The sequence below is a fragment of the Coptis chinensis genome, chromosome 9, assembly GCF_015680905.1.
Source record: "Coptis chinensis isolate HL-2020 chromosome 9, ASM1568090v1, whole genome shotgun sequence".
NCBI lineage: Eukaryota > Viridiplantae > Streptophyta > Magnoliopsida > Ranunculales > Ranunculaceae > Coptis > Coptis chinensis.
The window spans coordinates 61,806,561-61,878,649 of NC_141464.1; the positions used below are offsets into that span (position 1 = coordinate 61,806,561).

General features: G+C 38.9%; 5 protein-coding genes and 1 pseudogene across 13 annotated transcripts; 2 read left to right on the plus strand and 4 right to left on the minus strand.

The window, feature by feature from the left end:
• The first annotated feature begins 12,037 nt into the window (after positions 1–12,037).
• Positions 12,038–18,952, plus strand: LOC147477196 (Protein kinase superfamily protein). Of its 9 annotated transcripts, none has more exons than XR_015207703.1 (8): positions 12,038–12,312; positions 12,416–13,739; positions 15,247–15,516; positions 16,816–16,971; positions 17,277–17,405; positions 17,825–17,886; positions 18,430–18,515; positions 18,616–18,952. XR_015207703.1 is itself a non-coding variant. In XM_086582652.1 (6 exons), exons 1-5 carry the CDS (start codon positions 12,305–12,307, stop codon positions 17,394–17,396), a joined length of 1,878 nt encoding a protein of 625 aa, XP_086438778.1. In that variant the 5' UTR covers positions 12,038–12,304; the 3' UTR covers positions 17,397–17,405; positions 18,616–18,952. The 9 variants fall into 9 exon arrangements, 3 of the variants coding, with proteins under 3 accessions (XP_086438778.1, XP_086438777.1, XP_086438775.1); XR_015207704.1 differs by having other exon boundaries at positions 18,619–18,952; XR_015207706.1 differs by lacking the exon at positions 18,430–18,515.
• A 13,326-nt stretch (positions 18,953–32,278) lies between these two features.
• On the minus strand, positions 32,279–33,698 carry LOC147477197 (uncharacterized). The gene is made up of 3 exons (XM_086585934.1): positions 33,120–33,698; positions 32,906–33,059; positions 32,279–32,850 (listed from the first exon to the last, which is right to left on the minus strand). The coding sequence occupies exons 1-3, from the start codon at positions 33,696–33,698 to the stop codon at positions 32,279–32,281; spliced, it is 1,305 nt and encodes a 434-aa protein (XP_086442060.1).
• Positions 33,699–36,261: 2,563 nt separating this feature from the next.
• On the plus strand, positions 36,262–37,916 carry LOC147477198 (putative GPI-anchored protein At4g28100). The gene is made up of 2 exons (XM_086583859.1): positions 36,262–37,160; positions 37,343–37,916. The coding sequence occupies exons 1-2, from the start codon at positions 36,543–36,545 to the stop codon at positions 37,667–37,669; spliced, it is 945 nt and encodes a 314-aa protein (XP_086439985.1). The 5' UTR covers positions 36,262–36,542; the 3' UTR covers positions 37,670–37,916.
• A 5,895-nt stretch (positions 37,917–43,811) lies between these two features.
• LOC147477199 (uncharacterized) lies at positions 43,812–44,565 on the minus strand (annotated as a pseudogene).
• A 1,286-nt stretch (positions 44,566–45,851) lies between these two features.
• NDHS (NAD(P)H-quinone oxidoreductase subunit S) lies at positions 45,852–46,905 on the minus strand. The gene is given in 2 exon segments (XM_086584708.1): positions 45,852–46,097; positions 46,099–46,905. Coding segments are annotated over 2 exon segments (735 nt in total). The 5' UTR covers positions 46,761–46,905; the 3' UTR covers positions 45,852–46,024.
• A 9,927-nt stretch (positions 46,906–56,832) lies between these two features.
• LOC147477201 (disease resistance RPP13-like protein 4) lies at positions 56,833–58,178 on the minus strand. Its single transcript, XM_086583756.1, has 2 exons — positions 57,447–58,178; positions 56,833–57,325 (listed from the first exon to the last, which is right to left on the minus strand). The coding sequence occupies exons 1-2, from the start codon at positions 58,130–58,132 to the stop codon at positions 57,115–57,117; spliced, it is 897 nt and encodes a 298-aa protein (XP_086439882.1). The 5' UTR covers positions 58,133–58,178; the 3' UTR covers positions 56,833–57,114.
• Positions 58,179–72,089: the final 13,911 nt, after the last annotated feature.

Below are 72,089 nucleotides of genomic sequence, written 5' to 3' on the forward strand. Positions count from 1 at the left end.
TTTTGTTGTACAACCTCGAGATTACACATTTTTCCAGAAAACTAAAACTTCGATGGTCCGGTCCTTTTCACCGCTCTCATTGCCAAACCTTATGGGGCTATCTCTTTGAAAAATGAAAACGATGACAAATAATTTCAAGTAAATGGCCAATGCCTTTAAACATTATCATGAGTTGCGTTCTCCGGATGTCGAAAAAGACTATTCTCAAAGATCCAGTCTATAAAAAGACTAAAGATTATTTGGTGTATTTTTTCCGTGTGTTTAAAACAAGGAAAGTACACCATTAGGGTAGCCGGGCCCTCTTCTATTTTCTTCTCTAAAACTCCTAGAGTGTGTGGTTGCAAGCGGGAACCTTAGTTCACAAAACTCTATTTCAGAACCGAGTATAAATGTCTTCGTTCATCGAAAGCAAACGCGTGCCTTCCGGTAAACAATGGGTACCAAAATTTCCCGGCCTTCCTTCTCTCTTCCCTTTTCTATTCTCTTTCCTCGCTGAACTCCAGCTCATCATTTGGTGTAAATCTCACCCATCTCGAATAGGTAATGGTCGCAGTATTTTTGCTCGAAAAGCGGCGCAGGCTTGGAAGGATGGGGTGGTGTATGAATTGTCAAACACCTTTCTGTCCAGGTCTTGATTTACTATCCGATATGAGCCGGTATAAGGTATATTATTGTCTGACACCAGCTCAGCAGGATAAACTTCGTCGTCGTCCCGTTACTCCCACAGGGTGGGATTCGTCTTGAGGATCTGACGTTAAAAGACTCACATTCGTCTTGAGGATCTGACGTTAAAAGACTCACATTCGTCTTGAGGATCTGACGTTAAAAGACTCACATTCGTCTTGAGGATCTGACGTTAAAAGACTCCACATGTATATACTCGTGTATTTTATTTTCACCCTTGCATTGTGCACAAAGAGAGTCGTGATGAACAACACCGGATAGTCCCATCGCTCAAGGTGCAATGGATTTCACCGTGCCAACCCCGAATAGTTTTTATTTGATGATGATTCGGGCGGTTTGAGGCTATACCATATGTACTAAGGGTAATATTATTATTAGACCATTGCACATTGGTCGGGGATGGTATGATCTGAACCCTAGGCCCCAAAACATAAAGGTTAAGCCCAAATCCGGATTGGGTTGGGTTCCCAGAGCCGACATGACAGTTGCCCCGATTTTATTTCTTGTAATGATTTTCTTCTTGTAGTCCGGTGTTGTTGTCACATTCTTTTTGTATAATGACACATACATCTTCCCTTGTACATTGCCACGTTCATCTCCACTTGTACATTTGTATATAAAAAAAATAAAAAAAAAATAATAATAATAATAAAAAAATAAAATAAAAATAAAATAAAAAAAAAATAAAAAGGTTGAAGGTGCCTTCTTCATATTCCAGTGGATGGCATTTTTAATGCCGATTATTTTAGCATTCGATTCGTTTAATTTGAATTGAAATGAATCGAAATTCGCGGTTTGAAATTTTGGGACATAAGTTTAAATTTCGAATTCATTTGGGCTTGGACCAAAAAATTAGAACCGACCCAAATCAATGGTTCCGGTCACAAAACCCAAATGTTATCTCCATCGTAATTATTAAAAAAACGGTCGATATCCACAAACGGTCGATATCCAAACGGTCGATTTTTGCCTATAAATTCCGACACTCCTCATCACCCTTCACTCACCTCATTCTCTCACTATCCAAAACTTAATCTTCACATATTATCTTTTCATTCAAAACAATGGATCCGATCGAGCGATTGGAAAAGGAGCAACGTGAATGGGTCCACAAGATTCGCGTGATTCGTGAACAAAGTATTTGTCATTATTCTACTGTCGATCATGCATAACTTCATCCGGAATATCTAGATCTATGTAACCTCCATATCTCTTTCCCTTTGTCGCTTTGTATATTACTATGGTGTGTTAAATAATTCTCAACCATTTGTACGGGTTACGTACTAAATGGAGGAGCATCCTTTTTAATAAATTGGGTATATTAGTTGTATTTTTACCTTATCATAAACATAAAATAGTTATCAAAACCATAACAAATAAGAAAAATCAATAACGCAATAAAATAAATCAAACTCAACTTATTGTTTTCAGAGAAGATTGCGCACGCTACACGGTACGCCTAACACTTGTCACACACGCAGCTCAATTATTCTATCTATCTTCTATTATTGAGGTATGATCATAAATTTTGAAATTACGGTAGGTCTAACTGCCTGTGAAACTTTCCTCCTCAATTCTCTATCATTTTAAGACCTCATTAATTGTTTTGGACACCGACATGAAAAGACATACTATGGATACCCATAGTTCTTTCAGACATAATTAGGGATACCAACATCACATGTTTCACTTGTAAGTTGAGATCTAGATGCACTTGACATCCTGATTCGCACGGATCCTATATTTGCTATAAATCTCTTCATTTCAGCCATTCTCATTACACGGTTTCTACACTATCCTTCCATCAATTATTCTTCCAAATGGATCAACCAAGAAAGATAGTACCGAGAAGAACTACTTGAATTTTTTGATGATGGCCGATTTTCTCCTTTTTATGACACAAAATTGTGCGTTGAGGATGGATGCCTCTTCTATATCATGCAGCAGCCTATTCCAGAGATTTGGTCTTGATGTTCTACCAATTTAGCGACCTGAAAATGGAAAAATTCTGTTTCCATGCCTATGGACAACGCTTTGAATTAACTAAGGAAGTTATCTCGACATACTTCAAATTCCAATGAATGACTCGGGTTCGATCTTCCGAGTCCCCATTTAATTCGTCAAAAATTACTACGGGCCACCGTGATCTCATGGCTTAAGTCGGAAATAAAAATCACGTTGTTCTTCAACGCTCTTTGAAACAAAATCAACGAAGCCGCTCCTTTGGTTGGGACACAATGTGGTGGGTACGCGCCACACCAACTGAGTCACCAAGCCTCAATTACACCTACTTTGGATTATGCATAATCAAAGAGATGATTTTTGTATAATCCAACACCTCCGAACGCAATCACCAAAAGAACAAAAAGGTTAGCACCTCTCGCCTACTTTTAGTCACTTAAAATTATGATGCGTTGGGGTTATCCAGCCAGTTTCTCGAAATACCTCTTCAAAGAGCACTTGTTACAATACTTCACAAAGATCGTGCGGTGGTTCTTGGGACGATACTGCCGCGGATGAAATGGATGGCCAAAACTCAAACTCGCACATTTCTTTGATGAAAGTGCCATGCGTAACATTTTTAATCCCATGGAAGGTATTCAAATTCTTCATCAAGGAATGAGGGAACTCCAAGCACGTCAGGAAATCATCATCAAAAGTCTTATGGATTTCTAAGAACGCCAAGCGCATGCATGATGCCGATCAAGAGGCACTATTGAAACTCACTCTCAGTCATTAGAAAATCACACTCTTCTAATAGAGAATCAAACTACGATCTCTCGCAACCAGGGGAACCCTTCAAATCCAAATTTTAGCCAACAAATTAATGAACTGAAGAACAGTGTTGTCCACAATTTGCATTCCCATCACCATCCTTATTATCATTCTGAACCATAAATAATAATAATAATAATAATAATGGTAAAAAAAAAAAAAAAAAAAGGGGGGGCGTCGCTTTTTTTATAAAACTCAACTTTCCCCAAAATAAATAAAATAAAATTATTATTATTAAGTATTTCTGTTATCTTTGTATCTTCTTTTGTAAGAAATGCCTACTAGGATTGTCATATTTCAAGTTGTGATAATAACAATTTTAACGTGTTCTTTTAAACTTGATTACGTGGAGGTTTTATCTTCTTGCATACTCATTCCTCCATCCAGTCAAAAATTTTCTTGGACATATTTCTTCTCATATCTTTCCCCATCACTCCACTCCATCAAACATGACATCTTCATCGAACGTAGCATCTTCATCAAACAGACACCTCCCAAACTCATCCCCTCGAAAGCAATCATTTCAGGCCATGATGGATTCCAATACTTATGGACTTCATTCGATTGATTGCATTACTAACATCGGTGGTCTTCCCTTGTTATTCGCCCGACCAAACTTATTCTCCAAGTTTGGCGGCTTACTTTATGCTAATATGGAAGATACACAAAGATTCAACGCCGCTCATGGTTTTTCTTAGACGGATTCACAATCAAAGTTGGTGGCACAAACCATGTCTTTTCAGAGGCAACACTTGCCCCGACTTTAGATCTTCCATATCACGAGCGGCAACAACATGGTCATACATTTATCACAACTCTACTCGTTCCTTTTCATGGCCTCGCAAGCAAAGATCTGGTGACGGTCTTGAAATTAAAGATGAAGGAACTAAACTTGGCAGATGGTCGACATCACCATTCCCTTAGCCCGGCATGACCATGAACATGGGAAATGCGATGTTGTTTGTCCTTCTTAACATCATGGGAGATTGGCATTTTTCTACCGCCAATGATGCCGCATGTGTAGTCTTCACCGCGCTTTTGCTCGAGGTCATACATTCTTTGATATCTTAAACCGTGGTTATCTCCAATTTGAAACGAGCTCGTGATTTTTTCGGGATCAAGATATACTTTTACAGAATCGCTATGCGAATTATGAAGACACATTTCCCACAGTTTTCAGCTACTTTTCATGACGGGTCAAAGTAGATTCTATGTGCCCAAAGAAACAAGATAATTCATTCATTAAGGTTTAGGCAATGGAAACGCCCCGCACGATACTTGAGACATGTTCGTTGTTATCCAAGCGATGATAAAATGATGAAACATTTGAGCGAATCACGGTGAAAGAATGGGCCACCATTTGGGAATACGTTATCTTTTGGGCTGATACTAAGGAAATGCATTTCAATCAAGAAGAGGCGGACCTTCACCACATCCCCGATGGTAAACTTGAGTAGGAATTGTACATATATCTAACTCAGATATAATTGTATATAGTGTGCTACTCTTTTTTCTTTGTTTTGTTTTTCTATATAATATATTATGTTACCACAACTTTCGTTCCAAAAGAATCCAAATTCTAATTTTGTTTTACGGTTTATCGTAATTCCTTTCTTTATCTATTTCTATTTCAAGACTAATCATCACTTGTTTGGGAGTGATATATATATATATATATATATATATATATATATATATATAAAAAAAAAAAAGGCAACTTGTAGTCTCAGATATAGTTTCTATTTTCTTGTTAGTAAATGTAATTAGTGACAATGTCTTGTTTCTTTTTCAATGATGAAAATTATCTAGAAGTCTCACATTAGCATTTGAATTATGATTCGCTTTTAAGAAACTTAAGCTAATACGTGCACGCTAATAGTTTTTATATCTTTTATGAGTATTCATGCACCGAAAAGTATCATTGATTGTACATGACAATAAGTTTTTCGAAACCACGGTTAGTCTACTTAAACTATCAATCCTGTGAGAATCTAACCAAAAGCCACCGATATGAGTGATTTGTGAGTAATGACACGAGAGGAGTAGTTTTTCGAATAGAGAAAATCACGATCGACTTACTTGATCACCATCCTAACCTAGGGAGAATTTAGGCATTCTTTGGATCGACATAGCTATAAATTATTACGTTACAAATTTTACCGCTAGTCACTCTTAATGAACCTTTCATCAAACCTTTCACTTTCACCAAAAAATTCCTTACCCATATATTAACCCCAAATAAAAGAACCTACCTAAGTGATGAGTATGAGAAATAGGACGAAATGTAGAAAAATAAAAGAAGACTTGTTCCAAATAAAAGTTAGTTACCTGCTTCAAAAATAAAAATAAATAAATAAACAGGATCATGTTTCTTAAAAAAAAAAAAAAAAAAAAAAAAAAAAAAAAAAAAAAATAAGGCTTAAGAGCAAGGTAGGAAAAACTTCGGTAGAGATGAGAAAAAAAAATAAGGATTTCTCAAGTGTAAATATCTTGAAGACCTTATTCTCTTATACTTATCATTTTTGATCTTCCACTTCCATTTCTTTCTACACTATCACCTAAGCCCCATAATACCTAATAAAGACCTCTAGCTCAATTAGGAGTAGGATGGTGTGATAATAAGTAGTAGATGTGATTGATCGACCCTGGCCCTCCGACCGTCATCGAAAGTATGTGAGGAAAAGTGTGCCCACCGCATTAACCGGAGTTAACAAAACCCGAGTGGGAAAATTATGAAATGAATTTGTGTTTCTACACATACATGTGAGAACCCATTTAGGTACACTCTCCAAAGAATCCAAACAGCGGCCCCAGCTTGTGCAATTCAATGTAAATTCACTGAATGCATACTCATATGTAGATGTTTTAATTATTGTATGCATATTAACTTGAGTTTGAAAAGAATTAATCATCGTTCCCCGCCAAGGAGATGTATAGATATCCGAGATTAATTTAGGAAACAAGCTTTTGTTACTAAGTCATTGTAGTATAAATGAAGTTTGTGAGTATCTTCTCTGGAAAAACTCTCACGAGGCTATAACTCGCCCACTAGGGAATTCCTAGTGGTTTAAGGCCTTGTTGCATATGGTCAATGCAACCGCTCTGCAAAATGAGACTTAGCTTAGAATGCACGTTTTGGCCACTTATCTGTTTTAATGTCTCTTCTTTTTGCTTCGAGGACAAGCAAAATGCTGTTTGGGAGTGGTGTGATAAGCACCCAAAACTGTATTATAAAACCTATAGAGACATAACATTTCGGGTCAATTTTGTGCTTAATAATCATGAAATAATCGCGATCTTCGCTTTTGGGCCGGAGCAACTAATGTAAAAATTATGATAAAGCCAAAGATTTAAGCACGGAATAGGAGTATACACATGCCTTCCGATCAAGCCCATGTGAAGCCCAACAAATTCGGACTAAAGCCCAAAGACTCAAATAGTACGAATCCAATCGTAAAGCGGGATTACATATATTAAGCATCAAACTTCCGAAGCCCATATCTCTTAAACCAGGGACTCGACGCGACGAGTGAGCTGCTCCGACGATCGGTCGCGATGAACTCTACAAATAGGCGGGAAGTTGTAAAATGCCAAAAGACCGGACTGCCATCGACATCGTGACGTGGACCCACTAGGCGGGCCCATAAGATTTGATGAGTCATCATGCAAGTCAAGACAAAGGTGCAAATAATTGGTGCAATTTTGACACCTTGCATGAAGTTAATGAGTTAGTTGGATTTAGGTGATGATTATCTAAAAAATGAAAGGTGTCAAATGGGAGTTAGTTGTGGATAAGTGAAAAATAAACGAGAGGAGAGTGTTTCGTGGGGAGAAGAGAAAAGGCTCTCTTATGTAAAGGGGGCTGATTTTGGGAGTTGGAAGCTTTTACTTCCTTGACTTTTACTTTTCATTTACATCCATGTCTTTAATTTTGTTTTTAGTTCTTAGTTTTTTAGAGAAAAGCTTGTAACTTGTTAATGGGGGAACTCTCTCTAGTTTTTAATAAACTCTTCTTCATTTAGGTAAACAGGTTGTAGTTTTCTTGTTTCATTCTCTTTCTTTTTTCATTTCACATATCTTCTTGTAGTTTAATTCAATCCTAGGATCATGAGCTAAAACTCTCCCAAGGGGAGGGTTAATGATGCTCATGTGAGGATCATGCTACAAATTTAGGATTTCAAAATCACTACTTAAAAGACTTAGGTTCTATTTTTCATCCTGTCCCAAAATGACAGAGATTGACAATTATCTGATCAATTGTTGTAAAGTAGAACTAGGAGTTGGAATGATATTTCAGAGATGAAATATCATTTCAATTCTACATGCTAGCATGATATGTTTAGAGATATGTATATTATGTTAGGGATTTGAGATGGTAGTGACTGTTTCTAAAAGACTTGTAGCTAGGCCTTGCATGAGTAGGATTAATCCTTCCTATCTCTCTCTCTATTTCATTTAACTATAAACAAACTTACAAATTTTAGATAACTTGTAAAAAAAAATCTATCTATAAAATCCTTCTCACTTAGTTCTCCAAAGTGTAGATTCGGTTGTGATCATTTAAATTCTTGTCTTAGAAGTTGGAACGAAATCCCTACTTTCGAACTAGACCGACATTCTCAAAGAAAAAAAAAAAGTGAAGTAAGGAATTATTGAGTTTTAGAACGTAGTAAGTCAACTTCTAAAAACACTGAAAAGTGCAAAGATTACTATATTTTGGGCCACGAAATCAAACCCAAAACCTAATTACTTAAGTTCAAAATGGGTTTCTCTGTTGAAATTTACTGAAACAGTCTTTTTGTCTATTTTTAGTCCTCTGATTGGATCAAGACCTAAATTATTAGAAAGCTCTTTCCGAGCTGGTCGTTTTGACATATAATAGGTCCAATTTCGAGATCCGAGTCCAAAGATACAGCCTGCAGAAGTTCTGTTAACTTTTATGCTCTATTTCTGCCCGCGTTGACTTTGACTTTTCAGTTTTGACTGGGCTTTAAAAATGCTTTTTATCTTTGAAACTTGGGCTTTAACCATAGAACTTCTTAATTAGCAACCAACTTTTGCTCTTTTCTCCTGCAAAAGTGACATATTTCTTCACATAATTGACTTCAAGACCTGAAATACACAAAAATACGTAAACAATATTAACTCTTATTTATTATAAACATAATTGGTATATATATATGTAATATTATTAAGGGGTTAAAACTACAATTTTGGGCTCTTATCATATGTCCACAAACAATCTTTGGAAATATTCATCGACCAGAAAAATTGATCCTTGATGTGTTACTTCCATGTCCAATCTACCCAAATCGTGTTCTCCCTTGTAACAAACTTGAAGATTAGACCATAGTAAGCTCCTATGTTCCATCTATGTAAATTCCTTACTCCCCAATAATTCTTCGCCTTAGGGAGACAAATAGAGTTCCAACTAGGTTGATGGCACCCCTTTTCATGATAGTGTATGTCCAAAGAAATTGAGCGCACATTTTTTTCCACTGCTCAAGAGTCGCCTCCAAGGGAATAAATGTTCCGCCCAATATATATGAAAAACTAACAGAATAAATGACAAGTTGTTAGCAATAACCATTCTAGCTATTTCAAGATCAGCATCCTCTTTCTCCTTTTCCCTTAACATTGCATTCAAAGTGGGTTGTTTAGTACTAGTCTTCTTGTAAAACCCCATATTATTGGGCTTAGGGGTGGTGGCCCATGAACCATGGTTGGGTCCATGAAAAAACAAAGAGGAAGAAAAGAAAAGAAAAAAATGGGAATAGTCTCGACCTTCTCTCGGCCTCGACTTCGATCCCTTTTCCTAAAAGTCTTCAAAAGAAAATATTATAGTTTTTTTGTGGGGAAGAATTCACTCGGCACTAGTTGTGTGATTGAAGGACTCCTAATTATCACTATTTCTAAGAAATACAAAGTAGGGTTTAATTTGTGGGGTGTCAATTAGAGTTACTTCGATGGAGATAATTGGGGTTTTCGCTTAATTTGATTTTCAAATTTAAATCAACTTGGGATGGAGCTATTATCTATAGTGGAGGAGAGCCAACCGTAGATATTGAATACCAAGAAGTTTAATTTGTTAATACTGTTAAAGGCAAGTACATTTACCCCTCCTCTTAACTAGTTCAAGTGAATTGCAGGTATCTATATGTATAAATTCTCTTATAGTGATATTCGATTTAGACTTGAATGCAAGAACTCATTAGATGGATGAATAATTAATTGTGTGTTTGGTCGGCTATTGTTTGCCTTAACAATTATGTTTGAATTGGGATTTTTGTCTAGCTGAATCGGTACTTGTTGTTGTTGTTGATTTTATGGTTCTGACCTCACATTGTTCTGATGTGATTTGAATTATTTATTTGTAAATGAATGTTAAGTTCAGTTATACAGTTTATTGTTTGTCATAATGTTTTGATATAGATGTTGAACGGTTGAGTCTTAGTGTTGAACTGTTGAGTTATAGTGTCGAATTGCTTAGTTATTATATCGAACGGTCGAGATATAATACTAAATGGTTGAATTATTATATGGGTTTGTCGAGTTATAATGTTGATGTACTATATTTAGGAAGAACTGCGTATGGCTTAATCCCTGAAAGGGTACGTAGGCAGCCACCTGGCACAGCCGCTTCCGTAGGTAGATACCCACCCCTTAGAGTTCTTTGTTTATGATGTTTGATCGTTGTTTTATTTCATAACTATATATGTTAGAGCGTGCTTAGTGTGATATGTTTAATATTGGGTGTCCTCACTTATTTTGCTTGGAAGAACTGATATTAAGTGATTCAGGTTTAATGTTGTACGTATGTCATTTGGTTACGAATAGACAGATGCAGGAATGGCACTGAGAGTAAGTTTTACTATAACTTAGATATTTATCTCTATGAGTGTCATTAATTTTAGTCGTGTATTAGGGTTTCTGGGATGTTTGTATATTTATAATTTTATTCTTATTCGAGAATTGGTTATTTGACTTAACTGACATTGGTCGAGATGGTTAAGTGGTTGGTTCTACGAATCAGTATATTTTTTAGTAGTTAAATTTACGACTGAGGTATGAGATTTTATATTTGGTTTGGATGCATTCTTACTAAATTTTCAGGTTATAACATATTATCATATTTATGAAATGTTGAAAATACAGTAGAGACTCTGCCGAAATTTTCCAGAAAAGTCAACGTAGTTTAGGTACGTATATAATTGTTTGAGATTTGGGGCGTTACACTTCTCCACTTGGCTATTGTTAACAGATGCTCCCATCTTACTACTTTAAAGAGAATGACTACGTGAACAATGTCATTTCCCGATTATACCCCTAAATGGGTTCCATTATTACGATCCTGATCAAAAGGGTATTATGTAATAACATAGGTGAGGGAGGGATAAAATTGTCAATTTCTACAGTGAAATTCAGACGTTTCTCCCTCATTTTAGCACATTGTCTTCAATTTTACAAACAATTACGATATTGCCATTGATCGAAATTTAACTTTTTCTTTTGCCCTGCCCAAACTAGCTATCCGAAATTAAGACACTGCCCTCGGTTTTACAATAATTTGCGATAATGCCACTGACCGAATTTTAACTTTTTGTTCTCGGCCGGCGTTGATCGCGACACGCATGAGCCACGTGCGTGAAGCTAGTATACTCATTAATGCCTTTTGTGGAACCTTGCCCTTTTTCCCCGCCAAGCTCTTTGTGTACCGACGGCAAGTTGCATCATAGATTCAGGTGAAACATTACATAGCTCTATATCATATCCATGTTTGGAATTCTCCCCAAGTGATATTTCATTATTGTAATTGTGCAACTGTATACCTTTTTGCAATTATTGCATTTAAGCTTTGATCCATCCTTACTAACATGACTCCACATGGGATCTTTGCTCTTTGTCATTTCTGTATTAGCGTACCAGTGATGGGGTTTCAACTTTCAACTTTTCAAGTAATAGTTGCAAACTTGCAATTGAAAGTGATGGAGGCGATATGATGTAGTTTCTTTTTGACGGTTTTGGTTGATTGCAAATTAAAAATCAATCTAAAAATCTCAAAGAATCCTCTTATTCCCTGATTTCCCATTTCTAGTTGGAAATTTTTGAAGAGAGATTGACAAGAAATCCCTAAAAATCGGGGAAAAATGAGAAAACCCAACGACTCGACTGTTTTATAAGATTATTCGTATCCAAATTCGATGACTGCCCTATTCGGAGATTTATTACAATTTTTTGAAAAAATCCCCGAATTTTGTGACTATGATGCAAATACCATTACTATACATGTGTACAACATGAAATAAATGAAATTTCTCACGTATCCTAACATAAAATGTGAGTGTACTAGGGTGGTCAAAAACAAAATTGAAAAGTTACGTGCGAGTTTTCCCCACTGCCCGGTTTGTCCTTAATCAATAATTATGTGCTTACCCAAAATAGAAGGTAAATTAAAACTTGATTCTGTTGTATGGGCCCGTTCTCTGAAACTAAAATTGTTAACACTCGCAGCCCAAGCCCACGCCAAACTTTAGTTATAATATCGGCCCAAAGCCATCAAAGAGTCTTTTGAGAATTTGAGGTCAAGTTTCTTTCCAAAACCGAAAGGTCAAAAACACAACTCCAATAAATAACAAGTAGAACAAAACAGTCCCCAAATTAATCGTTCCCAAAACAAATCAAAACCCTCCTCTCTCTAGCGTTGGCAGTCATAGAAACATGTGACATCAAAAATACGATGATCACAATAAACAGTTAAGCAATTGCACGAATGTTAGAAAGAAAATGCATGTACGGACATTTCACTACCTGCGGTTTTTAGTCATATTCATTAACCTTCACAAACATGTTCAAGTAAGCCAATTTTCCATCTTTTTGTTATTTTGACATGCTTTCTGATCTGAAATTACTGATAAAGACTATTTTTTTTTAATGTATTTATATATTGAATGTGCAGGTTTTTGGCAATTGGAAACATTAGGAAAGCTAGGCATTACTCTATTGCAAATTATAGTTCAGAAGTGAATAAGAATCGCCCCGCACTCGTTACTATTACACAATCATCTCCCTTTTATAGATTCTACTCCTTATATAGGTATTCCGGTAGAGGACATACCAAGGGGAACCTATATAGTACATGTGCGTATAATAATTTATCTCTCCTTTCGAGAGGAAATGCTACGACAAATCATGCTCAAACGGCTTGGAAAAGGCTTTCACGGATGGGTTTTTATAGAGGACTGGCTTCCCCGCAGATAAGTAGGATAGCTCGTGCTGTGACTTTGTCACTAACGAGGTCTCATCCTGTTACTCTTGGGGTATTTTCATTAATATTTGGAAAGTTAGCGTGGAGAGAGAGGGCGTTGGCAGATGCGGGGGATAATTTTCCTAGAGGGAATAGTCTCTACATGCAAGCACAGGATGGGCGTGTTTATTTTACCTCATTTATGTTTTCGGTTTTAGAGGGTTTTGTTTTGTTTATAAGAGCTATTTATCTGGCTTTTTTGTTTTCACCAACCATAGCAATGGCGCCATTTGCGGATTCTTTTGGTGTTGAGTTTAGGAAAACATGGCTTCATCTTGTCCGTGTTACCCTGGAAAAAGCAGGTCCTGCATTCATAAAATGGGGTCAGTGGGCAGCTACGAGACCAGATCTTTTCCCTAGAGATTTATGCATTGAGCTTTCGAAGCTTCACTCTAAAGCGCCAGAACATAGCTTTGCCTACACGAAAAGAACTATTGAAAAGGCTTTTAATCGCAAGCTTCGTGAAATTTTTGATGATTTTGAAGAGGCACCTGTAGCATCGGGAAGTATTGCCCAAGTGCATCGAGCCAAATTGAGATATCGATACCCTGGCAAACAGGCCAAGCCCATAGTGGTTGCTGTAAAAGTTAGGCATCCCGGTGTTAGTGAATCAATTAGGAGAGATTTTGTGATCATCCATTTTTGCCAAAATCTCAAACTTCATCCCTACGCGCTGAGGTGGTTGAGGCTTGATGAAAGTGTACAACAGTTTGCAGTTTTTATGATGTCTCAAGTTGATCTTTCCAGGGAAGCTGCCCACTTGAGCCGTTTTATTTATAATTTCAGAAAACGGAGGAATGTGTCTTTCCCAAAGCCGTTGTATCCTCTTGTGCATCCTTCTGTTCTGGTAGAAACTTATGAGAAAGGGGAAAGTGTTTCACGCTATATTGATGATGATGATGTCCTGGTCGGAAGCGATCGAACTAAACAAGCTCTTGCGCACATTGGCACTCATGCACTTCTTAAGATGCTTTTGGTACGAGTCGATTATACTTTACTCTGATGGAACTGCATTTTTTTTTTCATGTGCGAAAGTTAGCAATCTGCATACTTTCATTTGCGTGGTCTTTATTTTCCTTTAAAAGTGTAACAAGCTATTTTTATGTAGTGTTAGCCAAATAAATTAGTGCTTTGGTGCAGTTATTAATGTCAAATGGTTTGAGTTTAACTGTTGAAGTCATGGAAAGAATGATAATGACCATATGTGACCTAAATAGACGTTTTTGAAAAGTCGTTTAAGTAGCGAATGTCACATATCAGGTTTTAAATTGTATAACTTTGCAGCCTTATTTACTTTGTATATTTGATATTTTTCAGTCCTACATGCAGGCATGCCTTAAATTGATTTTTACAATGATTTGCCTCAGCAACTGAATATGATCTGCTCTCGTATTCAGAAACTTAAATGCGAAGAACTGAACTTCTTGTTGAACTAAATATAACCTGGAAACCTTGTTAGGGTCTAGATTACTACATATATGTTTTTCAACGCACTGTAGCTTCACATCCTAACGCTAAATCATTATACTTGTCCTGAATTGCAGTTTTATTAAGAGTCCAAGAAGCTTGTAGTGAAGTGTGGAATGTTCTTGAGCAACGATGTTGTTCTTTGTTTCACATTTTTAAATTTTATCTTAGCCCGGTCGTTTGGTGTGTGTCTTATCACAAGGTCGGGATGCCTTCCCAGGATGTACCACAACGTAAGAATACATATAGTTGAAAAGATGGGTTTAGTGAAGTTTTTTCATTCTACTACCGTAAATGAATCTATGAACTGAGGAAAAAGAAAAGAATCAGGCTAATGGAACTTGCTTCCTTCCTAATTAATTGCTCCGGTTTTGCTATATTGTGAAGGTCACTTCCTTATCTTTAAACAGAAAAGAAAACAAGAGAGGAGGGTTGTGAGTAATTTGATAGGGAGACGGAGTTCATCTCTTTCTTGAGTGAAGTAGAGATATCAAATTTGCATTTAAGTCTCTTGCCTCTACACTCTTACTTTATATCCCTACCCGATGGATTGAGCAGATGTAATAGGACGAGTGGAGTTTTTTATGGATACACACACATATACATTTGAATGCATATATTTCAATAGGGTTAACTAGTATAACCCCCCCACTAGATGAGCCAATTAGGATTTCCCCCCCACTAGATGGGAAATTAGGGTCTCCCCCCTAAACACACGGTCAATTTGGTTTGACTGTTAACTTTCAAGTCAAACAATTGAAAATTACACAAATGCCCTCATTGTTTTCAAAAAGAAAATAATTTTAATTAAGTGGGGGCATTTATGTCATTTTCAGTTGTTTGACTTGAAAGTTAACGGTCAAACCAAGTTGACCGTGTGTTTAGGGGGGAGACCCTAATTTCCCATCTAGTTGGGGGGAAATCCTAATTGGCTCATCTAGTGGGGTAACACTAGTTCACCCATTTCAATATGCTTGACGAAGTCTCTAACATTGATATTCACTATATTTTCTCAGGTTGACAATTTTGTCCATGCTGATATGCATCCTGGAAATATCCTCGTTAGGGTAGCTCAGGGAAAGCCTAAAGAAAAAGGGCTGTTTAAATCCAAGCCTCATGTCATATTTCTTGATGTAGGCATGACAGCTGAGCTTTCAGGGAATGATCGAGATAATTTGCTAGAGTTTTTCAAGGCTGTTGCCGTCCGAGATGGTCGCACTGCTGCAGAGAGCACTCTGAAATTGTCAAAGAAACAAACCTGCCCTGATCCTAGTGCATTTATTGAGGTGACATTTCATTATATGATTTTGTGGGATAAACTACACATGTGCTTGAACTTTGATTTCTTAAGCCTTTGGGCTTCAAGTTTTGAGTTTGAACATCTTGTGTCATTCCTATGACGTGCTTTTATTTGTTTCTAGTGCAAGTTCTGAAGTTAAGTTGTTTGGTAAAAAAAACATTTAAAAAGAGCGAAACACCAAAGTTATAAAGGTGCACTCTACTGGCCTTTTTAGCCATTTTTGTTCCTGAAATTGCTAGTGTGTCTATGGTTCTTTTCCTTGTAGGTTACGTCAACTTACTTATGTTTCTTTTGGATATATCTCTTTGTGCCAGGAAGAAAAAAACAGATATTGCATATACTAGGGAAGACACGCTCCTTTTACTACACAAAGATAATCACTGAGATCTGCTATATTTTGCACCGTCATCTGAATACACATTGATTTCCACTGAAGTAGATAAAGACAAGCTTCATAGTTCACACATTGATTTCCTTTGAAGTAGATAAATACTAGCTTCATAGTCCACTGCATGATCTTCTAATTTTTTTTTAAGGCAATCGTCTGCTCATATCTATTTCCAGTCCTTTAGAGCTTCCTAGTTATTCCGAGTATGGATAAATAGCTAAGCTACATTGACACGGTTACGTGTCTGTATCCGGATGGATATGAAGTGTCTGAAACGCTTAAATATAAAAATTGAGGTATATCACATACAATATATGTTCATGTTGTGTCCTGACACGGACACATGGATACGTATCCTGCACGGATATGTGGATTCATATCCAACATGGATTATTTTTAAATGTATGTTCCCATGTAACATAGACAAATAGGATCCGAATGTACTAGCTTCCTGAATTCAGCTCGTTAACGTCTTTCCTCCTTTTTGAATTTACAAATATCATTAGTTGTTTAACAACTCTTATGATTTCTTAGGTATTAACCATTACTAGACAATCCCTTCCACCTCTACCCATTACTCTTCAAAATCTCCATTAACATCCATATGGCCCATACTGCACTTGCTTCCAAACCCTTGCATCCTAGCCAATACTTTCTCAAATTTCCTGGATGACTCTGTATGGCAATGTCAACTCTCGATGTCAACCTAGTGGATCCTTTCTTGCAAGTTTTTATGAAAGTGATGAACCTCATGACATCTATCTTACTATTTGCTTATTATGCATTTGTCAGTGCCTTTACAATGCTGCATAGACAATGGCTTGTTTAAGATTTCTCTTCTAGTTGTTCCATGTCAATGTATATATTCTAAACAGTAAACATTGTGCTGTTAATCAGGAAGTGGAGAAGTCGTTTACTTTCTGGGGTACCGAAGAAGGTGATGTTGTCCATCCTGCCGAATGCATGCACCAATTGCTTGAGAAAGTTCGGCGTCATAAAGTTAACATTGACGGCAATGTTTGCACTGTGATGGTGACCATGTTGGTTCTCGAGGTAATGAGCTCTTTCCGTATTTATAAATAACAAGAACTACTAGCATGAAGGAATAGATCGACAATGCCACTTAATAATTTAATCTTGGTAGAGTGTGATGTCTTAATCCCAGCCCTTCCTTGGCACTACTTTTCTGTAATAAGATCTTGTTTTATGCAAGTAAAAAGAGGAAAAGAACGAAAAAGATATAGAAACGAGGTTTCTTCTAAACCAAAAAAATGTGAAATCAACTAATTCTCTTAATAAGAAGGAATAAAAACTTCCCACATATTTCATCCTTGACTGATTTTGTATACCTGTTGTAGGGTTGGCAGCAAAAGCTTGATCCGGATTACAATGTGATGAAAACTCTACAGACACTGTTATTCAAAGCAGGGTGGGCAGAATCTCTGGAATACACAATTAAAGGACTCATGGCCCCGTAAACAATACTCGTAAGATCCGTCTTTACAAACAATTTTGACAATAGAAATCTTTCTTGTACTCGCTTTATTTTCATTTCTATTATTTTTTACGAAGGATGTATCACAGTGGAACCAATAAAGGGCAAGATTCAATTTGAATGTCGAAGTTTCTCTGATACATGATTTTTTTTGTATGGCTTAGCACAAGCATTTTGAATCAGTAATTTATGTCATCATTAATACTATTTGAGTGTTTGTAAATGAGTGGGAGGATTACTAAAAGGTTTTGGGTTCTGGTACACACTTCAGGGTTGAATAAATTCAAACAATTTTGAGCACAGAGATGAGGTTCATTCAGTTGACTGTAAACACTTTTGATGTATATATGTTCATGATAAGTAATTCTAAGTTTTTGTTTATGACATCTGTGTTGTCACCTTGTTTACTAAGGCTGTAAACACTTCACAACTTTACCACATCTCTTATGTGACTTGTCGCCAAAATTGGGCTTGTGAGTATCTTATCTTTTTAGTATACACAGCTATTTCTCAAATTTTCCGGATTTTTTGTTTTCTGCTTGTTATTCACCTATGAGGTTCTATTTTTCATTTATATTTCTCCTTTTTCTGGGACTATGTAACCTTATTTTCTGTTACTGATTCGTGTGTAAACAAATCTGGACTACCTGGCATTGTTTCTTTTAATAGTTATGTTTATTTCCGAAACCTGTAAATCCCATTTTCCCCAGTGGTGATGGGAATCGAACCCAAGGCCTTGGTCCCAACCTCCCAAGGTTTGACCAGTAAGGCCACTGGAGATCTGGCATCGTTTCTTGAGAAGGGTTTTTCATGCAAGATAACATATGCAATTTTTTGAAGCTTTTTGTAGAACTGTTGTACTTGTTGATTCTTGGTTAGTAGAAATGTTGAATCCATATTATTAGCGGTTGAGAGTTTGAGAAATCTATTCAACCGGTATGTTGAATAGAGGGTACGGGATTGGCTTGACCTTTGGTGATTATTTGGTTCTCCCCCAGAAAGGATTCCTCTTACAGGAATTCTGGTGACCATCTGCCAGCTATATGGTCCTTAATGTTCCACATTGGTGCTCTAGTGGTTCTTTCCGGCGGTAAATATTGAGGTTTGTTGGGTCCTTTTGTTGTTGGAAATTATGGACTTCTGCTAGTGTAGGCATGGGCATGTACAACCTCTGATCAGTTTTTATATTTCTCTTTGCACAGTAGTTTAAAGTAGCCATTGACATTCTGATCAGATCAATGTCGTCAATGGTTACCCTGCAACAGCGAAAAGGAATCTTTTCACTTCAGAAGTTCAAAGTCTTCTCCTTCTACTATTGAAGCATTCATCTGTCGTTTACTACTGATAGGACATTTTTTATAAGTTCTTAGTGGAGAAAAAAGGATGCGCTTTGATCTGGCTAAACTCATTGCTACAGTGAAATGGTATAAATGTTCTAAAATAATAGTGTATCTTTAGAAGTATTGGAGGAAGTTTGAGCAGTTTCAACTAGATATTCAGATAAATTTAATTATGCTATTCACTGATAAGCTCAATTTACAGGTTGTTAGGGATAAGAAACTGAGAACATGTAAATGCAGATGGTAGCTTCTTGACGCTGTGAAATGTCACATTTCCATCAACAAGCCCGACTTCCCCATGTTCCTTGCAAACATCATCATGGGGTTCAGGCTTCAAACCTCTGGATTGTTAGTTCAATCCAGTACAAGCGGAACTTGCTCCTAAGATCTATGGTCATAATCCTTATACAACCATTAAACATGGGATACAAGGAAAACCTTAACGGTTATCCTGTCAAATAATAAGAACACGGGCATTACTAGTTTAGTAACCCCCTAGGCCTCCATTTTCAGTTTAATTGCCGGTTGAGAAACGCCCACTTCGTTGTTTACTGTCTTTTTTCTGATAAAGGAGTTTGGAGTGTGTCCTTCCATGTTATCCGACACTATCAGTATTCAGTAGAGTAGTAGACTTTATTGTTACTTTTCAAGTGCTCGATTACAATAGACCAAAAAGTAAAAACGCTGTCCTTAACTCAATTGTCTTGGCTGCAAAATTGATAAGTTAAAGAAACTCCCAGTTATAATTAGCCAATCACTTAGTGCACAATGATCCTATTCTCAACTTGAAACATTACATTCCCTTTTGCAGATTGATCACAATTAATTGTTATGATTAATTACAACCCCACCTCTTGGTAGCTTACTGAATAACACGATCTACTTGAGAAATTGTTAAACACTCCTTTTCTTGTCGCATCTATTTGGATTTTATATGACTAATCCTTCTTGATGTATTGTTAATGTCTCTATTGGAGGAACATATTCTTTGTTGTTATCGAGTTTCTACATGATCAGTACATCTCGGGTGAAATTTTGTTAAATCATCACAAGATCAACAGAAAATTGATTGCATGTATAATGCCAAACGATATGAAATTGGTTTGAGATCGACTTACAATAATTGACTTTTAGTTTCATAAAATCCATGCTGGTTGGCTCCAAGGTGAGCAATCTTGAGCCTGATTTTGCGTATATCTGATATAATTAATGTAGAACTTAACCAGTTCCATTGACATTAAGGACTAAAACGTTCGATGACACCAACTTGAGCATAAAATGGTGTGATGTAGATCCCATCACAAGATAGATCACACACAGTCCCAATCTGGATTCTGGAATTTTTGAAGAGGCCATACTGAATAATGAGCGACTATAACGACATTGAGGTTTTACTAAATGCCAAATTAGTCTATTACAAGAGCATGTCGCAAGCATCAAGCAAAAAATGGCAGATGTGAACTCCTGGGTGTTCAGATGGATCAGTAGGAAAGTTAATGGGGACTCTGATAGGCTAGCCAGTTGGGCGAGACAACAGCTAGACCTAGCAGATCTTCCAAGTTGTTTGGCTGTTAAAAACTGTAGGCCTATGGTGGTGTAAGACTAAGTTGTTTTATTTGCTTCTTTGATTATATAATATTAGTAAGATTTGCATCAAAAAAAAAAAGAGCATGTCGCAAAGCACATTAGTAGTACGCTGCTATGGCATATAACATTGTGCATTAGAGTTTCATCTGCTCGTTGAGCACACATAAACGTCCCTTCAATATTTTCATACGAAACTATGGAATTTAACAGTATATTCCAGTTGGAAACTTATGTTGTGAATCATGCCAGCATTTTACACAAAGAAAATGGCCAATTAATAACCAAAAATCATTTGAGAAGTTTAAAAGTAGGTTTACAAAGGTTAATACTTCTTTATAGTTTATAGCAAGGCCCAAATTATCAAATTCGGTGAATATTTCGGTGTACCCAAAAACCGATATATATTGGATATATCGAATATATCTATTTTTTTTTTGTGACCAGTCCAAACTTTCTAAAATATTAGAAATATTGGAAAAAAAATATCATAAAATATCGGAAATATTAGATATTTATATTAAAAAATGGTTAAAAAATCAAACGATATATATCATATATATCGCATATATATCAGTTATATCGGCAATATAAAATTTTATATCGAAAATTCCGATATATATTAGAAAAAAAAAAAATCAATATTCAGTAGATATATATCGAATATATTAATATCGGTGTACCAAAAAAACAATATATATCAACAATATTTTGAGCCTTGGTTTATACACGCATGTTATTGTTAACAATTTAGTTGCAGATAAAAGAGAAAGGCAATAGATTTCATAGCTTTGCATAAGCTTTTTGGTGGAATAATTATGCCCGATTGCCACTCATTATTATATCATCATATACAAATACAAAACTCCGATACCAGTCGTGTTTATTTCCATACTTTCAATTTCAAAGTTCTAACTATTTCAATTCTCAATTCTTCTGCCCTCACGTTCTCAACAATCAACCTGAACCTGCAAAGTTGAAAGTTCCAAAATCATACAATATTAGGTGTGTATTTATTTTTTAATTTGAATCTTGTTTGTTTCTTCCGTGACAAACTGAGTGGGATCTCTAAATCTCTTGTCCTTCTCAAAATAAAGAATATAGAGAGAATAAATAATTAATTAAGAGATTATTGGTCTGTAGGGACATCAAGGATATAGTTGTTTATTGTTTGCTAGTATTAAAAAGTTTAATCCAGCTAACCATACCAGTAATCATCATACACTAATAGAGGAAGAAAAGGTATACTTTTGCGTCCATGTGAAGAGTCAAAATCTGTAGCTTTCTTTCTCATACTCTTTTACAGTATGGTTTGTATTTCATTGGATTATTATATTTTTTTGTTGTAAAGTTGGGTGCTTCTGCTGTCACCCACGAGGCCACCACTACCGTCTGTAGACCTAGACATAAGCTTTAGCTAGCTGCCCAGAAAATGTTGCTAAAAAAGAAGTCACTGTATGTCTGCACTCTGTAGAGGTCAATTGCCTGAAATACCACTCTTATTTTGAGGACAGGAGAAAGAAAAGAGTTCACTTCTGTAGAAATTATATGGGAATGCATCACGTACCGATGTACTCATAAATTCATAATGTACATAACGTTAATTTCTTGCTCTTAATTTTATTTAGCCCTTATCTAATCCATTGAGTCGATATTTAGCGCTAGTCCCATTTTGTCAATAAATATGTGGATCAGTGTTAAAACCTGAAAATTTGATTAACCAAAGAAGCAAAATGAGATAAACGAGATCAGGGAGAAACTCGACAGACAGATGGGGATGTTAGTACTCTCCGTTCTCAGACTTGTCTTCACAACACGTGTCCAATCCACAAGTAACTTCACATATCACAAGGTCGTATTACGCCACAAGGTCGAAGATACGACCCATATCCAGGACATCTGAATATCAGATACAGATACATATGGAAATAAAGAATCTGCAATGGTCCTGAAGATCAGTCAAAACACCACATAAAGAGATATTATTTACTTTGTAATGATGGAAGTAAATGCGAATCATCAAGAGAATGCACAATATGGATCTATACTCCACAACGGTCTGGAACAAATAAGGAAAGTCAGTCTCACCACCTACAAATAGAGAGGGATGAACTACGTAAGACTTGATTCAGGTTGACCCAAAAATACTTGATAAGTAGGCAACTCTTCTCCAAAGGAAGAACACAACCATTTTCACCTAACTCTCAATCTCAGTTCGTAGATAAAGCAAGTCATAGACCTAAACATTGGCGTTCGAACCCACGACCACGTAATCATTATATACATTACCGTTAGCCGTATTCACTCCACCTACATAGCCCACAAATCTAATCCAAAATTTGTGCGCAAAAACCCGAAGAGTTATTTCCTTTCAAAACTTTTTACAGTTGGACACGTGTTCACATATAGATCACTTTTACTTTTTCTTTTCACATAGCTGTCATACTAACAACGATCTAAAAAGAGGGTTGTGTTAGTACAACCCATTCTCAAACCTGTCTTCACAACACACGTGTCGAATCCACCAGATCGTACTTTCACAGCTCGCATATCACAAGGTCGTATTAGACCACAAGGTCGTAGATACGACCCAAATCCAGGACATCCAAATATCAGATACAAGCACATATGGAAACAAAGGATCTGCAACGATCCTGAAGATCAGTCAAAGTACCACATAAGGAGATATTTACTTTGTAACGATGGAAGTAAATGTGAATCATCAAGAGAACGCACAATATGGATCTACACTCCACAACGGTCTAGAACAAATAAGAAAAGTCAACTCACCACCTACAAATAGAGAGGGATGAACTACGTAAGGCTTGACTTAAGAAAACTTGATACGTAGGCAACTCTTCTCCAAAAGAAAAGCATAGCCATTTTCACCTAACTCTCAATCTCAATTCGTAGATAAAGCAAGTCATAGACCTAACCAGGAGAGAAAGTAACTCGTAAGGACACATTTTTTTTTAATCAATCACAAAGACCGGGTAGATGAAAGTTCAAATATACTCTTGACGCGAAATTAAAAATGGCTCGGGTAGATGAAAAGTCAAGTATACACCTAATGCGAAATAATAAGCGGCCCGACCCAACCGAAACAACCCAGTGTTTATAGTACCTCATCATGAGCTATGAACAACCAATGTTTATACCTTAATATAATGTATGATCAGTAAAAGAACACCTACTGGAGTATGAACAATGAACAATGATTGTTTATACTATTCATACCTCAACATAATGTATGATCAGTAAGAACACTTATTGGAGTATAAACAATCACTGTTCATAACTCAATATGAGCTATGAACACTCATTGTTCATATCTATTTGGGGTATGAACAATCAATATTCATACCTCAATATAATGTATAATCAGTAAGAGCATCTATTGGAGTATGAACAATCATTGTTCATACCTATTTGGGATATGAACAATCACTGTTCATACCTCAACATAAGCTATGAACATTCATTGTTCATATGAACATTAATTGGGGATATGATCAGTAAAAACACTTATTTGAATAATAACAATCATTGTTCATACCAATTTGGGATAAGAACAATCACTGTTCATACCTCAACGTAATGTATGATCAGTAAAAACACCTATTGGGAGATAAACAATCACTGTTTATACCTCAACATAATGTATGATCAGTAAGAACACATATTGAAGTATGAGCAATCATTATTTATACCTCAACATGAGTTATGAACAATTATTGTTCATGCCTCAATATATTGCATGAAGTATGTTAATCTATTTGGATATGAACAATTAATATTCATACATCAATATAAGGTGTAAACACTTATTGTTCATAACAAAACCACTAAAAAAGTAAAATTAAAAAATATTTATTTTAAATATAGACTTACGAGTTATTTTCTCATGAAAATTGATTTTCCGGATTATTTATACCCAAAAATTATCATTTAGAGTGATTTTTAAAAAGACACGGTTTTGTGAAATGGGTGTTGGGACAAATTTCTTGTAAACGAGATATGTACCTTCACGTGAATTAGCTTGTAGCCCTGTACTACATATATTGAGCTCAGTTTCACCAAACTCGGGGTCAGAGCATAGTTCGGAATTTCGGAATTCTCGGAATTCCGACAAATTGAAAAACCGGAATTCATTAAATTTCGACCCTTGTTGTATTCGGAATTTCGGATAATTCGGAATTTCGGATATTTCGACTCTATGTTTGGAATTCCGTTTTTTTGAAAAACCGAAATTCCGCCCGGAATTCCGGAGTTCCGTTCGGAATCACGAACTATGGGTCAGAGTCTGAGGTCGAGCACCAACTCTTGAAAGAGAAAAAAAGGGAAGCCACCAAGTGCACAGCCGCACAGGTAGAATGAAAAAGAAAAGGACACCAGGTCCTGACAAACCCCTTGACCCATTGAACCCCTCTCTCACATATGTCACATTTTCATCCGTTTTTCAGTTCTTTTTCTCTTTTTGGGATTCCGTTCCTTTTTCATTTTCTCTGTTCCAAAGATTTCTAACATCCTCCGTGCACGAATATCTTCTTGCCCCCTTCCCCAATCTTGAGTCCTGAGTGTCCTGACCCCTCTATTTGCTTTTCGTCCTAACCATTTTTTTTTTCCGCTAATATTTTTTTGACTATTTACTGCCCAATTATAACATATTCAGAAAAATAATTAAACATATTCAAATTCAACATTTGCCAGCCTGACCCAGATAAATCTAATAAAATACCAGTTCCATGTTCATGGAGGAAGCCTGACCCAGATACTGCTAAGCTCAATTCTGATGGCTCACTGTCAGATAACCGATGTGGCAATGGAGGAACTATTCGTGATGCCAATGGGGAAATATTACTTGCCTTCCCTGAAGTAGGAGGATTAAGATCAGTTCTTTATCAAGAAGTTAAAGCTATTTTAAATGGCGTACAGAGATGTCTTATAGTTAAGATAAAGAAGGTGGAACATCAAAGCACTTTAGAAATGTTGGAACATCAAAACATAAATTTTAGAAATTGTATCGAGATTTCTCTATGTAGAATTTATCTATATATACTGAGAATGTAATAGAGCAGCTGATTTTTTGGTTTCTCTTGAGTTGTTGAAGGATACAACTACTTTATACTTTTTCTAGTATTTTTGTTATAGAGAATTGTGAAGGAGGATAAAAAAGGTAATGTATATTTGCATTTTTAATGAAACAGTGAGGACTGATAAATCCAAATCCTATTCAAAAAATAAACATAAATAAATAAGGTGGGAATTGCATCAGACTCTCTTCATGCAGTAAGTTTTATCAAGAACCAAGAGAGAGCACCATGACAGTGTTCTAACATAATTGCTGAGATTAAAGACTTACTAATAAGGTTATTTGTGAATGTCAAGATCTCCCATATGTACATGAAAACGAATCGAGCAGCTGATCATCTTGCTTCTTTAGTTTTTGACTATGTATTAGAATTCTTTGTACCTCTGAGCTCAACTCTCATGTCTATTGTCGAGGAGGACAAACATAAAACTATATATTTGATAACTTAATTAATGCAGGTAGAGGTTGGCCACAACCTCAACTATATTAAAAAAAAAACATTTGCAAGCCATGTAGAGAAAAACAATGATGCATAGTTGCTCTTATATTGCACTTGATTTTATTATAAGCAGAGTTGCTTGTTTAATTTAACTTGTAGGAAAAGCATTACAAGCCAAATAAGTAGAGCTTTGAAAGTTCGAGCTAACATCAAATTTTCAATTCTTCTAACAATTCATATCCAAATGTTCATTTTTTTTTAAATTTTAATAGCTAACATGAAAAATCAAAACACTAGAAAAAAGGTTTATTAGCCCACTTTGTTGGTTTATTAGTTTTTAGCCATATTTTTGTTAGTTGACTCAGTCAACCTTAACACCATCGTGACTTTTTCTTGAAATGGCATTGTTGCCTTTCACGTGATTTGCACGTGAAACTTTAGTAAATAACAATTTTGTTATATTTTGAGCTGGAATTTCAGTACAATTTCATTTTGTTGAATTCGATTTAATTGAACACAAACCACGTGACAATTACGTAAAGTAAAAAATCGTCGGCTTGGATGTTAGTTATTACATATGAAAAGTTGGTTGAGAACTCCGAGAAATAAAATGGTTTATTAGCTTTACACTTTGTTCGTTTATTAGCTTTTAGCTCGCAGCCCACTTTTGTTAGTTGACTTAGTAACACATCCTACCTATATTAATATCCGTTTCTCCCAGGAGGCTCATAATGAGCCACATCAGCATAGTTTTTAAAATAGTCCCTATTTAAAAAATAATTACTTGCCTTCTTACCAAACTAACCCTGAATTTGGCATGCTCTCTAATTTAATATAAATTAAAATTGTCTTTTCATGTGTTATGTTAAAACAAAAAACAAAGCTACGCATTATTTCATTATTTCAAATGTACGCATGATGAAAAAAAAACAAATTCTAAAAAACAATGGATTAGTTAATTGATATGTATTAGTTATTGGATATGGATATGGATATGGATATGTATTAGTTAATAGATATGGATATGGATTAGTTAATGGATCATGATATGTATTACTTATTGGATAGTTAATTGATATGTATTAGTTATTAGATATGGATATGGATATGTATTAGTTAATAAATATGGATATGTATTAGTTAATAGATATGGATATGGATTAGTTAATGGATCATGATATGTATTACTTATTGGATATGGATATGTTAAACTTCCAAGTGCTTCCCTTAAATATAGGCCCAGACATGATGGGTTTAAGAATAACAGGCCCGACCCAATGTGCATTTGCATAACTAGTGTTATCTTATTTCTCACGAAATCGTTATCTTTTTCTCATGAATGGAATTGGGGCTTTTATCAAATTAGGGGTCTATTGTGTATGATGAACATAAATTAGCCCAAATTATACCATACAGATTAGATATTTCGTCAAATTAGGGTTATATTGTGCACAGTGAATATAAATTTACCCAAATTATATCATACAAATTGAGGTGTTTGTCTATTAGGATTATTTTGTGCATATTTAACATAAATTTTCTCCAATTACAAGTAACAAATTGAGAATTTTGTCCAATTAGGGTTCTACATTTCATATTAAAACACTATGAAGTATGTTGCTATTGTTAATGCAAAAAACAATATTTGTTTTTGCCCCCTCCTTTTCCAATAATATTTAGTTTTTAGCCCCTCTTCTACAAAATAGACACGTATAAAGGGTATTTGGGCTATTAAGAAAATATGAGGATAACAAAAACATAGTGGTGTTAAAGTTGATTGAGTCAACTACTTAGGGCATCTCCAATAGAGGGTGTAAACCGTATAGAGTGTAAAGTTTACACTCCAAGTGTCAAAAAACTCTTTCTAATGGGGGTGATATACCGTAGGTAATAGACTATTAGTTGATAGAAGAGGTGGGAAATTTCCCATCTCGTTATCAGTTGATAAATAGCTTGGACGATACTTTAACTAACGTCCGAACAAAAAAAAATTTGGACGTCACTTTAAGTCTCGTCCCTTTTTAGTTCTAAAGTTATAATTTGTAATTTTTTAACTCAGACGTCACTTAAAATGACGCCCCACTTTAAATTAAAGAGAAACGCCACTTTAATTGGCGTCCGAGTTTAAAATCCAATTTTTTTTACACTTCTCCATTTGACAGTATAGAGTGTGGATATTTATAAATTATACAATAGTATGTAATTAGAGTTTAAAATCCCAATAACACCCTCATTGGAGGTGTACTTTTTACCCCATTGGAGATGCCCTTAGAAGTGGAGTTAAAGGGTATGTTTGTTAGAGAATTTTTTTGCTCCTTAGCAGTTTGCTCCTTGCATCATTGCCCAATAGAAAGCCTCCATGCGTTTATATTTCTCTCGCCTAAATGAAATAGTTAACGGAACGAAACTACTTACAAATGGAAATTAACAAAGTAAATAAGAAAACCCACATAATCAGGAAATAAAATTGCTTCTCTATTTTGTTCGTCTTTTCCATCTTTGTGCTCTCTATGTTTGACTGTTCGTTGTATATGAATAACCAAAAAACCAAAAAAAAAAGGAAAAAGAAATGTTATAAGAGCAAATGGAGAAAATTTCCACATCAACATTTGAAGTATATAAGAAATTATTTAAAGTGCTTACGTACTTTAATTAACTGTTACTAACTGATTAAGTGTATGTGACCAGTGATTAATACAATTCATTTGTCAATGGTGCTTGTGGTTCTAATTTCTAACTTCTAAGTTGCCGTACACCAAGAACCTCTTTAGTGAAATTATAAAAATCTGGTTTGAGCTAATAATTAATAGAGCACTTCTTGGTCGCATGAATCAGTCGTAAGGTCTTGTAGTCGTTTGGGCCTTTGGATTGATACTTCTGCCTGCGCTAATACACACGCACCCCTGGTATGAGTGGCCGAGATGTGATGGCGCACCATACATCTCGCGCACTGAAGATTTAGCCATAATTGTTAGCTGTAAAACGATAATATTTCATGATTTGTCACCATTAAAATACACGTTGATATCTCATATCTATAGGTGCATGCGGACAAGGACTGAGAAACCTCACTGATTTTTGTTGTTATCTTAATCAACATTTCTACTTCAATTCTCCCGGCATACCGCACTTATAATCAAATAATGCATCATAAGTGTTCTGAACATTGATGAAGCCACCGTTTTTTTTAGTTAATAACTTAATATGCAAAGAACTCTGAAGAGAGAAGTTGGGAAGATGAACATAAGAGATAGAATCACAGAGTGCGATCTTATTTCCTGATTTTGTGGGTTGATTTCTGTTAAATTATGCTAGGAGATTCATATAGTGGTTAGCTGGTTAGGTTAAAGAGATGAAATAGAGAAGAAGAAGGATAGAGGCATAAGAAGAAGGTAGAGTTTAGAGTTTATTTACTCTAACCTACGATTCATATATTTATAATGGGTGATAGGTTTTACCGAAATAGAAGCTACTAAATAAGATACAGTCTCACACTTATAGAATGTGTGAGACTCTACATACTTCAACACCCCCCTTCAAGCTAGAGTATAGATATCGCTCATGCCCAACTTGTTACCAATATAATTCAAAATTGGATGAATTACTGGTTTGGCGAAGATATCAGCTAACCGATCTCAAGACGCCACATAAGGAGTACTTATCTCATTTGTTTCAACCTTATGTATGACATAATGACAATCTACCTCTATATGTTTAGTTCGCTCATGAAATACTGGATTAGAATCGATATAAATGGCTACCTGATTGTCACAATGAAGAGGGATCGGTAGCTGTACCTCGAAACCTAACTTATGTAGCAGATTATGAATCTACATTAACTCACTAGTCCCCTGAGCCATAGCTCTATACTCAGCCTCTGTACTAGACTTTGACACAACTGTTTGCTTTTTACTCTTCCATGTCACCAAATTTGCACAAAGGAAAGTACAATACCCATTGGTGGATCGTCTATCTAAAACTGATCCTGCATAATTAGCATCTGAATATCCAACAACATCAAAATTTCCATTAGAACGATATACCAATCCACGACCAGGAGAACCTTTCAAATATAGCACAATACGAATAACTGCCTGGTAGTGAGGAATCCGTGGTGCATGCATATACTGAGATACTACACTGACTGCAAACGAGATATCTAGGCGAGTGATAGTAGCATAGATCAGCTTTCCCACCAGTTTACGATATCCCTCAATATCGACATATAACTCTCCAACATCTGATTATAGTTTGTCGTTCGAATCCATAGGTGTCTCTACTGGGCGACCTCCTAAATTACCTGTCTCACTGAGCAGGTTTAATACATACTTTTTATGTGAGAGATGAATTTCACCAGGGAACCTTGTAATTTCAATGCCTAAGAAATATTTCAGTTCTCTTAGATCTTTGGTCTGGAACTGTCTTGAGAGATTGACTTTAAGTCGAGCAATACCCTGTTTGTCAGACCCTGTGACAATGATATCATCAACATACACAACTAAGACAATAATTCCTTGCTGGGTTTTTCGATAAAACACGGAATGATCATATTCACACCTAGTCATCCCATTAGCCATCAAAACCTGGCTAAACTTTGCAAACCAAGCTCTAGGAGACTGCTTGAGCTCATAAAGAGACTTCTTTAATCGACAGATTTTCCCCCCTTGAGCAACAAAACTAGGAGGTTGTACCATATAGATTTCCTCCAGGAGATCTCCATGTAAAAAGGCATTCTTCACATCCAACTGAAATAAAGGCCAGTGATGATGAACAACAATAGAAATAACAATACGCACAGAGGCTAACTTTGCAATATGAGAAAACGCCTCAGAGTAATCAATACCATAAGTCTGGGTAAAGCCTTTTGCAACCAGGCGAGCCTTTAAAAGAGAAATAGTACCATACGGATTATGTTTAATAGTGAAAACCCACTTACAAGCAACCGCTTTCTTCCCAGAAGGAAGATCTGTAAGGACCCAAGTGTCATTAGAATACAAGGTACTCAACTCTTCGTCCATTGCTTGCTTCCAGCCAGGATGGGATAGAGCTTCCCTATAGTCAGAAGGGACAGAGACAGACAACAAGGACGTAGCAAAAGACTTGACAGATGGTGGTAAATGATCAGTGAAAACATACTGAGAAATAGAATACTAGGCATACTTACTAGGAAGATGCATACTGGCAGGTGGACGTTCAAGTTTTCGTAGGGCAATAGGAACATCGAGGTCAGACGAAATGACAATATGATCCATAAACACAGTGGGAAGAGGTGAGGGCAGCGGAGCAATTGAACTTTCGGCCTCAAACTCGCGAACATCAGCTGCAGACAAAGGTGCGCACGCGCTTCTATAAGGACGTCTGTAGGGCGCGCACGCGCTCTGTCTGCTGGCTCTCCAACATCAGTAGTGATAACCTGATCATTAGCTCCCCCATGAACACCAATAGTTGCAGGAAGATCAACAACACTAGATGGCAGAACATAATCCTTAAATGGTTTAGAGGACACCTTCCCTACTGAAAAGTAAAATGGGACATATTCAAAAAAAGTAACATCAGCATAGACAAATGATTTGCACAGATGAGGACTATAACACTTGTACCCTTTCTGTGTATATACGTGAATACCCAAGGAAAACACACTTAATAACACGAGAGTCCAATTTATCACGACTCGGTTGAAGATTATGAACAAAGCAGACATAACCAAAAATACGAGGGGGAAGATGGAAAGACGGTTGACCATGAAAAAGAACAGAGTGTGGTTTTTTTCCACCTAACACTGAAGAGGGCATACGATTAATCAAGTATGTGGCAATAAGGACTGTCTTTGCCCAATAAAACTTTGGGAGATTTGTTTGAAACATTAAGCATCGGGCAACTCCAAGAATGGGTCTGTTCTTTCTCTCAGCAACCCCATTTTGTTGAGGTGTATCCACACATGAGGTTTGATGTGTAATGCCATGGTCATCTAAAAAACACTTGAATATGGCAGATGTATAGTCTTTGGCATTATCAGTTCGAAAAACATGCATGTGTGTAGAATACCGATTAGTAATCTTAGCATAGCATTTTTGAAAGACAGAGAATACTTGAGAACGATTTTCCATAATATATACCCAACAAACACGAGAGAAAGCATCGATAAAAGTAATAAAATACTTGGCTCCAAAAAAGCCAGTGGTTCTACAAGGACCCCTGATATCTGAATGAACTAACTAAAAAGGACCACTAGAACACTTATTTAACCTATTTTTGTAAGTAGCACGATGATATTTAGCTAACTCAGAAACCTCACAACTTAAAGACTATATACTAGAAGAAATACTGAGAACTAAACTTTGTAAACTAGCGAGAGAAAGATGACCAAGACGTCTATACCACTGAACAGGAGAGACCGAGACTGTGAGAGCCTACTTCTGGTGAGAGTGCCCATAACCATCTTGAAAGTAATAGATGTTGTCATGCTCATACCCCATACCAACTAGTGTCTTTGTCTGTAGATCCTGAAACATAACATGAGTGGAAGAAAACATGACATTATAGTGAAAAGATTGGGTGAGACAATGAACAGACAATAGATTAAAGGAGAAATTTTGAATAAGCAAGACAGAGACAAGTGATACATAACGAGTTAACTGAATAGTACCCCAACCAAGAATACTAGCTTTAGCCCCATTTGCTAATATGACAGATGATGGTGTATGAGTATACTTAAGATTAGAAAACAACTGGGGATTACCTATCATATGATCAAAAGCTCCTGAGTCAATGAACCAAGAGTTGTTACCACTTGTATGAAGACATGTTTTACCTGAGTCGGCTAGGGTTGCAGTGGGTTGGTTGGATGGACTTGATGAACTGACTGGAATAGCTTGTATCCGCTTTATCAGGGCTGCAAGGTCTTCTTGAACTTGTTGAAAGTCAGTCACTTTCTGATCAACTACTGTGGCATTGTTGGCTTTGTGCAAAGGTACGTGGGCGACTTGTTATATCCCAACAAAAATCAGAACTACGATTTGTGTGCCCACAATGCTCACAAGGATCAAAACCACCCTTACCACGACCACAACCACTCCCTTGGTTGCGACCACCACCACGTCCACGATTGGCTCTACCCCCTCTACTTCCATTACTACGGCTAGAGGAGGGATTGTTAGAATTATTGCTGCTTGGAGGATCAATAAAGGCGCACTGTCATTGTACTTTGGAGGAGGTGCAGTGATACGAGAAAGACGAGAATATGCTTCAGACAGAGGTAGGGAGCTTAGATTCAGCTTGAACTTGGGCTTTCACATTAGCAAACTTGGGACGTAGCCCAGATAGGAATTTTGAGACTCGAAATTTCTCTCGTTGTTTCTTCAACTGATTTATGTATGTAGTAAGCAAGTGATAAATATTTAGTTCTTTCCACTTGCTAAGAAGAGAATTATAATACTCAGAGATAGGCATATCGCCTTGAGTCAGATTAAAGATGTTCTCATACAACTGAAAGATACGTAAAGTATTCTGAGATTGAGAGTATGATTCTTGTAGATACTCCCAAATCTCCTTAGAGGTTTTGAGAAACAGCACAGTATTACAAACATCCTTCTCCATAGTATTCCACAGAAATTTTTTAACCAAGGCGTCATCTTTCGTCCAAGTTATTTTTACTTTATCATCTGGGGAATCTATCAAATGACTTTCTTTACCTTTTCCAGTAAGATAAACAGTAATTGTTTCTGCCCATTTAAGGTAATTGGCAACACCCTCCAATTTCACAGAGGTCATACCAACAGAGAACACAGACGTATTATCAAATTCATCAGATTTTAAAACAACTTCAGTCATTATAAATAGAAGGAAAACTCATTGTATGGAAATGAAGATAGAATGCGAGATACCGACCTAGAACGCATGCGTGCCTTGCCAAAGGAGAAACTGAGTGCCTGCGCGTCTGCAACAAGAAATTGCAAGATATGACCCGGGCCGCTGTGCGTTTTGGCAAAGGAAAACCGGCCAAGCGTGCTTCCTCAGTATAGAAAGATGGCGATACCACGCCTTTCCCTTCTGAAAACCTGACGTACTCTTCTTTATCAATACTGAGAAATTGCGGAAGCGAAACAATACTAAGATGACAATTAATACTAAAACTGGAACCTTGAAACTGCGGATCTTTCTCCTAGCATTCTCTAAACAGAGTTGGCTCCTGATACCATGTTAAATTATGCTAGGAGATTCATATAGTGGTTAGCTAGTTAGGTTAAAGAGATAAGTGGAGAAGAAGAAGGATGGAGGCACAAGAAGAAGGTAGAGTTTAGAGTTTATTTACTCTAACCTACAATTCATATATTTATACTGGGTGATAGGTTTCACTGAAATAGAAACTACTAAATAAGATACGGTCTCACACTTATAGAATGTGTGAGACTCTACATACTTCAACAATTTCCTTCTTTAATTAGTTCAGCTCCGTCTCGTCCGAGCAATTTTTTTTCTCGTGTTTGTTATGATAGAAACACTAGGGAAATGAAACGAAAATAAGAGTAGTCCACTTTTTCCATAGTTTTTAAGATATAGTTGTTTACCCACGGTTAGGAAATGAGTTTTTCTATAGGGAAACAAAATCATGGAAATAGAAAAGGTTTTGTGTCTATAGAGCATCTCTAGGTGGTGGTAGTATTTCCTTCAAATTTGAAGGCGAAATTTGGAGAAATTGGACACAAATTTTGACCAACTCTAAGTGGTCGCAAATATCATTTGCAAATTTGGAATAGGGCTACCTTGCGCGACATTGATACTGTCGTGTGATATTACCACTGTCGCCCCCAAGTTGCCCCCAAGTTGAAAAAAAAAACTTACACGACATTCCCACTGTCGCACCAAATTGAAAAAGTAAAAAAAAATAAATCGCGCGACATTAGCAATGGCGTGCGACAGTACCACTGGTGTGTGGTGATGGTCAAAGTCAAAAAAAAATTTGTGGCGACATTTGCAATTAATGGCGCGTGACATACTCCGCATCTGCATCCGAAATGCCAAATTTGCGAACAAGAATGCGGCTGGGCAGATGATGCGACCGAATTTGCTTCCACCTAGAGTTGGATTTTCGAAAAAATTCGAGTTTTGGAAGCAAATTTGAAGAATTTGGGAGGTGATACTACCACCTAAAGATGCTCTTAGCTAACTCTTGAAAATTTTGAGGAAAGGAAAAGAAATGGATAGCTAGGGACTCTCTACTAGTACACCCAATAATACAATTATTCATTTCCATAGCTTTTGTAAAGGGTGATCTTAGACACACTCATACAAACACTCCCGTACCCCAACTTTGAAATAAATAAATAAAATTGTTTAAGACACATTTAGATTCCTAAATTACCCTTTCTTTTAATAAGTATATCCACGACAAAACAAAACAAGTGTTTATCCTTCCAGCAAACACAAACCCTTCGCACTTATTATTATTTTTTTCTCACTTTGGGAAAACAAATAAGTCTTCCTCCTCCTCTCACTCATCAGCCATTAATGCATTTTTTCTTCATTGCAGCTCTTTGCTGTCTTTCTCATTTTTCACTTGAGAAATTTCCAATTGGATATATTTATACTAAACTCCTTTAACCCTTATAATGAAGAAGAAGTAATTGCAATAAGAAAAAGAAAATCAAATTTGAAGCAATTTTAAGAAGACAAAAAAGACAATTTGTTTTTTGGACATTCTTTTACCTTTATTAGAAGTTTTCTTATTGTGCAGTGTGCTGCAGTAACCCAAAGATTCTTCAAGGTCGAGAGTATTACTTTCAATTTTTTTTATTTGTTATTTTATTTTAGAATGGGTCTCTTGTTTTTTTGTTTTTTTTTTAATTTGGGAGATATTATTGGATTGAAACGGTTATTGGGGTATGACAAAAACTTAGTTAGTGATGGAATAAGGGAGTATTTTTATGGATGTGTCCAAAATCACTCTTTGCAAATAAATATGATTATTCTTTTTGTTAGTTTTTATTTTTCTTGAGTTTACCAAACACACACAAAAACTAATAAACGGACAAAATGGGACTAAATGGTGAATACCAAATAAAAAATGGGCCAAAAACTAATAAACCCTATAAAAAAAACATAGGCATTCTGCATTCTGCCCATTTGTGGCCAAATTTTGATGCCAAATTGCCAACCCTAGAAATCTACAAAACCGAAAATGCTAGAACACGATTATACCAACAGATAAAACGTCATTTTTCCGAATTTTGTAGCACATTGTTAGACCAATTGATTGACTGATTGAGATTACACTATGGTTCAAAGAATTATATTCCTTAAAAGATAATATTATTCAAAGCAAAAGTTCACTACTTCCGTTTTTTGTGTGACGTTGGAGCCTTTATGCATAAATCCAAACAAGCTCTGCCCCTTCATTGCCAGACTCCTCAGTCTCTCTCTCTCTCTCTATTTTTTTTTTCAATCTCCATTTGCTTTTTATCTTACTTTCTCTCCTCTGAATCTTCAAAATCTTACTTGAAGAAGCTGAAAGAGTATATCTCTTGAATCTTCTTCTTCACACTCTTCAACCCCCCAAACTACAAAACTACACCATAGCACCAAAAACTTCAAAAAGTCTCCCAATCAAATATCTTACTTCAGTTTGCAATAAGTAGCCCCTTCTTTCTTACTTTGCATGAACATAGCTGCATTACAATGAGTCTTACACCAACTCTCAAATCTTTCATTCTTCTCTTCACTCTTCTAACCCCATCTCTTGCCATCACAGACAACAAAGCACATGACCAACCACTTAACCCATCCAACTACACAACCCCAAACACAGTCCCAGCCTATCCAGTCCAGACCCAAGCTCAAACATGCCATCTAGATCTCTCAGCCGAGCTTTTCGGAGGAGTAGGCCAAGCTTGTGGTCGAAACCTCGACCGTAGTCGCTGCTGTCCTGTTCTTGCTGCGTGGCTATTCGCTGCACATGCAAGAACAGCTTTACAAATATCAGAACCAATGCCTTCATCAACAGATGATGGTGTGCAACCTATGATGCCTGATGACTCACAAAAATGTGTCAACTCACTTCAAACTTCACTTCAAGGAAGAAATATTCACATTCCTCAACCTAATGCTACTTGTGATCCCATTCTTTGTTTTTGTGGTATTAGACTTCATCAAATCAGTTCTTTAAGTTGTCCTGCTGCTTTTAATGTTACGGCGTATCATAATGCCACTCCCACTGCTGCTGTCAACAATTTGGAACAGAATTGCCGGAATTCTTCTTATGCCGGTTGTACTAGGTGCCTTGGTGCTCTTGAAAAGGTCAGTTTTTCAGCTTTTCTTCATGGTTTTTAAAGAAAAAAATTACTTCACATGGGTAGTTTCGTCCTTCAGAAAAATCTCAAGTCATTATTTTGGGAAACCAACGACATTTGTAAGCTAAAAGCACTTAATTTTACTTGTCAAATGGCGAATTTGACCCTGTGTTGTTTTGATTATTACAGCTGAAGGGAGGGAGGAACGGAACGGAAGTTGAAGGAAGTGATAGAGCTAAAAAAATGTTCAACAGAGACTGTCAACTGATGGGGCTGACGTGGTTACTAGCAAGAAACAAAACAGCGTATATACCAACAGTTTCAGCTGTATTGCGAGCTATCATGTACAGTGCGCACCCTCACGAATCTCGATGCAGTCCTGATCAAGAAAACATGCCTTTAGCCGTTGATTCACTCCAGTTCCAAAAATATGAATCCTCTTTTTCAACTTCTCATGACCTATTTCTGTTTACATGTTTACCCCTGCTCAGTTTTGTACTCTTTTTCCGATTCTGAGAATCTGGAGTTGGTACTCTCTATGTGTCGGTCACGTGATGGTAGAAGACAAATGGGTCATGTGGGAGTATTGTGGATTTTGCAATCTTTTGATATGTTCTACACTGTAAATTTTACGGCTAGCTTCTGGTTCTAGATTCACTATAATAGCTATGATAGTAGTGTGATTAGTCCACTTTTCATTTTTTACTTTTTCGGTTACTGTGGATAAACTTTTGATTAGACTTTAGCGCACTTTTTCCTTCTTTAGTTTCGACCTTTTTACATTGTTACCTGCGCTATCACTTTTAGTTTGAGAGTACCTAATTTACACTTATTAATAAGGAGAAATGGTAATGAAATGAGTTGCATCCTTGCATCCATTACCAGCGTGTAATAGTTTATCTATATATATACTTTTTAGCCCAACTATGTCTTGATCCTTACTTTTGTTGGATGATGGATAATAATTCTGCTAAATTTACACGTCTTGTTTAAAATTAAATTAAAATTCGTTTATAGTGTAAAATCATGATCCAAACAAGATAAGGAATCGATATCCGATAAGTAAATTAACTTGAGAAGTAGTAACATGTGAGAAGGAAGAACATCAGTTCGGAAATTGGGATTGTGATGGTACTTTAATTAAGTACGCGTGCGCTTGATTACTGTATTGGTATAATCTCGAGGATCCTAACGTACAAGTTATAAACTTATAAGTCATAACTGGAAACTTGTATGAGACATGCTTCATGGGGTGGCAAACTGGCAACTATGAAGAAGGGTTGCTTGATAGCATTTCTTGAAGCTGTAATCAGATTTTTTTTTCGATAAACAGAAGCTGTAATCAGATTGATGTGCATAAACTGCATATGTGATTAAGCATTTTTTTAACGGTTGAAGTGGTATTAACGAGGCGAATCTGTTTGGTTCTCTATAGTGTTTAGCTTTTAGCTTTTCGTTCTGTCTCGAGAATCAACTTATGGGGAGGTGCAACTTAAGCTTGAAAAATAGTTTTTATTTCTTAAGAGAATCCACATCCCACAAGGAACAAAGGGAAGCATGTTTGTCGTAATAGCGCAGAAAGAGGAAGAATATGTGAATGAAAATCAAAAGAAAGTAGTAGTAGAGTCACATGATTATTGCTGAAAGAATCGCGCTTGAAGGTTTGTCTTCAGTTTCTGCCTGATCTCTATGAAAATGTGATGCTAAGTATGACCTAACATGTTTGTTTTAGAAAAATGCTACTATGTGGGGACCTTATGTTTGGTGTTTATAATGGGATTGTGCATGTGAACCACACAGTATGCAAGATTGGCACTCACTTATTAAGTCATTATTATAGGCTTATAGCACAGAAGTATTTCAGCTAGTTCAAATCAGTCATACATTACAACCACCAGGAGAAGAACTAGGCTGTTAGTTCTTGTTAGCAAGAGTTTTATGATGTACAGCTTGACTCCTTGAACTAGGTTGTTAACTCTTACGGACTGCTTCAATAGAGCTATTGTGTGTCCTAGTAATGTTGAGTCCAGTGACCAAATTTAGTTTCTTTTAGAATGTATCCAACTATCCATACCAACTGTTAGTATCCATGGATCTCGACTAGCAGTTATGCCGGTCCTAACTCCTAAATAGTATTATGAGGCCCAAATTCTGCCTAATGTGCTTTAGGTTTGGGGTTGAAAGTTTAATAAAACGACCAAGGTGCTAGACTGCTAGTTGCACTCAGTCGGCTATTGATTTTGTCTAAATATCGTCTTTCCAGTAAGCTGTAAGCAGTAGACTTCTGAGTTTCGTCTCTGACTGCCGTTTAGTGTAAGGGTATCCAATTTGGAGTTGTGTTGGCGATCACCCAGAAGTCTAGTACCCAATGTATGATAAGATTGAAAAAAAAAGTTTTCTAGACAACGAGCTGCATTGTATGAAGTATTTAAGCCATTCTTTAAATTCGACAAATTATCAATCATTGCGTAATTTCAAATGTGGATCCTGACATCCTGTAGGGGAGCAAGAGCTTAGCAAGTTTTCAACCATGTGGTGATCTGGAAGATGGCAACTATTGTAGGCTTGTAGCCAATGCCTAATGGGGCTTCAGGCCCAAAAGAGATGGAAAATACTGTAGCTCATGGGCCTTTTGACACTGAAAAAATAGGCGACTATAAAACAAGGAGCTTCCTGAAAATTGTTAGGTCCAAACATTTGCCAGTTGAGCCATTTCGGGTGTGCATTTGAGTAGAACATGAATGACTATGTACTGGACAGAGTGATGTTTGAAGTTGTTGATAGGTGTTGTTGCTAACTCCAATTCCTTCTCAAAAGGATGCCAATACAAGTAAAACTTTGGCAGTTTTTGGTACCCAATGTTTTCCCTGAAAATCATAGGTTTTGGTAGTTTTTTTGTAGTTGAAACACATAAAACTGCTGGAAACACTCCATTTTAGTTCAAAACATACTCCACAATTGCGACTTAAAATTCAAACTAGGGATGCGAGTTAGAGTTTGTTTAACGGGTTGTGTGGTGCAACCCATTTGACACTTGAGTGACCTCCAAACTGATACTCTTGATGACCACCGAGATTACATGGTGCAACGTGATTGTCATTCACGTTTGTGCATTTCAGTATTTTGAATAGACATGGAAACTCAGGATCACTGTTGCACCACAATACCGCGAACTCCTAATTTACTCGTACTCTCGCTCTCTTTTAGATCGGCTGCACCCATTTGGGTTGCCTACGTACCCTTTCGGGATCAAGCCGCCGTAGTTCACCTCTCACTCCTCACCCCCTCTCCCTCCATTCTCAGCCCCCCCTTCCTTTCCCCTTTCTTCCTTTTTTTCTTCCCTCTTTTAGGGTTACTCCTAGGGCATAGTTTGGTCTGGGCCCAATACACACTACGGTCTGGGCCGTATCTCTTGGCCCAGTACTTATGTGATACATCCCTGAATATGGCTACTACAATTGCCCCCTTCTCGGGTTCGGCGGCGATGACGACGGCGGACCCGAGAAGTCCTCAAGCTTCCTTGTCTCTTTCTCTGACCTCTAGATATCCACATTGTCCTGTGACTGTACGTAGCCTTCTTCTCCTCAGGACATCTCATATCCACGCTTTCGGCTACTAGGACCGTATGTCCGTGAAGTGTCTCACTTTATCGGTTCTCATTCATAGAACTTCGATGGCGTATCCACGGGGGTCTCATCCCCTTCACTCTCACTCTTCAAACTCCATTCTCATGCCCGGTGAAGTGTCTCCACCCGACTATCCACTCTCATCTACAAAATTCACTACCGCACCCTTGAGTGTCTTGTCCCGACCATAAACTCTCCTCCACATAACTTACTACTATGTGCGCGAGTGTCTCACCCTTTCACGTAACTCAATATTGTATCCGCCAAAGGGCTCATCCCCTTTGCCCTTACTCATGGACCTCAATATCCCGTCCAAGAAAGGGACTCGTCCCCTTCCAATTGCGGTTTGGAACTCCGGCTCAGCGGAAGACTCATCACCCCATCGTCTCGTTTGCGGAAAGAAGCGATGAGGGCCAACCCGGCTTGCCCCCATGTTTGACTTCGGATCTCATGTCCGCATATCTCTTGTAACTTTCAGGCCTGCGGCTCAACCCGGGCTGGGGGCTACTCTCTTTGACTGCATGTCTCTTGCCTTTCTGTCGTCCGCGGAAGCGGCTCATCCCATTCTCCTGAGCTCGACCGGGTTTTAGCCCGGTTGGGGCTCTCTCATTGCCCCATGTATCTCTAACATCTCTAATACGCGGAGGGCTCATCCCCTCCGCGGTCTCGACCGGTTGTCGCCCGGTTAGGGCTCTCTCCTTGCCCCATGTATCTCTAGCGTCTCGATCCGCGGAGGCTCATCCCACTCGTGGGTCTCGACCGGGTTGTCGCCGGTTGGGGCTCTCCCATTACCCCATGTATCTCTAGCATCTCGATCCGGAGGGCTCATCCCACTCGGGCTCGGCCGGGATGTTGCGGTTGGGACTCTCTCATTGCCCCATGTATCTCTAACATCTCTAATACGCGGAGGGCTCATCCCACTCCGCGGTCTCGACCGGGTTGTCGCCCGGTTAGGAACTCTCTCATTGCCCCATGTATCTAGCGGCGTCTCGATCCGCGGAGGGCTCATCCCACTCCGCGGTCTCGACCGGGTTGTCGCCGGTTGGGGCTCTCCCATTACCCCATGTATCTCTAGCATCTCTGATCCGCGGAGGGCTCATCCCACTCCGCGGGCTCGACCGGGATGTCGCCGGTTGGGGCTCTCTCATTGCCCCATGTATCTCTAACATCTCTAATCCGCGGAGGGCTCATCCCACTCCGCGGGCTCGACCGGGATGTCGCCGGTTGGGGCTCTCTCATTGCCCCATGTATCTCTAACATCTCTAATACGCGGAGGGCTCATCCCACTCCGCGGTCTCGACCGGGTTGTCGGTTAGGGCTCTCTCATTGCCCCATGTATCTCTAGCGTCTCTGATCCGCGGAGGGCTCATCCCACTCCGCGGTCTCGACCGGGTTGTCGCCGGTTGGGGCTCTCCCATTACTCCATGTATCTCTAGCATCTCTGATCCGCGGAGGGCTCATCCCACTCCGCGGGCTCGCTCCAACTCTCGCCTGTTGGGGCTCTCTCATTGCCCCATGTATATTTAGCATCTCTGGTCCGCGGAGGGCTCATCCCACTCCGCGGGCTCTACTGGGTGTGAACTGCAACTTGTGTAAGAGGTGTAGTCCCTGCATTCTCATCCTCGGCCACAATTCCTCCCTCCTTCCTGTCAGATATTGTGTTCATCACATTTCTCTCCTCTAAAGGATCACCAACTTTGGAAATTTGGTCTTACATCCGCGGTGTTAACAAGGCCAAGGAGCTCTAAGAGGCATCCTTTCTCAAGTTGCACCTCTAGAACTTCGACGACATAGCAAAGGCAAGACTCAAAGTCACGACCCAAAGGCGATCCCTCAGGAGCAGCAACCACAACAACCAAATCCACCGCTGGCAAAAAAACTCCGGATTTGTAATGCATCGTCTCCACCACGTCAAAAAACTTCATTCGAATTTTTGTTCTATGTGCCCCTCACATTCCGACCACCTAATTATCTTCACACGGTACTTCATAGCTTCCATCCAAGCGACCCGGATCCATGGACCGATACAATGGCGACGCATCCATCGTAACACCGTCACAATCATAGGTATCTTCATTAGTACTTGACATCCGTTTCTACGCATTACTCGTCCGAGACTCTACGGAAGATAGTTCTCACGATTGGTCTAACCCCCACGCGTCTGCGAGTCAGCGCTCCCGGTTGATCTCACCAACCACCGCTGCTCATTTCCATGAGAAACTACATCATCGTCGACCTCGACAAACCGCTCTCACGAGGCGCACTCAATGTCATCTCTAGTGTATTCAATGGGAATTATACGCATTCGGATCGAGCACGCACGACGCCAACATTCAAATCAAAGTTGTTTCAAAAGATCACGGGCGTTTATCTTCAAAGGCCGCCTCAGTTCAATGAGCTTAACTATAGCAATTAAAGGTAACTTCGGGTTCCAAGGCCGCCTCGGGTTCAAAGGCAACTTCAAAGGAGAATGGTCCTTTGTATTCTTCTTTTCAAGACATACCACTAGCACATCACTCGGTTATGTTCCAAGAAACCTTGAGATCTTGAGCTTGTCTCGGTAGTTGAAGAATCAAACTTAATAATGATCACAATGTACAAAAATAATTACATGTTACGAGAAGTCAACAAGCCCACACATTCGGATCTCGAGTCATTGTATAATTCTTTTCCTACTCTTAGTACTCCTCTATGGTCTTGCCCGGCCGAAACATCCTCCAAGTTACATAGTTTTCTAGGTTGCCAACAAGGACTCACACCTCGCTTGATTGTTGCAGATATAGCTTACCAAAGATCTAAAAGCCGCCCCTCGCCTATTGAATTCAGCGATCATTAGCTTATATGAAGTTCTGCTAGGAAGTTCACCTACTTCACTCATAAGGACCGAATGAGAATAGCGTCGTCGACCGTTCCTTCACCGCAGCTTTAATAACAACATTAAACGATTCACCCCGGAGGGTTACCAATTCTCATCATTTCGTGTAAACTAGATAACGCCTTCTCCACCGTCCCTCCGGTGGACAAAGTTTGGATTACCAAGCCATGAGTTTCGGGGTAAAGAGTAGATCCCGATGACTTGATTCTTTCCAACACTTCCTCAACATCTCCAAATAGCTCTTCATTGGCCCCCTGGTCTCCCTACAGATTCCTCTTAGAAGGGTATTCATTATCCTTTCATCTACTTCAAAACCTATCTCCACCATCTCCTTGTAACCCTTTAGAGCTGCCAACACTTTCCCCATTTCAATAGTCCATGTAACACAAGATTGTAACTAATATGATCGGTGGCAATCTCTCTCCTTCATTCTCTTCAACAAACCGACCCTCCAATGACCTCCCTTCCCTACAATACCCATTAAACAAGGTATTAAACGCGTGACAACATTCGGCTTTAGGCCATCCGCTAGAGCTTCTTCCAAAGAACTCCATCCCTCGTCCGATCGACCCACCTTACCAAAACCATCCATAACCGCGGTATAAGTATAAATATCCGGTTTCTTCAAAGATTTCTTCATCTTCACCAACAACTTAAATGCTTCCTCAACTTTACCCACATAACACAAACCTTTCATCAAACAGTTATAAGTCTGAACATTGGGTTCACACCCGGTTTTACTCATGACCTCAAAAACCTCAAAAGCTATCTTCACTCTTTCCCCTTACACACAATGAATTAATAACATCTGTAAATATCACAACATGTGGAGTGAAACCATTTTCCACCATTTGGTCTAGAATCATTTTAGCTTCAAGTGGTTCATTCTTCTTGCAATAACATCTCACCATTGTCGAAAAATCGTTTAGAATCCGGTATTATATCACATTTTTCTTGATTCCTTAAAAGTTTTTCGGCTATATCTATCTTATCTGCCTCCACTAAATCAATAAGCGGCATTTCAAGTCTTTACTCAAGATACAAACCCACTATCTTTTTCGAAATAGTCAAGAAACTTGCTTCCTTCTCCACAGACTAATAAGTTTCTAACATTTTCAACAAAATCACTTTCAAAGTTAGTGTCTTTCTTAGTAGAACAGGCATTCACTTGATTTTGTGTAGTGGGTATTTTGGTTATGTTGCTGGCACCAACTCCCTCTAACTGACTCGATCTCATTCCATACAATATAAACAAAGACAAAGACAGCACGACCCCGATTATCTTCTCTAGCACAAAAAGATGGGAACTTGAAAACGACAGCTCAATCTCCAAACCCCTTGTAGAGCGGAGCCGATATTATATAAGGAAATATCAAACTTATCTGATTTTGTGTTCTCCCCACAGACGGCGCCATTTGTTGCACCACAATACCGCGAACTCCTAATTTACTCGTACTCTCGCTCTCTTTTAGATCGGCTGCACCCATTTGGGTTGCCTACGTACCACTTTTCGGGATCAAGCCGCCAGTAGTTCACCTCTCTCTCCTCACCCCCTCTCCCTCCATTCGGCCCCTTCCTTTCCCTTTCTTCCTTTTTTCTTCCCTCTTTTAGGGTTACTCCTAGGGCATAGTTTGGTCTGGGCCCAATACACACTGATGTCCGGGCGTATCTCTTGGCCCAAGATTTTATGTGATACATCCCCTAATACGGGCTCTTACAATCACCACCAACAACTCATAAGGGGTATAGAAGTTTGAGACATCAATTTTCCTTTCCTTTCTATAAGCTCTGTGAAGATTAAACGCTTCTTGTAGTGCATCACCACAAAGCAATTTCTTCAAGCTTCAAAAATGTTTTCGAAAAATTTCTTTCATGTCACACTTCAAACTATAAAATATCCCTATTACGCCAGTTTAATCTAAGGGTATATACTCACGTATGTGTACTATTTTGATCTATGAGTAATTCTCTTGTATAAATCTGGATAACTTCATTATCAGTCAGATCCAAATGTTTCACAGAATTGATGGGACTCGGATGAGATTTTCATTAGGTAAATTTAGAGTGTTTTTGCCACAAGATAATAAGTATTCAGCGTGTATCCATTTCACCGACGAAATCTTATCACCCAACACATGCTAGACATTCATGTTGTAGATAACTACACGCTCATTCTTGTGCATTGCGTGAAGTAGCATTTAGTACTCAAATTCACATTTCACAATTAACAATTAAGTGCTGTTTAATAATGCTATAATCACCAGAACAGATAATATGCTTTCAACACTCCAATAAGAGATTGGTGGTCAACAATTGCAAAGCTAGTATATATAAAGACTACAATTTACATGAAAACACATTACAAATTTTTTACTGACCATTAAGCTCCTTAACAAGAGACTCCAGTACAGCGGACTTGGGATTAACCATTGAGGACCCTTTTCCTCCGTTCGAGTTCATCGAGGCGGAAAGTAATAAGCTTATCCCAATTCCCCCCCTCAAAAAGCACTCCAGCCTTACCATCTGTAATTCTCTGTATGATACCACAATACATGTAAAACGGGTTTCTCTCGTTCTTCACAATTGCGATCATACCCGGCATCAAAAGAGGTAACTCAGGTGGCTTCGGCTTCGAGCTACTTGCAACTTGGATACTGATCTCACTACTTGAACTGGATTTGGTCTTTTTGGGAGGAGGATTTTTCTCAAGGAAGGCATCCAGTCCTTTCTCACCACCAGGGAATCCTCCAGTGAGGCCTAGTAACTCTTTATCGAAAGCGTTTTCAGGTACTTGAAAGTCACTAGAGGAAGAGGAAGGAGTGGCTGAGTTTTCTTCATTGGATACAGTAGAAGTTTGTGGGTCTGGGGCTGTTGTGTTTTTCTCGAGCTCCCGTAGGACGCCTTGCTCGCCATTCAATAGTCCTCTACCACCCATGATTTCAAAGAGATTGAATTTGGACATTGGTTTCAGACTGAAAGTGGAAGGAATCCTTTTATGAATTCTGGGAGATGGTTTTAGGTGGTTGGTTTCACCAAGAAAGGAAGAAGAGGACTTGCACTTTTGCATGATAGGGCTTTGAGGGCTTGGAAGATTGAAGGAAGCCATAATGATCAATGGTCAATGGTGTATTTCCAAATGCACACTGCGCCACAGAGAGAGATGTACTGATTTATAAGAGCTATGCCAGCCACAAGGTACACTTTCAAGGATAAAGCAATAAGCCGATAAGCCATGAAGATCTAAAATACTGACCCTTGTAGGTAAAACTTTATTCGCCAGCACAAGTGCAAAATACACTAATACAGTCAGCAAAAACCACTAGGATAAGGAGTCCTAGGTATTCAAATTCAGTGGGCAAAAAATCATATATGAATTTCACTAAAGTAGGATCAATAGACAATGATCCTGATGAGGGTTAGCTACAGGTACAATTGTATGCACATACGATATATAGGCAACAAAGACAACCGTGGTGATCATATTAGTTTCATTCCCCCAGTATGTAATTCATTGAATCAAATTATTGTAGTTGAGGATGTACTATTAACTTATTTAAGAAATTAATACAGGTGGGGATCTGCCTCATCCCAACAACTTTTCGAAAAAAAACAAAGACAACCGTGAACTTAAAACTGCACGGGATACAGGATATTCAGCTGATGGAATACTACTAAAAGAATTACTGAAAAAAGGAAAAGATGTCTAAATGGAAGTGGAGGCTAGGGCTTCAGAAAATAAGTTTTGACAATCTTTAAGAGCATGTCAGGTCACCAAGAAGACTTCCAGCAGCGAGAGACGCTAAGCACAAACAACTCTGGAACACCTTTTTCACCTCTCTTTAGTTTGGGATTTGGGAAACCATTCCTGAATTACAGAAGAGTTGTTCAAATGCACAGAAATTAGAGCCTAACAGCTAGTAAGCATCATTAACATGATAAGAAATCTAATGTAGGAAGGAAATTATTACATACACTAGGACTTTGTGTGTTCCGTGGAGATTTACGTTTTGGAATCATATTTTCTGTGAAACTGTAATTCCTTTTGTTAACAGAAAATTATGAACTTCCCGGAAAATTTGCACTCCGAAGACTCAATAACCGGAACGTCAAGAATATTATTATTCTCTATCTACATCATGGGTTACAGAAGTAATGTTTGGGATTTTTCAGCCTCTCTGAATCTTCACCAAAAATTCCCAAATTTAATCATACGATCACAATTCACAGCCAGGCAAAACTTCCGGTAAATGTAGTGACTGTAGTCAAAATATTTATAATAGCAGTGTTACACCAGAATGATGGGATACTGACAAACTGTGAGATCAAACTACAAAAAAACAACATCAGCAACAAAGCAGCACCTTAAGTTTCAGGGGTTACCTAAAGAAATAATGTTCCTCCATTAAAATCTCACCTAGCGCTGTGTCCTTTTAGAATTGAACAAATAAATGATCAACACAACCCCCATTCTACATCAGCCTTACCTTAGATTTTCTAAGTTTTGCTTACATTTTTTAATATAGATCTTACTGGCAGAAGTTTTACTTTAATTGAATCTACACTTTAATTGAAACACAATTAAAAAACGACCTAAAAATCACTCTTTTATTGAATCTCTCAATCACAAATCATACACATAAACACAACTACTGAAACCCTAACTACAAACATGTTATTTAAAGTAAACCTAGAAAGCATAAACCAATAGGAACATGACATATGTCCAACTAACTAATGGACTCGAACTATGGGCTTGGACTCAACTAAGGGGCTCACGCCCATAACATGTAGAGGGAACATAGGCGCACACTTATGACACTGACAGACTCGACTAATGTTTTATATCACTCTCCCCAACCGAAAAAACTTCGTCATCGAATTTCTAATCAACAAAAACTTCAGGTAAAGAGAACCACGTCCACAAGCTTTAGGAAATCGGCCAATACCCCAGCTGAAATGAATTTGACCATGAATTTTTTCCTTTGTAGCAGCTTCCCTGGCTTAAAATCAGTAATCCACAACATGCTCTTGCACACAGATTATAAAAACAATAACCAGAAGATGCACCAAAAAATTTCGGTACCAATGGCTCGTCTTGAAAGCTTGTAACTTCACCAACATATATGACTTTCTTTAAGGAAATCAAAATTTGCAATCGTTCTTTTTTGAAAAACAAATCACTTCGTTTGTCAAAGTGAGTCACAAAATTTTCCCAAATCAGATTTTCGTACTAATAAAAAAGATAGTCATCTTCATACTTATCAAAGATTGGTGGAGCGCCCAATAGGAGGGCTTCAACACCTGCCGGTAGCCGAGCGGTGCCATCATTGAGGGGTACACCCTCACGTTCCTCATTGAGAGGAGGTTCCCTGTTGGTGTTATCTTTCATGCGAACTCGTTCTCCGTTGTTTTGGATCTCAGAAGCAAAAAGGGTTCGTAAGAGGATTGAACCATCAACCTGAGATGCATCATCAGTACTAGCCACTAAACCATTATTCTGTGGTGGTGGAGGTGGTTGTTGTACCTCTTTTTGGAATGGAAACTTTGCTTCCATCAGGTTCTGAAATATCTATGTCATGTTCTTCATGTTTTCTTCTAAACGAGACATGCGAGTATCCATGGATAGAGGACGACCTCGAGTTGCTTTGTTATTCACCATAATAACACAAAAAAAATTGACTTTTCAAGAAAAAAAATCGCCGTGAACCCCTGGGTGAATAGTGACTTGGTGAATAGTACGGCTAAGCGGTGTTTTGATTGAACAAAGATCGTGAATAGTAACCCCTGGAATTAATCTGCTTCAATACCAAATAGTGTAGATCTTACTGGCGGAAGCTTCAGTTTAATTGAATTTACACTTTAATTGAAACACAATTAAAAGACGACCTAAAAATCACTCTTTTATTGAATCTCTCAATCACAAATCACACACATAAATACAACTACTGAAACCCTAACTACAAGCCTGTTATTTAAAGTAAACCTAGAAAGCATAAACCAATAGGAACACAACATGTGTCCAACTAACTAATGGACTCGAACCATGAACTTGGACTCAACTAAGGGGCTCACGCCCATAACATGTAGAGGGAACATAGGCGCACACCTATGACACTGACAGACTCGACTAATGTTCTACATCACTTTGGTACCTTTTTTAGAACTTTTTAGCAACCAGACGGTTACTGATCATTAAGTGAGGTATGAACCTGTCACTGCCCACTCCACAATTTTGTTTCTCTTTTCTTATACAATTTTGAACTTACTGAGCAAAAAAAAAGTACTTTGGGAGTTAAAAGACTCCAAAGACAGTGTAAAGACATGTAGCTATAAAGCGTAGCTACGTAAAACTGATCTTGTGCCTAAGTGCCATGCTTGTGGTAGCAAGGGCAGCATTCAACCAAGGGATTTCCTAACAAAGGAAATGCCAAACCATGGATTTAAGTACATCCCTAATACCGTTCATAAATTTTCCTAGCTATAGCTTTTTGGTCATTTTTTTTTTATTTAATTTTGATAACATTATGTGGCATGTCAAAATATGACTACACCATTTGGGATGCTCAAAGCTATAGAGAGAGCATTGTTTGAATCAGGGAACCGTTTGTTTTCACTATTATAGTTCACGCTCCAGTTTCTCACTCTCAATAGAGAAATTACGGACACAAACTAAAATCAATAACATATTGTTGTGAATAGAACAATGCGGAAACAACGTTATTCACACCAAATAGATCAATCCTACACAAGGATCGATCCTTCTCACTAGATAAGACTTCAACACCCTCCAAGTAATATCCCAACACTTCTCAATATCAAATAGCAAGCATATAAAGTAAAACAATTAATGTAAAGGAGAACAAACCACAAGACAAAGATATATCGTGGTTCGGCAATTTGCCTACATCCACACTGTAAGTTCCAAGCTTTACTAGATGTCCAGAGTAACAGATTACAAGTCTCTCAATTCACTCACAAAGAATGAACACTCAACTCACACAAAATTGCTCTCTTATAATCTCTCTCTTTCTTGGTTTTGGTTAAGTTAGGTTTATACATAAAAAACCTATATTTATACTGTTTCAAAAAAAACTTCCAAAATAGTGAATCTCGTGCTGAAAACGGTGGAGCGCAAGGCGCTCCCTCGACCAGGCAAAGTCGAGAGCGGGTCGCGCCTTGGTCACACATAAAGTACTGGAGGTTGCCAAAGGCATAAGCGCGGGGCGCGCCCTTGTCAAGGCAATAGTGAGGGCGGGGCGCGCCTTACACATGAAAGAGAAAAAACACCTTTTTCTCTACATTCTCCACCTCGGTGAGGTTTTAACACATAAAACCGAGTCGAACACATCCAGCAAGAACACATCCAGTAGGAACACATCCAAAGAAGGAAGACTTCATGATCAACTGCCCGGCGGCCATGCCTACAAAGGGTTCTTTCAAACATGTAGGATTTGGAGCAAGTCCAAACAGTGTTAGAACTTAACTCTGGTGACAACTTTCGTCAGCATATTAGCAGGATTGTCATGGGTGTCCACTTTCTCAAGTGCTACATCACCATCCTCAACGACATCCCGTATAAAGTGATAACGGACATCAATATGTTTGGTCCGAGCATGATGAACCTGGTTCTTCGCCAAATGAATAGTACTCTGACTATCACAATACAAAGCAATACTGTTTTGCTCAATACCCATATCATCTATAAGACCTCGAAGCCATAATGCCTCTTTCATTGCCTCTGCCACTGCCATATACTCTGCCTCAGTAGTAGATAGAGCAACTGTAGCCTATAGCATAGACCTCCAACTAACTGGTGCATCATGCATCATAAACACATAACCAGTAGTCGATCGTCATCTATCTAGATCACCGGCATAATCAGAATCCACAAACCCATTGACATAACAAGTGCCTCCACCATAAGCTAATCCCACATCCAAAGTACCCTTCAAGTACCTTAGTACCCATTTCACTACCTCCCAATGTTGCTTCCCAGGATTTGCCATATACCTGCCTGTGAAATGTCTGGGCGTGTGCACACCATAGCCCACGACACTTGCATAAGGAACATTAGCCATATGCTTTTGTTCCTCCATTGAACTAGGAGAGAACTTAGCTGAAAGCCTAAAATGCCGGTGAAAAGGAGTAGAAACTGACTTTGCATTCTCTATACGAAAACGAGAAATTACTTTCTGAAGGTATTTCTTCTGAGATACAACTATCCATCGTTTCTTCCTATCTCTGTCAATCTCCATGCTCAATATCTTCTTGGCTCCACCTAAGTCTTTCATCTCAAACTCAGAGCTAAGTTGAGATTTCAACTTGACTATCTTCACCATGCTTTTGGAAGCAATAAACATGTCATCCACATAAAGTAGGAGATAGATGAAGTCATTACCACGAAGTCTACGAAAGTAAACACAATAGTCATACTTACTTCGGGTGTACTCATATTGCATCATGAATGTATCAAAGCGCTTGTACCATTGCTTGGGCGATTGCTTTAACCCATACAGTGACCGATTCAATTTACATACATGATCTTCTTTCTCAGTAACAACAAACCCTTCAGGTTGTCTCATATAGATCTCTTCCTCCAAGTCCCCATGCAAGAAAGCAGTTTTAATATCAAGTTGCTCTAACTCCAAGTCGAAGTGAGCAACTAAACTCAATAACACACGAATGGAAGTATGTTTGATCACCGGGGAAAATACCTCATTGTAGTCGACTCCTTCCTTCTGTGAGAAATCTTTTGCTACTACTCTTGCCTTGTACCCAGTACTATCGGACTCAGGAATGACCTCTTTCTTTTTGAACACCTATTTACTGCCGATAGTCCTTTTGCCCTTTGGCAATAAAACTAGGTCTCATGTGTGATTTTTATCCAGAGACTCCATCTCTTCTTGCATAGCAACCAACCAATCTCTGTAATGAGCATCTCTAACAGCTTCCTTGAAGCTATCTAGCTCATCATCTTCGATATTCAGTGCATATACCACTAAATCCACCTAACCATAGTGTTTCACCGGCTTCTCATGCCCATACTTGTGCACTTCTTTAACTTGTCTTTTTGGCCTAGGGTCAGCCACTACTAGTTGCGGATGTTCATGCTCTTCTTCATGTTGTTGTGTGGTTCTATGATTTGGTACCTCATCATGAACCCGGCCCGGTTTAATGCTGCGATCGGACAACTCGAGCTTAGTGTGGTTTGAACTTATGGAGACTCACCATTCGCCCGACTCCTTCCGGGCTTCTTGAAAGATAACACGGAAGTCTCATCAAAGGTAACATCTCTGCTAACCAGAAACTTGTGGTCTTCTTGACACCACAATCTGTATCCCTTTACCCCATTTGCGAAGCCTAAGAATATGACTTTTTTAGCTTTAGGATCTAGTTTGCTCTCCCTCATATGATAGTAAAGCGATCGATTCAAACACTTTCGAAAATATTATAATCAATGTTGGGTTACGACCACACCTCATAAGGTGTTTTGCAATCTATAGCTAGAATCGGTGACCTATTATACGGGTAAACCGCGTCATGGACTTGCGTCGCCAATACTTTGCCTGGGACCGGCATTAGACAACAAACATTTTGCTCTTTCAAGCAAGGTTCTATTCATCCTCTCGCCATTCCTTTTCTGGTGCCGACCGTCGGTGTTTGGCAATTTCTTCTGCGCACAAAACTCTCGAAAAGGCCCATAGGTATACCCGATTACCATTTGGGACCGTAGTGTCTTTACCTTCCTATCTCGCGATTCTCAACCCTTACCTTCCACTTCTTAAATGTCTCAAACACTTCATCTTTTCGTTTTCATCATATACCCCCACACAAAGCGGGTATGATCATCAATAAATGAGACATAATAGCGGCTACCTCCCTTTGAAGCCACTCTGAGGGCCCCAAACATCCGTATGCACATAGTCAAGGATGCTGTTGTCGATGTACTTGCTTGAGTTGAACTTGACTCTGCTTTGCTTCCATAGGACCTTAATGCTCCACGGAACCCCATACTTGGCTTCTTCAAGTCTTTCAAGAACCCTCGCTTGCACAACTCAGACAAACCCTTTTCACTCATATGCCCTAGTCGCATATGATACATCTTAGTGCACTCAGAATCATCACTACATGCAACCACTGCTACATCGCCTATCACCGTACTACCCATCAAAGTATACAAGGTTCCATGTATTTGACCCTTCATAACAATTAAAGAGCTGCTGCCAATCTTTAGGACTCCACCTTCTCCCACAAACTTGTGGCCTTTGGAATCCAAGGTACCAAGAGAAATAAGGTTTTTCTTTAGCTCAAGAACATGCTTCACATCAGTTAAAGTTCTCACTATACCATCATGCATCTTGATCCGTATAGTTCTAATTCTTACCGTCTTACAAGCAACGTCATTACCCATCAAAACGGAACCACTATCAATGCTCTCATAAGAAGTAAACCACTTTCTATTCGGGCACATATGGTAGGAACATCCGAAATTAAGAATCCACCTTTCGGCCATATAGTCTTGTGTGGACACACAGAGACTCAACTCGTTCCCTTCAGAGCCTGAAGCATAACTTGCCTCAATTTTTGCCTTACTTTTCTTCTTACCATCTCTCTTGTTCTCTTTCTTCGGGTGAGGACAATTACTTGTGTAATGTCTTCCCTTTTCATCGCGAATTGAGCACTTCACATGTGTCAAATGCTTCTTTGACTTGGACCTAGACTTCTTATTGCTTGTAGAAACCTTTTCATACGACCTTCCTCTTGCCACTAGCCTCGATTCGCATCAATGTTATTCTCTACACATGTCTTCTTTATCAACTCATAAGAAAGAAGTGCACTCAAACCGTCAAGATCAACGTCTTCTCTGTTCATAAATGTAATCACTAGATGCTCATAGCTTTTTGGGAAGGAGAATATTAAACATACCGCTTGATCCTCATCATCTATCTTCATGTCAATATTCAAATAATCCGCTAGGCGTCGATGAAACTCACTAATGTGCTCTTGCATCGTTGAACCATCGACCATCATGTAATGCAGATAAAGATGCTTCCTAAGGTACATCTTGTTCGATCATGCTCTTGGTCATATATATAGACTCTAGTTTAAGCTAAATACCGGCAATGTATTTTCTCCCATCACACTATACATGACCTCATTAACAAGACACAATCGGATTGATGAACAAGCTGAAGATCGAACTCTTCCCAATCATCATTACTCATATTAGCGACGCTTCGAAGTTAATCCCTTTAAAGCCTTATGCAAACTTTGTTAGATGATGGGATGTCCCTAACTGGATCCTCCAAATCCCAAAATTATTTTTCCATTAAACTTCTACTTCAAATTTAGCATTTAACATTTTGGGAGTCATCTTTCAAGTTACACACAATAACCAAAAAAAACAATTTCATTTTGAATTTAATCGAACACCTTGTCTACACAAATTTCGAAAGCACTATGGTTCTTCACTAAAACTCAAAATCCTAGGTCGTAAAAGCGACTCGATACCAATTATTGTGAATAGAACAATACGGAAACAACGTTATCCACAACAAATAGATCAATCCTACACAAGGATCGATCCTTCGCTAGACAAGACTTCAACACCCTCAAAGTAATATCCCAACACTTCCGATATCAAATAGTAAGCATATAAAGTAAAACAATTAATGTAAAGAGAACAAACCACAAGACAAAAATATATCGTGGTTTGAATTTGCTTACGCCCACACCGCGAGTTCCAAGCTTTAGTAGATGTCGGAGTAACAGTTACAAATCTCTCAATTCACTCACAAAAGAATGAACACTCAACTTACTGAATTGCTCTCTTATAATTTCTCTCTTTCTTGGTTTTGGTTAAGTTAGGTTTCTACAGAAAAAACCTATATTTATACTGTTTCAAAAAAAACTTCCGAAACAGTGAATTTCGTGCTGAAAATGGTGGAGCGAGGTGCGCTCGACCGAACAAAGTCGTGGTCGTAGCTTTGGTCATGCATAAAGTACTGGAGGTTGCCAAAGGCATGAGCGCGGGGCGCGCCCTTGTCAAAGCAATAGTGAGGGCGGGTGCGCCTTACACGTGAAAGAGAAAAAAGACCTTTTTCTCTACACATATTAACTTCAATAAGCATAAAATCTTACAAATAAAAAATAGAAAAATAAAAATAAAAATTGAGCTATAAAAAAAAACACATTCCAAGCCAAACGGCGCACTAACAAAAGCTTGAAATGAAAATGTACCATTCTCTAATGCACTCCAAGCAAAACTTTAGTATTACACTCCATCTTTCTTCCAAAAGGCAAAATCTAGGCCAACAAAAAATTCCACAATAAAAAAATTTAACCATAAAACAGTAACACAAAATAAAAACTTGATAACAAAATTACATCCTTAACAGTGCCAATTTGAAGTGGCTCAACATTCTTCGACCGAAACCACCTTCGCAAAACAGGCCCCGACTCAAATCCCAATCTTTTCTCACAAAAGAAACCAGCATTACACTCAAAACAATTTAGAGGACTAGACGAAATCGTCATTAGTCCATTAGGCAAATCTCTTATTAACTTCCCATCATCACTTAAACACTTCCTTAAATCCCGTTTCTTCTTTTCCATTTCTCTCTTCAAATACACTCTCACTAACTCCAGCCTCAAATCCCCTGTTTTCAAACTAGGAAAAACAGTCAATGATCGTTTTCTCTTATTTTTCACTATAACTTGTTCATTTCTAGTTCTTTTTCGACTGGGTTTTCTTGGAATGGAGAGGGTAGTTTTGAAAACTCGTTGTTTGCGTTTTTGAGTGATGGATTCATAATGCTGTTTGCAGAGTTTTGAGTTGTGCATTGCACGTCGAAAACATCTCCATTGTCTACCGTCGTTTCGGTTGCAACGAAGGTGATCGGGTAGTAGTTTTTCTTTGAGCTGTTTTTTCATATTGAATGACCTTGTTTTTTGAAGAAAGTGAAGCGACATGCAGAGAGAGAGAGAGACAGAGAGGACTGATGAAGTGAAGAATTTTAATGCAAGTAGAAAAGGACAAAATGGGGTTTGATGAAAAGTTGCTTAGAAGCAGCCTTGGTTGAAGAGTTGCACCATTGGCTTAAAATGACACGTGTCGTGCACCCCATATTAATCACGAAACTTCGTTGCCACTACAATCTTAATAAGTACAGAAAATAAAAAACAAAGTCTTTTTGTTTTTGTTTTTGATTTTCGGACTGTTGGATTACACATCTAACGGTCTCGGATCTCGTCGGCAGAGTGGCAGGCGAACTCGTATAGTATATTACATGAAAGAACAAGTTAAGCACATGTAAATTATTCATACAGTCATACATTCGTACTGTGTGTACTAGTGTACGACTCAACTTGTGTAATTGTCCACTTATTTACGGTTGTGTCATGTGCTGATAATTGATATCATCACTTTAAAGTTTAAATCTTGTGGTTTGCTTGGGTTATCAATCTTCGGGTCGTTTTTGTTGCATGCTGATATGTGATTCGTCTGTGTCTTTAGTATCGTTTTTGCCATCATCTGATGGCTTAATTGTATCGTCAGTCTTCGAAACTTTAGACGCATCCTCCAACTGCATGCTCTTCTCAGCCTTCAGCTCACTAGTATCATCATCTTGTGGCTTACTCTCTACAGTGCTATTAGTAGGCTTCAGCTTGCTGGTGTCAGTAAGAAATAAAAAATATATGGTCATGGGCTCATCGTTAAAACATTAAAGGATTCTAGATAGTATATATATATAACACGCATTATATTGTAAAATAGCACCATAATGCTTACCGGGTTTCATCGGTATCTGGCTTATTGATATCTTGAGCAGCCACTTGTGGCTTCGCGCTGTCCCCGTCCTTTGCTTCGCCCTCCTCAGGAGCTTGTGGATTGGAATTGTCATCCTCTTCCTGTTTCATTCTAGCCAATTCTCTACCAGCTGTCTTCAGGGCTAATGGAAGTCCACTGCATTTTACAATGATTGCGGACTTCATAGATTCCAAGCTTTCATCGAATGGTCGAACTTCTTCATACGCACTCTTAAACAATAACCAACCATTTTCGTCAAGGAGAGGCTTGGGATGATGCATATGCATTCTTCCAACCATCCTTCGAGCAACTTCATGTATCCTACTTGTGACAATTATAGCGCTACCATTTCCCTTTGGAAGACCATATGCTAGGCGATCTTTCCACTCCTTGGTTTCAGTGGGCTCATCTAATAAGCTAGTATGCCAGTCTGTCGCTTCCCAAATGTCGTCAAACACTATCAAGTATCTCTTGTCTAGTAGTTGTAAGTACAGCATAAACAGCAATATACCAAGTTCATCCCTATCTTCCTTTTCGTCAAGAATTGATTGAACATTTCCTACTCCAAGATTGTTTAGCATTCTCCATACGAGCTCTTTCGGTTTGCAATTAGGCGAAACACAGACCCACAACCTGAGGCAGAACGTGTCCTTGACCTCTTCACTCATGAATATCTTTTGAGCTAAGGCAGTCTTACCCGTCCCAAAGTTCCCAACAATTTGTTGGAGTTATCCCTCACATGAGGAGAGAAACTGGAGCTGGACAGAAACGGGACAATTCGGCATCGCACAAGGCGAGCGGCGCCCAAGGCGCTCGATAGGCGACTTCGTATTCGAGTTCAAGATAACATAGAGGGCGACCAGCGCTCCAAAGTGAAGCGCCAGCCTCGGCTTCAGTCTTCAGCGACTTCGCCAGAGTGGCAGCGCTGGCGTCTATTTTTCGTGGGCTTTTTCTGAGTATCCGCGAATTTGGTTTTGGAGATAAAACCAAAATCAAGGTTTTGGAAAACCTAACCTAACGAGAACCAAACAAGTCGGGAAGGATTGGAATCGGACTAAAACAAAAGAGAACCTTTACGGAGATACAACCACGTAAAGAGATAAGAGTGATCTAGTAAGGTGAGAGACCGAAAAGGAGAGATTGTAATCTTCCTTCCCATTTTATTAAGAGCTGGCTCTTGTGGAAGTAGGCATCATTGGCGAACCACGGTAAATCTTTGTGTTGTTGGTTTTTTTTTTCTTGCTTTACATTATTATCATTTGTTAATAGTTGTTTAGCGAAGTTGGGCATGTTAGTATAGGTAGTTTGTGATATTTGAGATTTATCTGGAGTTGAAGTGTGTTCATACAAGTTATCTGTGTAGTGGGGGAACCGATTGATATTGGTGTAATCCCCAACAAGTGGTATCAGAGCCTTGGTTAGAATAGCCTAGGGTGTTATCGAATCTTGGTCGGGGAAGGTGTTTGTGAAATTCACGAGAGAAGATTTGAGGTTAAATAACTTGTAGAGATGGACCATTCCGTGAACACTCGTATGATGAGTCTGAATAGGAAGAACTACACCATCTGGAAAGCCAAGATGGAAGACTTGCTATACTGCAAGGACTTGGCACTTCCCATTGAGAATGAGGGAGTAAAACCGAAAAATCGATGAATTTGAATGGAAAAAGCTTGTGAAAAGCTATTGGGTACATTCGACAATGGATAGGCGGCGGTGTCTTTCACCATGTGGCCTAAGAGACTACTGACCTTCGATCTATGGAAGAAACTTCGAAGACCTTTATGAGAGGAAGTCGGGTGGAAACAAAGTGCTAGTCGTTAAAAGTTTCTGGAACCACGAAGTACCAAGAAGGTTCTTCAATGTCCGAGCATCTTAATGAAGTAGAATATCATCAATCGGATGCATTTGATGAAGATCAATTTGGGAGGCGAAGTTGAGGCTTTGTTTCTATTAGGCTCTCTACCCGAAAGTTGGGAGACATTAGCGGTTTTCTACATGGAGGCGAGCCAAGGATGGAATTGTTACCATGGAGATGGCTACCACGTCTTTGTTGAATGAGGAGACTAGAAGGAGTGCAAGAAGCGGCTCTTCTAACTTCGAGGAGGTCCTTTCGCGAGAAAGCGGGGAGAGGTCGAGAAAACCATCTCGTTCTAGAGGTGATGAGAAGTAAATCTAGGGGTGAAGCTAGAACTCCAAAAAGGCGGAGAGGCAATGTTACTATTGTGTGCCAAAGGCCACTTCGGATATGAGTGCGAGAACGAAGAGGGATGAGAAGAATAAGCGTGTACATGAAGACATGGTGCGGAGGAGCGGAAACACTGAGGCGAGAGATACTACCGCACTAGTCGGCGACCCTGAGTGGGAATTGTGTCGGTGTGGTGGTGTGTCGAAAGTACCTCATGTCGGGGATCTGAGTGGGTGATAGATCTGGGGAGCATCCTATCCGTCACACGCCGCGGGGGATTCTTCACTACCTACGGTATGTGGTGAATATGGTGAAGTGAGGATGGGTAAGTAACGATGGCGTCGAAGATTATAGGCATTGGAGATGTTCATATAGAAACCAATGTCGGCTACACCTTGACACTCAAGGATGTAAGACATGTCCACGACATACGGTTAAGCCTAATTTAATTTTGGGAAATTAGATGATGATGGCTTTGTAAACTCGTTTGGTAGCGGGGGTATGGAAACCGACGAGAGGTTCCATTGTAGCGGCGGAGGAAAGAAAACTTGCTCTCTTTACAAAACACGAGGCTAGTTTGTGTAAAGCGAAGCGAATCTGCGGCGAAGAAGAAGCTTCATCGAGCTGTGGCACAAGAGGCGTGTCACATGGGCATAAAAGGGATGGAAGTTCTTGCTAAGCAAAAGCCATGCGGACATTAAAGGTACACATTTAAATACGTGTACTCATTGTTTTGGTAGGAAAGCAACACGCGAGGGTGTCTTTCCAAAGATTCCCGTCTCCACGAAAGGACAACGTCCTTGAGCTAGTGCACCGGAGACTTATGTGGTCTATGAGTGAAGTCCCACCCGGGGAGCCGTTACTTCTTGACATTCATTGATGATCGTCAAGAAAGATATGGGTCTATAGTCGAAGACCAAGGATGAAGTACTTGGCGTGTTTGAGAAATTCCACGCGGTATGGTGGAAAGAGAGCTGGGAAGTTGTTGAAGTGTATTCGCTCGGATAATGGGGGTGAGTACATTGGGCCATTTGAAGAGTATTGCGAGTCATGGGATTAAGTCATCAGCGGACCGTTCCCAAGACACACATGACGAATGGAATAGCGAGAGAGAATGAACCGTACCATTGTAGAGAGGATAAGATGCATGTTATCTCACTCTAAGCTACCTAGAAACTCTTGGGTAGAGCAACGTGCATCCGGTAGTGCATGTGATCAACTGTCACAAGCAAAGCCTCACGAATAGTGATTATCCGGAGAGTATGGTCGGAGAGATGTTGATTATGGATACTTGAGGGTATTTGGGTGCGGGGCATTTGTGCATATTAGAAGGATGAGAGATCAAGCTTGATGACAAAGCCAAGCGGTGCATTTTTACGGGTTATGGAGATGAAAAGTTTGGTTACAAACTCTATGATCCGATTAACAAGAAAGTAATCGAAGTCGAGATGTTGTGTTCTTAGAAGACCAAACCATAGCGAGACTTTGAGGAGGGTGAAGCTACAAGCTTTCACCAATGATCTTGTTGATTGAGAACCGAAGTTCCTACTTGTGGAGCGTCGCGAAGAAGGCATTGAGAATGCAGAGAGAACCATGAGTTTGAAGCTCATGATGAGAATCTATTGCTCATGATGGGATAGAACCTATTGATATAGAAGATGCGGATGAGATGCATGAACCACCACCGAGCAAGCGAAGTGCACCCTCACGAGGCACCGGCCCGGATGGGGCAAGGAGGTCCGCGAGAGAGAGAGACTAAGCTTCAACCGGTATCCACCACATACGTCACGTGCTACTATCGGATGGTGGAGAACCTATGTACTATCAAGAGGCACTTGAAGGTACGGACAAAAGAAAAGTGGTTGAAGGCCATGCATGGCGAGATGGATTCTTTGCATAAGAATCACACTTATGAGTTAGTTGAGAAACCCACGGGGAGAAAAGTTCTCAAGAATAAGTGGATATACAAAGTCAAGCATGAGGAGAACAATCCTCACCCAAGGCACAAAGCTTCGCCTTGTTGTGAAGGGATTCGGTCAAAGGAAAGGGATTGACTTTGATGAGATTTTTCTCTCTGTAGTGAAGATGACTTCTATCCGAGGGTGGTATTGGGTATGGCCGCAAGTATGAACCTAGAGGTTGGCGACTAGATGTTAAGGCGGCTTTTCTTCATGGAGACCTTGAAGAAGATGTCTACATGGACCAACCGGAGGGTTTGAGGTCAAAGGCAAGGAGCACTTAGTATGCAAAAGCTGATAAAAGAGCTTGTATGGGTTGAAGCAAGCACCGAGACGATTGGTACATAAAGTTTGACTCCTTTATGGTGAAGCAAGGATACAAGAAGTCCGCTTCTAGATCATTGTGTGTTTGTTGAGAGATTTCGGATGGGGATTTCATTGTCTTTATTATTGCGTATGTGGATGATATGTTGATAGTTGGCCCAAACATCAACAAGATATCAAGCTAAAGAAAGACTTGAGTAAGTCCTTTGAGATGAAGGATTTGGGTCAAGCAAAGCAGATACTTGGGATGCGGATCACTTTCGTGTGAAAAGAGTGGGAAGTTGTGGCTTTTCAAGAAAGCTACATTGAGAAGGTGTTGAAGAGATTGACATGGATCAAGCGAACCCGGTCGGTTATCCGCTTGGTGGCGGTTCCGCATGACCAAAGAGATGTGTCCTAAGGGTGAGCATGAGCAGAGTCGGATGGAAAAGATTCCTTATGCATCCATGATGGGCGGTTTGATGTATGCCATGGTGTGTACTAGACCGGATATTGCTTTTCGCCCGTTGGGGTGGTAAGCGATTTACATCAAATCCGGGTAAAGAACATTGGGAAGGTGTTAAGTGGATATTGAGATATCTCAAAGGCACTTCAAATCATGTTTGTGCTTTGGTGGAAGTAAGCCTTTACTTGAAGGCTACAGCGATCACGGAACATGGCGGTGATGTTGACTTCGATGAAGTCCACCTCCGGTTATCCGGTTACTTTTGCGGGGGAGCGGTTTCTTGGCAATCTAAGTTGCAAAAGTGTGTTGCCCTCTCCACTTCTGAAGCCGAGTATATTGCAGCCACCGAGTGTTGCAAAGAGTTGCTATGGATGAAGAGGTTCTTCGATTTAACCGGGGCTAAAGCGTAAAACAGTTTGTAGTTCTATGTGACGATCGGGCGCCATCCACTTGAGCAAGAATCCGAGTTTTCATTCTAGATCAAGCACATACACGTGCGTTATCATTGGATTAGAGAAGTACTTCGAAGACAAGCATTTGTGTATCGAGAAGATCCATACCGACAAGAAGCGGGTCGGATATGATGACCAAAGTCTTACCGAAAGGTAAGTTTGATGTTTGTTGTGCTATTATTAGGAATGGCGACACTCCTCCCATTGATTTGGCAATTGCATGGAGGTATCCCCCACTTGTTCCGGAGGGGGAGATTGATGGAGTTATCCCTCACATGAGGAGAGAAACCGGAGTCGACGAAACGGGACACCGGACATCGACAAGGCGCGCCAGCGCTCGATAGAAAGCGCGACTTCGCTTCGAGTTCGATAACATAGAGGCGACCAGCCTTCAAAGTGGCCAGCGCTCGGCTTCAGTCTTGGTAGCGACTTCGGTATTTCGAGTGGGCGCCAGCGCTCAGTCTATTTTTCGTGGGGCTTGCTTACGGTATCCGCGAATTTGGTTTTGGAGATAAAACCAAAATCAAGGTTTTGGAAAACCTAACCTAACGAGAACCAAACAAGTCGGAAGGATTGGAATCCGGACTAAAACAAAGAGAGAACCTTTTCTGAGAGATACAACCCCGTAAAGAGATAAGAGTGATCTAGTAAGGTGAGAGACCGAAAAAGGAGAGATTGTAATCTTCCTTCCCATTTTATTAAGCGGCTGGCTCTTGTGGAAGTAGGCATCATTGGCGAACCACGGTAAATCTTTGTGTTGTGGTTTGCTTTTCTTTGCTTTACATTATTATCTGTTGTTAATAGTTGTTTAGCGAGTTGGGCATGTTAGTATAGGTAGTTTGTGATATTTGAGATTTATCTGGAGTTGAAGTGTGTTCATACAAGTTATCTGTGTAGTGGGGGAACCGATTGATATTGGTGTAATCCCCAACACAATTCCGACCAAGTTAAGACCATCACTTTCTGGGATCAATTCCTTATTGATTATCTCATCAACTTCTTCTTTCCAACCGTATATCTTTGATATGTCAACAGCTCCGTAGCTCCATTCATATTCAGTTTGTGACTCTGGTGGCCCTGCTTCAAGGTTCTGTCGACTAGGCGACATTTTCTGCTTCCGCAAGCCCTGAAGCACGTCCTCGATTTTCCTCAACTTAGTCTTTGTCTTGCTGAGATAAAAGAACTCCATGGGAGAGTAACACTTCATGAGTCTCTGCTTGCGTTCAATACGTGTTTTCAGCAATGCTTCGCAGTCGGACAGCAAATCCCCTAGGTCATAAACTGAGACTCCAACCACATCGATTTCTTCTCGAGAAAGATCATCGAGAGGAATGTTGTCAAAGTCCTCCTTAATCTTCAAAAATATGCTCTTAAGTGGAAACATCGAATTGCTGCCTTCATTTCTAATTGCATCATCAAGTCTGTTGATGAAGACAAGAACAGTTTCTCGTGACATTTTCAGGTAGGGATTAAGCACTAAATTTAATTTGGTTTGCATAAGATTGCCAATGGCTTGGTGTAAGCTTTTGCCCAAATGCACATAATATGATCTTCTTGGATCAACGAATGTCACAACTTAAAAAGAAAAATCCATTACTTTAACATTGTTTAGAGAAAGGAATGAACCTAGAATAAAGAAAAGTATCCATTACTTTAATATTGTAAAGAATCAAAGTTTAGGATCACACTGTCATATCAATTTGTAGGACATATGAGATTCTAGTGTAAACTGAAGCTAGAAATGCTAAAGAGAAACGGATACTCTTCATCCATTTTTCCCAGCATTGAAGAGATTCCTTGTTCTCTCCTCCTAATCAATGTGGTTCCCATTTTTGAGTTACGCTTGTCAGTAATATAACCTTTTTACTTGGCCCTGTGTCTTGGAATATTTAAACTTTCAAAATAAGTAAACCTCTGATAACTAACTTCGGCTACTGAAGTATTAAGCTTAGAATATTATTTTGCAAAGGGTTAAGTAGTATTACCCCCCACTAGATGAGCCAATTAGGATTTTCTTCTCACTAGATGGGAAATTAGGGTCTCCTCCTAAATTTTAAGTCAAATGGCTGAAAATGACACAATTGCCCTTATCTAATTAAAATTGAACATTTGTTTTTTGAAAATAATGAAGGTATTTGTGTAATTTTCAGTTGTTTGACATTTAACGTTCAATTCAAATTGACCATGTGTTTAGGAGGAGTCTATCTAATGGGGAAAAATCCTAATTGGCTCATCTAATAGGGGGTAATACTAGTTAACCCTTTTGCAAAAGCATTTTAGAGATAAAGTTAGGTTATTAAGTAACTGTTGCCATGTTCATGATAACAGTAAAGAATGACTTGCATACAACTTCCCCCTCTGATTCATGGTGGAATAGATTTTTTATATGATCTCTATTATTTAAATTATTTTTTATATAGAATCTTGTTAAATTATTTTATATGGGACTTCATGAAGTTTAGACTCTAGACCATCTGGTCTAGGAGTATAATTCAGCTCCTTATTTCCATAGCTATACCGAGAATCGTACTTTCACTAACTTTTCTTTGTTGAGATCAGATTTCGGATTTTATTGTTATGATGGTTGTCACCTTTGTCAGCGCAGTTACAGGTCTTGACTGTAGGCCTCTTTTACTTGGTGATTCAAACCAACACTAGTAATAGCTTTTCCCAAGGGAAATAAGTACTATAGTAATAAACTAATATATAATCCTCAAATTCGCGTAATTAACATCAACATCATTTCTGTGCTTTTGAAGCAAACACATAACGCAGGCTGTTAATCATACAGCATTATTATAATAGTTACAAACTTTCACATTGAAAGTGGAAAAAGCATGTCCCACTTATTCTAATTCTTGTTGGACTTATGTGCGTAAGTAATTTGAACAAGTAGAAGGGACAGCAGTAATGGCAGAAACTACATCTGGGGAGAAGAATCTTTATCGGTATCAGGAGTACCAGTAGTTGCTGAAGTAGGAGGGAGAAGAGATGGAGGTTCATCACGAGGAGCTGAAGAAGCAATCGCAGTTGAATCGATGGGTGTAGATGAAAGAACAGGCGCAGTGGCACCAGTATTAGAAGAGGGGTCAGCAGACTCGGCATTTGTAGCATCATTAGGAGCTGGAGCATGCTCATTAACATTAGCAGATGATGTGCGCAGAGTAGGAGCATCATTTTGTGCAGATGCAATTCCAGGAGTCTTAGGTGGAATATCCGCACTAGTAGCAGGTTGTGGTGGTACAGAAGTGAAAGTATTTTGGGGAGTGGCAGTAGAAAGAGTCTTTCCGCTTTTCTGGGTAGATGAGGAAGTATCAGTCTGGACGGAAGCAGGACCTGGTATAGCAGATGGACCAACAACTGCAATAGTAGCAAGAGAAGTGGAACTAGCAGAACTGGTAGTAGTACGAGCAAGAGCATGCCCTTCATCCTGAGAGGACGAAGCAAAGGATGGACCAGTGGGTTCAGATGGAAGAATAGGAGCAACATTTTGAGAAGCATCTGTAGTGAGACCAGTAGAGACTGCAGTAGGTCCATGATCATGAGTAGATCTAGGGGAAGTAGGAACATTGCTAGCAGGTGGAGGAACTGAATCAACTGATGGTACTTCAGTGTAGGATTTTATAGATATCTCATGTATGATTCCTACGATATATACAATTACGTTATACCATATGCATAAAATAAATGTGAAATGAGATCGTAACCTTGGTCGTGACTTTCAATTTGAAGTTCCAAGCTTTGATCTACGGGGAGAAGATGTTCTTAGCACACTCAAGATCTTCTTCTTCTTAACTTTTGTTGGAGTCAAGTTCCAACCTCGAGCGGGAAGCAACCTTTTTCACGAACCAAGAATCAAGAAGCTGACAATGGCTAGGAGGATACCACCTATGGAATCTCCACAAATTTCGGGCTTCTACTTTTAGAAAATATTGGAGTGCCATTAAAGGAGAGAGCTTTTCTTGTTGTTTGGATGATTAATATGTGAGAGGTGGGGGAGGGTCTATTTATAGAGGTTCCCACCTCCTCAATATTGGATAGGATAGAGTCCTATCTTCATCTAATATCGATAGGATAGAGTCATATACTCATCTAATATCGATAGGATAGAAGTCCTATACTCATCTAATATCATATAGGATAGAGTCATATACTCATCTAATATCGATAGGATAGAATCCTATACTCATCGATAGGATAGAGTCCTATACTCATCTAATATCAAATAGGATAGAGTCCTATACTCGATTGGTTTATCCTTATCTTGGTGAAGCGTCTATCCAACCTTATTTCCAACATCTCCCACTTTCGCCTGGCGGTGAAGAAGGTTTCTAAGAGAAGCATTTAAGTAGAATGCTTAGCCATTTGTGTGTCTCACCACGGCAAATGGTTCGTGTGACCCCTAGCACACGTATCATGATATCCGTGAAGTAGCAAGTCGCGAATGAAAACACGACCACGCTGATCTACCATGAAAGTGATCTTAAAGAAGATGAATCGAAAACCTAATATCCGGAGTGTGTGTATACCCCAAGATCTGTTTGTTTCATCACTTTGACAAATAGCACTCATCCCTATGAGTCCACACCATAAAGTCAAAAACGTATCAAATGATTCACAATTATCATCAATTGTCCCGGCCGGTAGAATCCGGTGATTGTGTGATAAACCTTCGGTTCTTTTACCCTTTGACGCTAAAGTCATTGTCGTCGAGTTCTACCAACTTCCCAAGTATGCATCCGGTCGACCTTTTAGTAAGAGCTTGTGGGGGAGCAAACCAAAGTTACGAGTAGTCCTCTTATTTTCTTGACAAGGTCAAAAGTTCAAGGAGGGTACCATTCGATATGTTTTAAATAAAAAATATATCAATAGAGCTCACATAGCAAGAATTTTAGGGATATTTCTTTTCTTGCTCTCGGTGGTCAACTATACACATGTTGTGTGAAAACATGTCATGGCAAGAGTATCTAATTTGTTTACTCAACAATAGATATCGTATGTCCACTCATACCATGCAAGTGTTGTCATCCCTAATGACAATTCCAAGGATACTATGCTCCCACTTGGCAACAACCGTTTGTAGGTTTAGGCGATGAATCTTCCCTATGAAGCTTTGTTTCTTCTTATCAATTATAAGAAGGGGCATGACTCGACACTAGGTCCACCCTTCCTATAAGGTTTAGTGACTTGTCAAGCTAAACTCCCAATCGTTTAAAATGGAAGTGGATGTTCATGTGAGTGAACCAAATCCAACCCTACCGACATACATATGAGATGATAAAAGCGATTATAATGAGAATGCAATCGATCCGGAAAGAATGCACTTTTATTCATTAAACCATCAAAGTGTTCTTAACATAATCACATCCTCTTTAACCCAAACATTTTTACATGTGCAAGGAAGAGTTCCTTTGGTATAGGTTTGGTCGGTGGATCCATGAACCATCGATCGGTGGATATATGTTTTAGAACCACTTTCTTCTTGATATCATTTGTCGTGCGTGAGTGGTATTTTAACTCTATATGCTTGGTTCTTCCATGGTACTTTGGATCTTTAGCATATGCAAGAGCAGCCCATCTTTGTCGATCCATATGTGAACCGGTTCAAGAACTCTTGAGAACACCGACAAGTGTTTGATGAATCGTCGAGCCACATAGCCTCTGCGTGTGGCGAGAGCAACATGCAATATACTTTCGGCTTCCATAGTTGAAAGTGCTATGGAAGTTTGCTTCTTCTTTGCTCCGGGATATAGCACCTCCATTCATTATGTAGGTATATCCCGAAGTTGACTTCCTCTCATCAAGGTCTCGACCCGGTCGGCATCGGAGTACCCAATCACTTTTAAGATCTTTCCCTTGGTAGACAAGTGAGTAGTCCACGGTGCCTTTTAGATACCTCATTATCTTCTTGGTGACCTTCCATTAATGCGACCCGTGGATTTGTTTGGAACCTTGATACTAACCTAATTTGCATAGCGGATGTCCGCCTTGTACACAACATTGCATACATAAAGGCTTATTTGGCTTTTAAGTATGGTACATTTTTCATAGCCCGAAGTTTTAGTAGGATTCTTGGGAGACATTTTAGAAATTCAAAGACTCTCCTAGACTTCTATCGGGAGATCCACTTGCTTACAATCGGTCATGTTGAATCTTTCCAAAAACCTTCTTGATATATGTCTCCACGAGACAAAGATAACAAGTGTTTAGGCCGATCACGAAGTTATTTTAACTCCTAAGACATAACTAGCTTCACCCATGTCCTTCATTTGAAGTTTAATGACAACCACTCCTTAATGGAATTTATCAATGCCTTATTGTTACCTGCTAACAAAATGTCATCCACATATAGAGATAGAATCACAAAACCATTTTTTAGATGTCTTGACATATCTGAATGGTCCCTCATTTACCATTTCGAATTTGTCTTGAAGCATTGCTTCATGGAATCTCGAGATTCCATCGTCTAGAGGCCATTTTTAAACCATATATGGATTTGTTCGGTTTACACACTTTGTGTTCGACCCTTGATTGAAAAACCGATTGGGTTGATCCATATAGATTTCCTCTTGTAATTCTCCATTGAGAAAAGCGGTTTGACATCCATCGGTAAAGCTCTAAATCTAAATGGGCAACTATTGACAAAAAGGAGGCGATATGGAGGCAAATCTCACTCTTGGTGAGAAAGTGTCCTCATAGTCTATTCCTTCTTTTTGGGTGTAACCTTTTGCAACAAGCCTAGCTTTGAATTTGTCTATGTTCCCTTCCACATTTTTTCTTGATCTTGAGAACCCACTTGTTCCCAATAGATCTCTGTTTGGAGGTAGATCAACTAAGTTCCATACTTTATTTTTCTTTCACTCGATTCTTCCTTCATAGCTTCCATCCACTTACTTGTATTGGACCCGAAATAGCATCCTTGAACGTTTTAGGTTCATCGGATATTCTCGTAAGTGCATTGGTCATATTTATCTCCCTTCAATCTCAAACCGGCGTTTGGGGATATGGCCTCTAACACTTCTTACGAGGTTATCAACCGTAAAGTTGTATATCCTTATCAACCTCACCCCTCATTGGGTATTGATCCTCTAAGAATCGACATTACGTGCTTCTATTTCGTGACATGCCCTCGAAAGTATCCTCCCCCTAGGAAGACATACCCCTTAGAAGTCTCAATCAGATCTTTATAAAGATACACTTCTTTCGAGAGCACTCAACTTTCCAAATTCTCGATTTTGAGAAGTGACAAAGGCAAAGACACCCCCATGGTCTAAGGTAGTTCAAAGCGGGTTGTCTACCGGTCCATAGTTCATAGGGTGTTTTGTCAACGGTTTTTTTGAAGGAACTAGGTTAAGTAGTATGTGCAGCAACCGTTAACAATGCATCACCCCAAAATGAGATAGGCAAGTTAGCTTGAGCCATCATAGATCTAACCATGTCCGGTAGGGTTTTATTCCTTTCTCGGAGACACCATTCTCACTGAGGGGTATAAGGAATAGTTAGTCGTCTAGCTATACCCTTATTTTCACAGAGTTCCTTAAACTTATCGGAAAGATATTCACGTCAGCGATCGAGTTCTTAAGGCCTTTATTGTCTATCAAGTTGATTCTCAACTAGGTTCTTATACTTTTAAAACAGTCCAAGGCATCCGATTTGTGAGACATCAAGTACATGGTCCCATGCGTGTATAGTCATCCTGGAAGGTAATGAAATACAAAGCCCCATGCTTTGTCAATTTACATTCATTGGTCCACGGATGTCCGAGTGAATAAGTTGTAAAGGATAAGTTGCCGCTTTGGGCTTTCCCAAAAGGTTTCTTGGTGGCTTTTCCAAAGAAGACAACGACTTTCACAGGTTTCCATTTTAACAGAGGTTAAGTTACCTAACAACCCTCCCCTTGCTAAGCGGTCTATCCCGTGTCTAATATGTCCTAGTTTAGCATGCCCAATTGGCAACCAACCATTTTAGACATAAAACTTCGGTTTGTGCTAAGTGTAATGTCATAAAAGAATTCATTAAATAAGCATAACCTATCAAACTGTTATTTAAAGATATCTCAAGCGAGTTCTGGGAAAAATTAAACACATAGGATTCTTGAAGTAATTTCAAAACTGAAAAAAGATTTCTCCTAATTGAGGGGTACAAAGAGTACTTCTTCAATAAGGATGGATCTCCCACTCATAAAATCCAACCTACAAGTGCTTGTGCCCCAAAACATCGCCTACACTTTGGTTTCCCATGTGGACTCTCCGAAGTTCCTTGTGGAAGTTTCAGGAAATCTTCAAACGGGGACCTATCCGGCTTATTTATGTGGTCATGTCGCCGCTAAATCTACAATCCAATATTGTGATGAATCGAAACATGACAATATTTTATCACATTGGCCGATTCTTAAAGTAAAACTCACCTCGGGAGAAGGACATGCCCCAGCATAGTGTCCCATCGATGACAACGGAAGCATTCAACACTAGTCATGTCTATCGACTTCCTAGGTTTCTTTTTGCGTGGGTTAGGCTTGGCCTTTTCCTTGCCTTTCCCTTTTCCACTTTTCTTGTTCCAAGGAGCCTTCCTCTTTTTGGAGTTGACAATATTTGCTTCAGTTTGAACAACAGGAATGAAAAGCCTTTGTTCCTCAAGCTCACATTTCCTTTGCACTGCAAAGTTTGTGATACTATCGTCATGCGTCAAGATAAAGGCGAAATTGTTCCCAAGTTTTAGGTAAAGACCTAATGACGGCTTTTGAATTTGTTGTTCATTTGACGGGACTGTCTGCTTGGGCTAACTCAAAGAACCATGTTTCTCATCACGTGCAATGTCAGGTCATAGAGGTATGGGGCAGACTTGATAAATTTGTCAAAGCTCATTTGTAGCCTCTCTCGGTGTAGTAGTCGTACCCCAAGGTCCGCCTTTCTTGCTTCCCATAGCTCTTTAGCCGATCCAAGGCCATCATACCAAGATCATGAAGTCATTCCTCATGGTGCCAAGTATGGCAATTCGGGCAACATTATCTTTGCTTGTATACTCATTGTATTTTCTTAAATACAAAGAATTATAAGCGACTTGTGTTAATCCCCGGTAGGTTACGCTCTTGTCTCGGTTATTACATCAATGACCTTCCTATCGCTTTAATTAGCCTAACTTTCCTAGACTAAAGTTCGTAATTTTTATCGTTTAACAAGTCCTTTTCGGTAGCATCGTAAAACGGGGATTTTCCATCGGGTGCCATTCTATCAAGTTTGAATTCCAAAAATAAGATACTAC

Bases quoted from the DNA above. Each gene is read 5' to 3' on its own strand.
- LOC147477197 (XM_086585934.1), bottom strand. From the start codon at position 33,698: ATGACTGAAGTTGTTTTAAAATCTGATGAATTTGATAATACGTCTGTG. The intron at 33,060-33,119 runs GTCTGAAGCATA...GTACAATGACAG, and splicing joins AATCTAAGCTCCCTACCTCT to TGCGCCTTTATTGATCCTCC. The intron at 32,851-32,905 runs GTGAGCATTGTG...GGATATAACAAG, and splicing joins TAAGGGTGGTTTTGATCCTT to TCGCCCACGTACCTTTGCAC.
- LOC147477198 (XM_086583859.1), top strand. From the start codon at position 36,543: ATGAGTCTTACACCAACTCTCAAATCTTTCATTCTTCTCTTCACTCTT. The intron at 37,161-37,342 runs GTCAGTTTTTCA...TGATTATTACAG, and splicing joins GCCTTGGTGCTCTTGAAAAG to CTGAAGGGAGGGAGGAACGG.
- LOC147477201 (XM_086583756.1), bottom strand. From the start codon at position 58,132: ATGAGTGAAGAGGTCAAGGACACGTTCTGCCTCAGGTTGTGGGTCTGT. The intron at 57,326-57,446 runs GTAAGCATTATG...TACTGACACCAG, and splicing joins CCAGATACCGATGAAACCCG to CAAGCTGAAGCCTACTAATA.
- LOC147477196 (XM_086582652.1), top strand. The intron at 15,517-16,815 runs GTGACATTTCAT...GCTGTTAATCAG, and splicing joins ATCCTAGTGCATTTATTGAG to GAAGTGGAGAAGTCGTTTAC. The intron at 16,972-17,276 runs GTAATGAGCTCT...TACCTGTTGTAG, and splicing joins TGACCATGTTGGTTCTCGAG to GGTTGGCAGCAAAAGCTTGA.